The sequence below is a fragment of the Quercus robur genome, chromosome 5 (genome assembly GCF_932294415.1).
Source record: "Quercus robur chromosome 5, dhQueRobu3.1, whole genome shotgun sequence".
NCBI classification, from domain to species: Eukaryota; Viridiplantae; Streptophyta; class Magnoliopsida; order Fagales; family Fagaceae; genus Quercus; species Quercus robur.
This window is the reverse complement of record NC_065538.1, coordinates 77,062,563-77,134,651: the sequence shown is the minus strand read 5'-3', so window position 1 is coordinate 77,134,651 and position 72,089 is coordinate 77,062,563. Positions and strand designations below refer to the sequence as shown.

At 34.3% G+C, this 72,089-nt stretch overlaps 5 protein-coding genes and 1 non-coding gene across 10 annotated transcripts; 5 read left to right on the top strand and 1 right to left on the bottom strand.

Annotated features, from left to right (window-relative positions):
* Positions 1-18,790: 18,790 nt before the first annotated feature.
* On the top strand, positions 18,791-26,977 carry LOC126727188 (gibberellin 2-beta-dioxygenase 8). Of its 3 annotated transcripts, none has more exons than XM_050432736.1 (5): positions 18,791-19,113; positions 19,218-19,296; positions 23,670-24,136; positions 26,046-26,367; positions 26,542-26,977. In XM_050432736.1, the coding sequence occupies exons 3-5, from the start codon at positions 23,676-23,678 to the stop codon at positions 26,779-26,781; spliced, it is 1,023 nt and encodes a 340-aa protein (XP_050288693.1). In that variant the 5' UTR covers positions 18,791-19,113; positions 19,218-19,296; positions 23,670-23,675; the 3' UTR covers positions 26,782-26,977. The 3 variants fall into 3 exon arrangements, with proteins under 3 accessions (XP_050288693.1, XP_050288692.1, XP_050288694.1); XM_050432735.1 differs by having other exon boundaries at positions 23,667-24,136; XM_050432737.1 differs by lacking the exons at positions 18,791-19,113; positions 19,218-19,296 and adding an exon at positions 19,803-19,976 and having other exon boundaries at positions 23,667-24,136.
* On the top strand, positions 24,633-24,706 carry TRNAV-CAC (transfer RNA valine (anticodon CAC)). The gene has a single exon. It is a non-coding gene; the product is annotated as a tRNA-Val (tRNA).
* A 15,769-nt stretch (positions 26,978-42,746) lies between the features above and the next one.
* Positions 42,747-47,246, top strand: LOC126727187 (chaperone protein dnaJ 50). 2 transcript variants are annotated; one of them, XM_050432734.1, is made up of 10 exons: positions 42,747-42,944; positions 43,048-43,110; positions 43,192-43,258; positions 43,354-43,413; positions 44,688-44,738; positions 44,857-44,937; positions 45,411-45,523; positions 45,745-45,862; positions 46,064-46,190; positions 46,637-47,246. In XM_050432734.1, exons 1-10 carry the CDS (start codon positions 42,829-42,831, stop codon positions 46,738-46,740), a joined length of 900 nt encoding a protein of 299 aa, XP_050288691.1. In that variant the 5' UTR covers positions 42,747-42,828; the 3' UTR covers positions 46,741-47,246. The 2 variants fall into 2 exon arrangements, with proteins under 2 accessions (XP_050288691.1, XP_050288690.1); XM_050432733.1 differs by having other exon boundaries at positions 45,742-45,862.
* Positions 47,247-48,062: 816 nt separating this feature from the next.
* On the top strand, positions 48,063-55,481 carry LOC126727186 (tyrosyl-DNA phosphodiesterase 1). Of its 2 annotated transcripts, none has more exons than XM_050432732.1 (16): positions 48,063-48,252; positions 48,362-48,544; positions 48,657-48,872; positions 50,121-50,333; positions 50,592-50,652; positions 51,176-51,252; positions 51,350-51,607; positions 52,101-52,190; positions 52,344-52,478; positions 52,843-52,992; positions 53,855-53,958; positions 54,291-54,331; positions 54,413-54,516; positions 54,859-54,939; positions 55,062-55,212; positions 55,279-55,481. In XM_050432732.1, the coding sequence occupies exons 1-16, from the start codon at positions 48,238-48,240 to the stop codon at positions 55,374-55,376; spliced, it is 1,977 nt and encodes a 658-aa protein (XP_050288689.1). In that variant the 5' UTR covers positions 48,063-48,237; the 3' UTR covers positions 55,377-55,481. The 2 variants fall into 2 exon arrangements, with proteins under 2 accessions (XP_050288689.1, XP_050288688.1); XM_050432731.1 differs by having other exon boundaries at positions 48,064-48,252; positions 54,291-54,344; positions 54,426-54,516.
* A 2,764-nt stretch (positions 55,482-58,245) lies between these two features.
* On the top strand, positions 58,246-59,141 carry LOC126729191 (ubiquitin-like protein-NEDD8-like protein RUB3). Its single transcript, XM_050434878.1, has one exon. It carries the CDS (start codon positions 58,299-58,301, stop codon positions 59,139-59,141), a length of 843 nt encoding a protein of 280 aa, XP_050290835.1. The 5' UTR covers positions 58,246-58,298.
* Positions 59,142-67,982: 8,841 nt separating this feature from the next.
* LOC126728742 (uncharacterized) lies at positions 67,983-70,091 on the bottom strand. The gene has a single exon (XM_050434528.1). The coding sequence runs from the start codon at positions 70,089-70,091 to the stop codon at positions 67,983-67,985; it is 2,109 nt and encodes a 702-aa protein (XP_050290485.1).
* Positions 70,092-72,089: the final 1,998 nt, after the last annotated feature.

The window sequence follows — 72,089 nt, the reverse complement described above, 5'->3', positions numbered from 1 at the left end:
CATTTCTATAATTGAGATAGACCACTTGACTTAGTACTAGTTGTGTATGACTTGATTGAATTGATCATTGAAACTTCACTCTAGACTAAGGACTATTCCACATTTGATACACACACAACACACTTGCCTAATGTTCAATGAATGTCTTATTCATTTGTTAGATTGTACTTGTCTAAATGTGATGTGCGTGTGCTCAATCTTATATGGATTAATCCAAAAATATTTTTGATCATTTTATATGTTTTTGGAAGTGATTTTTATCACTTTTTGTGTTTATGTTTAGTGCTTACTTTGTTTTTCAATGTTTAAATATGTTCTGGTTTGAAAAACAAGTGTCAGATTTTTTGGCCATTCATTTTGGCTACTTGCGTGAGCTGCCAGCAAGCTGCCAGTTTTGGCTACTCGGTTTGGCGGCTTGCAAGCCGCGAGTTTAAGCCGCGAGTTCATACAGAGAGGTTTCGCGGCTCACTCGCGACTTGTCTCGCGACTCGCCAGTCGCGAGTCGCCCAGAATCAGCTTTTTAAAGAGTTTTTTCGTGGGAAACTTGGTTTAAACCTCTCCCATCCTCTCTAAAACCTCTCCCATCCTCTCTAAAACCCCTCTTTCAATATTTTTACATCAAAACCGAACCAATTTGAATGGTTTTTCAATCCATTAACATCTCTAAGGTAATTATAAACTCTTTTCATTGATTTTGATCCTTAGATTATGTTTTGGAGAGTTTTGTGCTCTTGGTTGGGATTTTCATCATAGGGGTTGGGAAAACTTATTTTTTGTCAATTTTCTTCATGTGATTGGTTTCTCTTGTTGATATGCATTGGATGTTGGCCCCTTGTGGCAGAAAGAACATGTTTTAAGGGTGGATTTCATGATGTTCATGCATTGTTTCACATTTTTGTTCATAGTGTGCATGCTAGGTGTTTGATAAAATGCCTCTTAGACATTTTCTCGCTTGTTTGGACTCCGATGAGTACCAAACTTTGGGGTTTCTCATGTTTCCTCATTAGGAACATGTTTGGTTCATTGGTTGTGTATTTTAACACACTTTGCCCCACATGTGCATTTTTCATGCATTGGTCATGCATGCACTTAGCCACCTCTTGCACACACCTTTGCTACCCTTGTCATGCATTGGACTTTACCTTATTTCTTCATCCTAGCATGTCATGTTTACCTTATGCTTTGTAGCATGCTACTTTGTCTTAGGTTTGAGCTTCATTTTCTCATTCATCTTGCACCCCTCATGCATCATTATCATTGTTTGTTCATTCATCTCTTACCTTTTTTTTTTTCTCCTTGACCCTTTGTCTATTCCTGACAAAAAGGGGGAGAGTATACTCTAGATAGTATACCGGAGTGTTTTGTCATTTCTATATGACTCTTGTTATGACTCTTGTGCACATCCTTAGGGGGAGAAATTCTATTTCTCGTGCACATTTGTAGGGGGAGAGATTTTCCATAGTGGAGATGCATATATCAAGGGGGAGAAGACATTGTGTTATCTAGAAAACTTTGTTCTGTTTGTTTTCTTGTTGGCTTTATGGTGCTTTGAGTTATGCTTTGTTGTTCTCATTGCATCATGTTTGTGCTTTGGACATGCATATATCCCTATGCTATTGTGCTTCTTTGAATGCATGTTCGTATGATCATTTGCTTTGCTATGTGATCATTGTAGTCATTTCTATATGACTGTTTTGGTGTATGATCAAGTTGCTCACATGTTTCACATCATGTTTACTTGATCGTAATTTGCTTGTTACATTATACTTGTCCTTTTATTACTTGTTTTACCTTGAGGGTCTAATGTGTTTTGTGCAAGTGTTTCAGGTTACAAGTATATATGTTCCAAGTGCATCACAGCTTCTCATCACTTTGAAGGGGAGAAACTTTATGCACTTTTAGTTTATATTGTTTAAGTTTTTATTCAATATAATGTGTTTTGTACCCATGTGCTTATGTAAGCTTTTAGGGTTAATGTTTTATGCATAGTTTGTAGGCTTTATGGTATGTACCATGCTTTATGCAGCCTCTATGATTTTGTTAAATCAGTACTTCTATCCAAATGTCATGCATTTTCTGGTTAAGTACTGTCACTCTTGTGCCCTTGTAGGATTTTTCCTAGATGCATATACTTAGTGTATTATGCATTGGTTGAGTGTTAGGCATACAAGTAACTTGCATTGTTCTTGTTAGCTTGTATGTTCAAGTGTTCATTCCAAGTGTGAATGAGCATTGTGATCACTACCTTGTAGTGATTGCTTGTTTGATCAAAGCCATGGTTTGTTTCTTAACTCCATCTTTGCTTGATCACATATTGCCTGTTTCATATGCATTTTATGATTTTCTACTTACAATGATCATGGTGTATTGTTGTGTTTCAGGAGATTCATGTTCATATGATTCAAGAGCTGCACAGTTTCTAGATTTAGGTGTGAGTGAGTTTTGCCATTATTGCCAAACTCACGTTTAAGTCTAGAGTCTGTTTTAGGGTGTTTTGTCATGAAATAGCCAAAGGGGGAGATTGTAAGGTTGAATTTAATCAACCATGTGTTGGCTTTATTCCATGACAAATTTGCTTGTAATATAGCACTTAGAAACCTTGTATTTAGGTGGGAATCATGTAAGGGTAGTGTGTGAGAGAGTGTGAAGAAATGCTCAAGACAGTGCAGTGAAGCAGAGACTCGCGGCTAAGACTCGCGGGTGGCTCGCGGCTTGCAAGCCGCCAAAAGTTGCTCACGTGCAGAGCATGCAGGGGAGCTGAACAGTCACGTCATCTGGAGCACTACACGACACGACAAAAATCCAGACTGGCCATTAAGTTAGCTCGCGACTTAAACTCGCGACTCAGTCAAGTCGCGAGGTCAAGTCGCCAGCCAGCCCTCTTTTTGGAAAAACTGACTCTTCGTATTCCATTCTCACACCAGTATAAATACCCCTCATTCCCACAAGATATGTGTGGCTATTCAGAAAGAAAAACCCTAAGAGGTTTCTTCAAAACACCCACCCAATTAGAGAGAGCTACTCATTCTTAGAGAGAAATCTTTGTAGTCTCTTCTCATTCCCTCTCTCATTGTCATACCTATTGAGAGAAGATTTCTATCCAAACACTACCCATACCCATTCAGAGTGTTGAGTGTCTTTGGAGCTTTGGAAAGCATTGGAAGATGCCAAGGATGGCGGATGCTACGGTCTAGTAGCGGAATCCGGTAAGCTAGAAATAAAAAAGGTTCGGCGCAACCTCGTTGGAGCAAGAAGCTTGGAGGGTTTAGGTACATCAGGTAGATTAGGCTTGGAGAGTCTATTGCTGTTCATGTATCCCAACTACACTTTCTAGTGGATTATTGACCGCTTGGAGGGCGGCGGAGAGGTTTTACGCCGAGGGCTTCGGTTTCCTCTTCGATAACACATCGTGTGTTGTCCTTGTGTTTGCATCTCTCTTCCCTTTATCTTTGCCTTTTATTTTCTGCTGTGGATGTGTTTTTAATTGGCTTAGATTGTTTACCTATTCTGTATTAAGCTTTTGTTCATGTTCCGCACATTAATTGTTTGATTTAAAGCTTGTATTGGTAATTTGTATATTGGGGGTCTAAACGTTCAAGGGTGTTTATACACGTTTTTGAACTTTCATTTTGTGTCCATAGAGGAGGACGAGTCTCGATGCATAAAAACTGTTTTTTTTTTTTTTTGCAATTAAATATACTAAACAAATAATAAAGTTAAGCAAATAGTTAAACTAAGCAAAAGATATAAAGCAAGAAAAAGATGTAAACAATCAAGAGAAAGGAATTAAGGTTTTGGAATCCGCCTTGTAAATCATATCAGCATATATTTATGATCATTAATTTTTCCCAACCACTACATGATAATCTAGAAATCAATCTTGCTATCATGGAAAATATCATCATTAAATCCTTATTTAAAAATCAAAAGCATGTTCTTCTTCGCTTCTTAAGTATAAAATCAAATCATCAATTGTATCTGTAGCCAAACAAATCACAAGATATATCCAATTCTAAAAATCAAATCATAAATTGTATCCATTGACAGACAAATCACAAGTGATATCCAATTTTATAATCAAGAACTAATAAACCAAGCATTCAATTAATTAAGACAAATCCTAAATCATGAGAAAAACATGATTGAACTCATATCTAGAATCTCATCTTAGTCAATTGATATGAAGCAAGAACAATTTAAATCATTAAAGAACAACTATTGTGGGAAAAATCAAATCACATAAATATTATTGATAATCCTTAACAAGGTTTCATCCTCAACCCTAATTATAAATTTAGCTATTCATAGTAATTGAAAGAAAACACAAAAATAAAATACTAAACATTAAACTAGACAAATAAAATAAAACTAACTGTCATGGAAGAAAACCAAAGAAGTAGCCGCACTCTATATACATTCAGCCCTCAGCCCTAGCACTAGCCTCTGCCTCAGCCTCCCTGAATTTTGCCCTAAAGAGTCCTTAAATAGGTCAAGGAATCCTATTACAAGTTGAATTCTTGTTTGGAGAAAATCCCAGATTTTTAGGTTTCACTTAACCGACTATTTTGGCCCATTTAACGTCAGAATTTGGACTTTTGGTAAACTACAAAGTTGTAGCCCTTTAAGTTAAAGTTCCAGCCCAACTTGAATCATCTCAATTGGACATCTGAGCCGAAAGTTATGCCAAAAATACTAACTGATGTGCAGTCTAGAATCCTAATCCGAATTGGACTTGGATTTGGTGTTTTCTTGGATTCATGCCTGGCTGAATGTAAGTTGGCTTGATTCAATTGGCTTAGCCCCACTTTGCATGTAAATCCCTTGTTACCTACAACACAAAGATATTATATAATTAGTCACAAAATAACATAAAAGTAAGGCTAAATATGTAGATATGTGAGTACTTTATTGTATATATTTCATGCACATCATTACTGATGAAAGATTAATTTCTCTTTGTGCAGTGCTTCTTTCGGAGATGGTCCAACAACGGTAGTGTTGAGAGATAAGTGAAGAGAAAATAAATGATAATAGAAAACAATGGGTTGTTTTAAAATTAAAAAAAAAAAAAAAAAAAAAATTTGTTTTGCATAGTGATTTTGAGAAAAATTTTCTAAAAAATTTTTGCCAAACAAACTAACATCTGGTGCGATACACCATTTTTTGTTTTTAAACGGCTACCAAATGTTTTTAAAAACCATCATTTAGTGGAACTTTAAAAACAGCTACCAAACTATTTTTACGATTTAGCTTCTTTTTTTTTTTCCTTTTATTGAAACCTCAGTTGTTCTAAGCAAAACAATATTTTTACTAACAAAATAAGATAATAATGAAAATAATATATTTTAAATACATACTCAGACAAGCACTTTTGTCATTCATAAGCAAATATACCTTATGTTAAGTGGGAGCAATTTGCTCTCGTTAGTCAAAACAAATTAAAGAAATAGTTGCCTTGTGTGATATGCAGCTTTTTAAAAAGTCTCACTTAGACTCGACTTTCACCCAACTTAATTTTTAAGTAAAATAATCTAATGAAAATATCTAGCTTAATGACATACTTAGGCATGAACTTGTGACCCTCATAAGCAGATTTACTCATATTTCTTATGTTGAATGGCAGAAATTTGCTCCAATTAGTCAAAACAAATCAAGAAAATAGACAAGTAAATGGCGTGCATCATGCATGGCACATATGATTCTGTCCATTTGATATGATGGAAAAATAGGAGTGAATGAAAGTGTGAGAGTGAAGTGGGGCCTTTTTTTGGTTTTGGGGGGGGGGAGTGAAAAGGCCTAAGAATGGAGAAAGGGTGGAGTGTTCTCATTCATTGGGGCTCACTGACTTCCATATGGGCCATATGGGTAGGTGTAGGTACATTATTTTACAACCTCCGTTTTACCTCATTTTTAAGGAAAAGAATGTCATTTCATGACTCAAGGGTAGAAATCAAAATTTTGATCACCGTTTCTTTAAAACTTTTTTGAGAAAATTTTTTTTAGAATTTTTAACAATCAAAAGGACATATTATGTGCTTCAATTGAATCACCAGATTTTTCTCAAAAGAAATATATATATATATATATTTGAATCACCAAATTAAAAGTTATAACTTAATTAAGTTTTAATGACTAGTATGCATTTGGAAGATTAGATCACATATGATCATGATTAATTAATTATGATTGGTTCTTAAGAAATTAATTTTAACTAATGATGTGTTGTAATTATATTGGATTGAGAATTTTGAAGATGTATGGACAAGATCAATTTGACCAAGTCAAAATTGCAGGAAGAAGTAGTAATTTTAAAAACCATCCTCAATAAAAAGATAGTCAATTTGATCATGATCTTCACCCAATATGTTTTCTCCGAAAGGATAGTGTTTGTGAATGAATCTTCACTTGTGTATATATATATATATATACAGGGCCGGCTCAACAAGTTTTGGGGCCTTAGGCGAAAATTTTAAATGGGACCTTTTTATAATTAAATATTAATAAAATAAAATATATTTATATATTGAATTTTTTTATTTAAAATCTATTTTTCTTGCTTTTTGAGATGCAAAATTACTAATTAAGTTTTTGTATTTAAGTTCCTCTAACATTTCTTATTCAATTGATAATATAGCTAATCCACTTAATCTTTCTTGTGACATAGTAGACTTTAAATAAGATTTTATTAATTTTAATTTTGAAAAACTTCTTTCTGCAGATGCAACCGTAACAGGTATCGTTAGTAATATTCTATAAGCAATATATGCATTTGGAAAAGAATCTAGTCTTTCTATTGTGTTTTTTTTAATACTAGTAACAAATTTATCCATCGATCCTTTTTGAGATTCAATTTGTTTTTCAATTTTTCTCTTTTTAAGAAGTTTTTCATATCCGGATAAATATTTTCTAGTAGACATTTATAATGAGAAAATATTTATAGATAAATAAAACACAATTTATAATTAAAAATGATAATTTAACTAAAAATAAAATTTAAAGTATAGAACAATAGAACCTGGTTATTGCAATTTTTCTAAAGCCGTGACCACTTGAAAGTTTAAACCTACACAAATAAAAATTAATTTAATACATGGTTTAATAAATTAGTGTCACTATAATACAAATGAGTTGATATGATATACATCAAATTATTAATTGGCATAATAATTTATAATAATAGATAAAGTGTCAGGTTAAAAAAAAAAAAAAAAAAAGGGTTGAGAAACCGTCGGACCAAAGTGAATAACTGTGGTCTTTAACCAAAAAAAAAAAAACTATGCTGTGGTCAGTGGTTTGTCACGTGACGTGACGGACCACTAACCACAGCACTCCTATTAAAAAAAATTTGAGAACCATCCAGCCGGATCAGCTTTTTTTCTCCAATTTCTATGGCTAAGTTTTAAAGTAGAAAAAGGTCCACAGAGGGGCAGAACAAAAAACGTGTCCCATCCCATCAAACAGTTGTACAGTGCAGTGAATGGGTGAAACAAACTAAAAATATATATAATATAAGTTAAAGAAATAGATGACTCTTGAGTCTCTATTTTCGAAAAGACAAAGAGAAAGAGGGGAAGAAAGAACTGAAGCAGAAAAATACCTTCTGTGACTGCCGGCTGGTGCCTGGTAGAGTGGTATGCAGGAATCAACAAAGAAAAATTTTAAGCTAGAGGGGCTAACTGAATTGATGAAAAAAGATCAAAAATCAAGATGAAGATGAAGAAAAGAAAGGTAAAATCGTAAGAATATAGATGAAGAGGCAGAGAGATGAGAGGTTTTTCTTTTGTTTTTGACATTTATAATCTCTATTTTAGCATATTTCAAGACAATTACGTTATATTATTAATGAATTTGTCTGCTATTAATTTTAATTTTAGCATATTTCAAGAATGAGTTAATACATTTGTCTCCTAAAATTTGATTGTGTTAGCTGAACTTTGACTTTTTTTTTTTCCTTTTTAATTTTTTGCATTTTAGGATACAATGGGGCCTTTTTAATGCATTTTATTGATCAATAAAAATGCTTAAATTTTTTTTTAACTAAAATATATAAATAAATATATTATATATAAAAAAAAAAATTTTACAAGTGGGGCCTTCTTTTATTTGGGACCTTAGGCAATTGCATCTCTTGCATCTACTGTTGAGCCGGCCCTGTATATATATATATTTTGAGAACGATCTTCACTTGTATATTGATGGTAATCGATGCAAAGACAATGTGAGTGCATTGTGACCACTCTAAGATATGAAACAAGGTTATTTTTGGAAATTTAAAACATAAAATTATCATTTTACCCCTAATGCTAAAACAGTGAAAAATAAATGGTTGCGAAAAGCAGTGTTATCAATGAAGTTATTTTAATTTGAACCTCTGCTTATCTTTATCATTCTAAGTTTTTTTTTTTTTTTTTTTTTTTTTTTTTTTTTTTTTTTTTTTTTTTTTTTTTTTTTTTTTTTTTTTTTTCTTGAGAGGAATTAGTTAGTTAAGTTAGCATTGAAATTCTAGTGTATTAACAGGTTTAAGATCACAGACGGTAAACTAACAAAACGGCCTAAGTCTTGTTAGTCTATCTTTATCATTCTAAGTAATAACAATGTAAAGTAAAATAGAGAAACCATTAATTAAACTATGTGTTCATCTAGGGCTTGCTCATAAATTCCGTTGGTTGACATTGAACAAAAATGGTAAAGAAAGTTTCTCTAAGAACATGAAAATAATTGCAAGAAAATTGAATTTGATTATCTAAGTTAAACGCAAATTTTTATCAATTGTATTTTTTTTTTCTCTAGCATTTATTGCCTTGATAGCCTTCCTTTTTCTTTAATAAATTATTGCCTAGAATAATAGAATTTTGAAGAAAGATAATAGATAAAGTTTCAGGTATCTACCACTTCAACAAATTGCAGGAATGTTGAAAAATTATCAAAAATTCTAGGATTATATATTAAAAAAAAAAAAAAAATGCAAAACTGACCCTTTAACTTTCACTGTTTTTCATTCCAGTCCTCTAACTTTTAGTTTTGTCAATTCAATCCTCTAATTTTCAATTTTTATCAATTTAAGGCTCCCGTATAACCTAGTTACTGTTGCCGTTAGATAGGCATTGTGGAAAAGGACAAAATGGTAAATTGAAGATTGGAGGTGGAGTTGAGAATTTTCTCGTGATTTTTGATCACGCTGATCATGCCTTTATCAATGAAGATCCAACCGATCGATTTTAACATGCTGGAAGAGACGATGAAGATCGACTCAGTGAAGCAAATGGTGGAGTCTCGGCTGAAGAGGTTTTTTGATTTCTAGTTCCCAAGCGTTCTAAGGAATTCCACGGCGGCGCCAGAGAAGGTTATGGACGAGGAGCCTCATTTTCAGAAGAATGGCTTTAATGGCTCGGTTGTGGTGGCGCCGGTAGTGGCTGCTGAGTTTGAGCCAAGTTCTGTGTGCTTGGACAGTATGTTACAAAACTTCATCAAAGAGAACAATAACAACAACAACAACGAGAAGCAATCCGGTGCAGTCAGGTGTGGCCATAATCGCTGAAACTGTTTTAACCAGGACAGTATTGATAGCAGTTCGGAAGATGAATAGGACTTTTTCGACGATTCTAACTATTCTTCCACGGCATTGTCTCAACTCCACCTCCAATCTGCAATTTACCATTTTTTCCTTTTCCACAGAGCCTATCTAATGGCAGCAATAATTGAGATGTAACGGAGTATTGAATTGACAAAAATTGAAAGTTAAAGGACTGAATTGACAAAACTAAAAATTAGGAGACTGAAATAAAAAACAATGAAAGTTAAAGGGTCAATTTTGCATTTTTGCCTTAAAAAAAAAAAAAACCATAATTTTTGTTATAACTATCCATGTGACAAGGTTTATATAATGAAGAAAAAATGATGAATACATATGAAAATGATAAAAAAAAAAAAACCAACCATAACCTGCCCTGATAAAATAGTTGTCTTTTTATGAGGTGTTAGAATTGCTAAAAAAAAAAAAAAAAAAAAGAATTGCTCAAAAACTAAAGAAAGTGCAGCAATCCACGTGATAGGAAAGCCGGTGGGACCGTGGGAGTGAGACTTTGTCTCCCAGGACCAAATTGCCACTCGAGTCGGTAGTCGTCGGCAGTCGGCACACAACATTACATAATAAAAATGAAAAGGCCGAATCCTTTTGGACCTCAACCAACGACATGACATGGAAAGCCCCTCTACCTCATACTTTGCCCCCTTGTTGTATAGTGCAACACATCAAACATTCTTCTGCAAAATAAATCAGCCATCCACGTGGCAATCTAAAATTATTCATGTACTATTTACAATGGGAAATGCTAGGACCACATAATTGGCCATAACTCTCCTCGTGACGAGTTATGAGTGATAGAAATGTAATTGTGGGTCTATGTGAGTTCACATATTTACTATTTACAACTCGTCATGTGGTGAGTTGTGACCAATTATGTGGTCTTAGTATTGCTCATTTACAATAGGATGAGTTGAATCCATCAGACTCTCCAATCAAAGGACTATTTTCTCAACCAAAAAAAAAAAATACTAATTAATTGGGAATTCAATACATGTTAGTCATTGATTTTTTTTTTTTTTTTTTTAGGTAAATGGCAAATTACATCCCTAAAATTTTGAAGTATTTAGATTTTACACCTTGAAGTTTTAATTTTTGGATTTTACTCTCTAAAGTTTGAAGATGTTTGAATTTTACATCCTGACGTTTCAGAATTTGGATTTTACTCCCTAAATTTTATGTGTGTTTGGATGTTACTCCTTAAAGTATTGAGGTGATTGGATTTTACACTTGAAGTTTCAAAATTTTAGAGTGTAAAATCCAAATGCCCCTAAACTTTAGGGAGTAAAATCCAAATTCTGAAATTTTAGGGTGTAAAATTCAAATACCCAAACTTCAAGGGGTAAAATTCAAATTTCAAAATTTCAAGGTGTAAAATCTAAATGTTACCAAACTTTGGAAGTGTAATTTGCAATTTACCTTTTTTTTTTTTTATAGTTGAGTTGGAAGGATTTAAATCTTGGATGTTTTCATTGAAAATATCAAAATGTGTTAATTAGTTGAGGTACAAGGCTTTTGGCTCCTCATTGAAACTTGTTGCATAACATGTTAGCTTAGTAGTTGATATTAAAAGAAAAAAGTAGTTGATATCAAATACGTAGGTGGAGTTCTCACATGGAAAAAATTAGCGGTGCAAGCATTGAATTGGAATGGGGGTTTATGATTTTTCTTTTTTAATCAAATCCGAATTTCTCGAGTTCAAAATTTTTTTAACCCATTCCAATTCATGGTGGCTTTTAATTAAACGATACACATCTCGTACATATTGAGTTGGGATCATCTTTTTAGGCATAATAAAATTATATGATTTTCATTCATCTATTTAAGCTCATTATTTAATAAACAATTACAATTTACACAATTAGTTTTGATATTCCAACTTCATTAATAAATTGAAACTAAGTCTTATAACCCATGTTGTATTAATAACATGGGTTGTGTCAAGTTATTTAGGTTGAAAATTTTGTCAATCCAAACTAAACCTAACTCAAACTTTAAAAAAAATTTAAAATTCAACCCAACCTATCACCTCACTAAAATACGACTTGAAGTATTAGAATTGGTTAGGTTAGGTTAGTTTTTTAGGTTGGTAAATTGAATGCACATCCCTAATAAAGGCTTGTACATATAAATATATATATATATATATATATGTATATATATTTCATATTTTATGCTTTGGGGACATCTATGCAAAGATCCATAATTTTCTATTCAAGAAAGAAATGAAATTGCAACCAAGATAAGAAACATTTGTTTTGAATATTAAAATCTTTTATTGAATTTCCACTGTGAAACAACCATGTTTGTTTCAAATGATGAAGATAATTAATCTTCAAATTCCTCACACGCAAATAGCCAACCTGATGAGTGAGAGTGAGAGTGAGAATGAGAGTGAGAGTGAAACTGAAAACAAATTAAGACTTAAAATAAAAAATAAAAATAAAAAATAAAAAAGCAAAAAAGAAAAAGAAAACACCTCTTCACCAAAAAAACAAAAAAACCTTTAATTACTAGATCCATAAGAATTTGGATCACGAGTTAGTAGTGTATTTATTACTAGAAATATTAATATTGGAGAGAATAAACCATCTACCAGTAGAGTGAAAGAGGAAGAAACTCATTTACCTACTCCTTATACAAGAATAGATGCATGGTATGAACAAATAGTCAGTCACTCAAAATGAAACCCACCTTGATCTGACAAATATACTTTTTAAAGATCAAATAAAAGCAATTGATGATTGGGCTCAATCTCTATCTATCGTAACAACCAACTATAAAATTACTTGGACAAAAGAAATGTTTTTTCATTATATTGCAGCTACCCTTCAAGTTGACGCACCTTGCAGTGGCTAAAATAAGAAGAAGGTAAAACACAAAATACTGCTTTATGGTTTTGTTTGAGAACTGTCAATTCAGAAAGATACTAATTTTATGCTATCCAAGCTAGAATTATGTAATAGTTGTTATTTTAAAGACTATGTAAAATTTTGTAGAAAATATTATTTTTTGGTAAACCCACCAAAAATTAATATATATATATATATATATATATATATTGGTTAGAACAATTTTTCATCAAATTACCAAACCCATGGGATGAAATGAGTAGAGAAGGTTATCCGAGACTATGCAAGTCCATATAAAACATGTTACATTTATAATCAAAAAAGAGTTAATTGATATTCCAATGCTTGATCGACACAATAAATATAAGTGAACACCAGATTTTGCGCCAGCAAAGTGTGGTAAGTCTCAACATCTTCTTCAAGAAATTAAGGCTTTATATTAATCTCACTGTAAGGTTTATATCTAAGGAAATTAAAAAATCCTAAAACATATATATGTTTTCTCTTTCCTTAATTATGAAGGAATATAATTTCTTCATTTAATTTCCTACTTGAAAATGATAGATTTTAGAACTTTTTATTAATTCTTTATTCTTAAGATAGTTTGTTCTTAGCATTATAGGAATTTGTACATTTTTCATAACAATAGGTTCTTTTTTTTTTTCTCAGCAAAAAAAAAAAAAAAAAGGTTCTTTTTTAGAACTACTGCTTTCTTCTTCATCTTCTTGTCTAATAATGTTTCTTGTGATTGAGTAATAGAACCTAGGCTTTTTACTATAGAGATTAGTCCTAGATTAATTGACTGTAAAGATCTAGAAGTTCCGAAACAATTGCTTTTAAATAATCTAATAGAATATCAAAGTAAAGATATAAGTCATATATCTCTTCAAGCTTCAAGGAAAAATCTTTATTTTTATGGATGATAGAGTTCATAATAGAAAATGAATGGGAAAATTTTGCAAGAATCACCCCCCTTTTTTCACAATTTAGGGGGTGTTTGGTAGCAGAGGTATTTAAACAATAGTTTTTGTTATTTAAACAATACAACACGTATTTTCACAACACTTTTTTACTCACACATATTTTCAAAAAACTTATATAACATTATTAAAACAACATTACCAAACGAGTCCTAGAATATCAAAGTCACATTGTGCCGTGTCAAAATTTCTTTTTAAACACAAAAAAGATTCCACGTTAAAGAGATTCACAATTCATTAATCAATTGCCACATGTCTGCATGCATCATTACACATTAAAATTGAAATGGCGAAATCTTTTTAGGCCTCATGAATGATTGAGCATATTTAATGTTTTGATGAGAATTGCTTAGTTTCATTAACTTATTTGCATAATGTAAGATAAAAAATTAAAAGCTAGTTTATTTCTAAAAAGCTAGAAGTAAATTATTTGGCCAACACAAAAAGTAGTGTAAAACCCGTAAATAAATCATAATTTAAGCAAAAAACTAGCTTATAATCGGTTGCCAAATGCACATGATATCGAATATTAACAATGACATGAATTGCGAAGCTCATCCATTGCTCACTCAAACATTGTGATTTAATATCTATCAGCCATCCATGTGGCAAATTAAATAATTTAGAGTTCTTTTTCTAGTAAAATGTCTTATTGTTAAATAAGATATCTAACATTCAAAATTAGAATCATGTCTACACCACAAATCAATTAAGATCTTGATCTGATAATAAAAAGTAATCATAATAAAAGTTAAAATTTTATCACTTCTAAAGAAGAAGAAGAAGAAGAAGAGGAGGAGGAGGAGGATGGGAAAGCATATTAATTGGGATTTCATTGCATGTTGCGTATATTGGGCTTTGAAAGTTGAGGCATATCATGTTAGCTTGGTAGTTTATATTAAAGATGAAGCTGGAAACTCTCGGATGCAACGATGTAAGGTGTGTACGTTTTGACCATTCAACAACTCAATCTTTGGCCCATTTACAACTAATAAGAATGCAGCACACGTGGTTTACTTGTAATTTGCAGTTGGCAAAGTTTTCAATATTAAAATTTTCGGGCCATGCTCAAGATAATATTACTTATTTTCTTCAGTCTCCCAACAAGATAATATTACTTATTTTTCTTCAGTCTCTCCCATATAAAGCTTGTACGTACTGCATTGCCATGTGATTTTTTAAGGGTTTTGGTTCAAAAATATCTGAACTGAATTCATTTCAGATATTTTCTGATGGTGATGAAATAGAAAATCAAGGGGAAGAGAAAAACAGAGAGAAGAAAGAAAGGGATGTTTATGTGCATGATGTTTGTACTGAGTGAACTTGTATGTCAATATTATGATTATAAAAACGATTTAACCCTAATTTTACACCGCAAGTTGCTTATCCATTCCATTTTGCGAGTATAGAGGACTTTTGTATAATTCAACTGCTCTAATGTCATCATTATCAATGATTATAGCAATAATGAATGTCTGCATTGACAGCAATTGTGAATATCTTTAATGCCTAGTTCTAGAGAATCCACATCCACTCTCTCCCTGTCCTAGCTAGTGGCTACATCTTACTCACTCTTATTTCAACCCGTCGGCAGTGGTAAAATTAAGAATTTTTTTTTTTTTTTTTTAGCAATATTACATACACAAAAAAAATCATTGCCGAAATTTTATTGGTTTTTATCTAGGTTTACTATTTTTTTTTTTAATTTTTTTATATAGCACTAACAATTTGTTATATCAGCAATTGTAAAAAAATTTGCGATTATTAATTATTTTTTCTTCATGTAAGCTAAATACTTTTTTTTTTTAGTAAAGTAAGCTAAATACTTTATAATCAAATATGTGTACCGCAAAACGAAAATCTATTAAACTTGACAACTTTGTGCTAAGATTTTTTTTTTCTTTGACTTAATTTAAACAGCTATCATTAGGTATACTAAATATGTATGTTTCTTATAAAAAAAAGAAAAAATTTTCTAAAAAAAAAGGTACTAAATATGTACAAATATATATATATATATATATATTTAATTGGAAATTGGGATCATAGGTCCAATTACATTGACCGTTATACGTGTATAAGCACATATACTTTCTCTATTAAGATTTTATTTCATGAATCTAACAATATACATAATATTACATCATTTAAAATTTTAAATGACGCGACACTTAATAGATAGTTAATACACATTTATATTTATAATTATAATATTTAATATGAAGAGTGAAATAAATCTATTATAAGTAGAGAGGAGTTTTTGAGGGGGATACTGGATAGCCCTTGTTGCTAATATGGCTTCCTCACTACTAGTTGTTTTGCAAGGCTATCGGCTGTTCACGAGGTACTTAGAGCATTCACATTCGGTTTCTACAAAAAATTCTATTTTACCATCTCAAAAGCTACTTTATCATTTATATCATACCATTTTATAATACACCTAACATCCCAACTTTTATTTTACCATACCACAAATTAAAATAATATAAAGTAAAATAAAAATAATATAAAAATATTTCTCACTTCTCTCTCTAATCTCTATTTCTCTTACTCTCTCTCAACCACCCACCACCACCGTCTAGCATCCTAGTCACGCCACTCACCTCCACTGAGCAACATAGTCACACCACCCACCACCAAGAATCATTTTAAATCAAACCAATGCAGTGAGCAACGAACATAACAATAACAGACCCACCAGGACCAACGACAACCAAACAATGCCACCACAGTGACCCACGACGACCAAACACCACCCACCATAGTCACCATCACATCGCCACCACACCACCACCATGCCAAACCAAACCAACTAATCTGAATCCAACCTAAACCCCATCGAAATCCAAAGTCAAACCAATCGAAATCCAAAATCCAACCATCCAAATAAAAAAAAACAAAAATCCATAGCAAACAATCAAAATCCAAACCCCATCGGAACTCACCCAAAATCAAAACCCACTTACCTCTGCCACAACCCACCTAATCTCGCCACGTTGTGAGTCCGTGACCACGCCTATCTCCACCACTGCACACCTCGCCACAACCTACCTCAACACGCACAACCCACCTCGCCACGACATTTTACTCAAAACCCCCAACACCAAGACACTGACAGAGCTTCGGTTATAAATCACAATCATCGACGAGTGGCAGAGTTTGAGCACAAATCCAAGTCATCGGCAAGCTGAGCAGCCCATCATTAGAGATGAGAAGATTACACCACCAAACCCACGTCCACGCCGCTAAACCCACGATCCAACTCACGCCGCCATACCCACGCCGAACATATGCCCACGCTAGAAAATAGCCACCACCGTGAGCTAAAGAGAGATGTGAGAGAAAGGAGCTTGGATTTTTCTAGAGAGAGGGAGAGGAAAAGACAAGAAGAGATTTGGGATTGTGCTACAATACCATCATATATTTGGGATGGTACTATAGTACAATTGAAAATTTTTTTGGGTTTACAAGTCCAAGTAATGGGGGGTTTTTGGGGCTTTGATGCTAAACATACCAACATATGACATTTGCAAGACCCAATGTGAATGCTCTTACTAGCATGGCTTAATGGCCATTTAAGATGTTAATTTTAAAGTTGACTCTAGTTTAATTTTTAGTTTCTTACTCTAGTACGTCAATTCCTGGTTATCACTTTATTTTGGATTCAACAATGGGCCAAAATTGAGTTTTACCCCTTTCGGCCAAAATTTCCAGCAAAATGTCCCATGTTTGAAACCATTTAGGGATATGTCCCTGTTTTGAAACTCGATTTTCTAAAAATCGAGTTTAAAAACAAGGACATATCCCTAAATGGTTTCAGATATGGGATATTTTGCTGAAAAGTTTGACTGAAAGGGGTATCTCCCCATTTTGGCCTTCAACAATGCTATAGACTATAAATTTTACAATTGTTAGAAAGGAAAGAATGTTTTAAAGAAATTAACAGTAATATATATCCAAAAAAACATAACTCTTGAATATATAGCTTATACTTTAAATTTTTTTAACTCACACTTTAGTATTTCCAAAGAGACTTTAAAATATGAGAACTAACCCGCATAAAAGCTGGCATCTTAACGTTAATTAGCAGCAGGCCACGTAGCCTGCTCATTAAAATGTATGGTTCTTCCTCAGGAGCAAGATTGTCTGGGAAAAAGAACAAGTACCCAAGCTAACAAAAATGCCTATCATAAATTGAGTTAAACTTGTTGCATACAATATATCATGAGATATTTTGCACGCACTTATATGCTGGAAGGTAATCAATTCATTATACCCATCAATGCTGGAATGTTGATAATACATATGTCCTTTTACAAGTACTGCATGGCCTCATTAAGTCTCATCCTAGCTAGCTAGATTCTGGAATCGACGTAAAATTGTACGACTCGACGTGAAATTATACATGCATGTGACTCTAGCTAAAGCTAGAATCTGGAATCGATATGTGCCGACATATCTACTCACAGGTGTACGGTTTTACGTTGGTCCAAGATTAATCAAGTGCTTTTTTTTTTTTTTTTTTGGTAAAGAAAAGTTTAGGTAAAAGGGAGGTTATCGTATACCAAGTTCAGGGCAAACTGTAGGTTTCAAAAATGACTTATATTAGGCTTATGCATCGCTCATAAAAAAAGACTGTTGGCGACCGGACTCAAATATAGATTTTTTGGGCAAAACATTCAAGCCTTACTATTGAACCAACTTCCGTTTGCCAATCATGTGCCTTGTTGTTTCATAGATTTCACACACACAAACAAGGTTCAAAAAGTTCAAACCAAACTTTCAATTGGTGCATATTGAACCAAGTCTCATCAATAAATCTTGCACCAATTTAATTGGTTGTCATTCCTCCAAGTCTCTCTTATCTTTTGCACTCTTATTATATACACAGTACACACTACTAGAAATGGAAAATCTCATCTTAGCCTAAAGGGGGCAAAAGTAAAAATTAAAAAAAAAAAAAAATCCAGCCTGAAATTATTTTTGTGACAGTACCATGATCCGCGTGTTCTTCTCTTAGGCATAGGCTTTTAATCCCCACTCACTTTCTTTTGACTTTACACACCAATTGTGATATAATGATTAGAGTTTTGTTTATTATACATAAACTATTACATAATTTTATATGCATTTGATTTTGAATTGAAATTGTGACTTCAGAGTCGGTTTTAATTCAAAAATTAAATACAGGTAAAATTATGTATAATAATTTGTGTGCAATGAATATTACCCTAATGATTAAGTCACTTTTTGGCCGGTAAAGTATCTCCCTCCAATAATACTGGACTACACTCATACACGTCTCTCTATCTGTCCCTCTCTTTTCTATAAAGGTTGATTCTCTTTCTTTCATATGTCACTAAGTAGCTAGCCAGGCACATGCTATCTTAAATAGGTAGAATCTATGTTTTTTCTTCTTTAAGTTACAACTAGGAGGGCTAGCTAGTTTCTTTTGCAACTCCTTTATTTCGCAACTTCTTTATTTCTTCAAATTGTTTAGCCTGTCCTAGTCGCTTTAACTAGTTTTTCCTTTTCTAGCCCAGCAAAGTGATCTTTCCCTGTCCTAATCGCTACCCATTCTCATGCTTTTGTGTCCTTTATCATTGTAGTCAACAATATTAGAGAGATAAGCTTTACATAAACATTTTAAAAAAGAAAGTATACGTCCACGTCTTCATCTTCGTGCATTGCCATGCAAGTAATCTTTCACTCTCCATCTAGCCCTTATCTTTGAAGTTCACCCTCTTGCATATCACTATCCAAATTTAGCTGAAATTTTAATATTCTTTACTTTCTTGGCAGAACTGATCAGTACCATCAAAGCTCCCATATGTGAATTGCAGATTAGAAGCCCGGAACCTTGTTGGAGACTCTAAAATAGGTAAAGTTTAAAGAAAATTTGATCGTCAATTTAAGCATGTATACTTTGTTATGTGGCCAGGAAAATTTTTGCATCTATAAGCTTCTATTGACCAAGACCAAGTGATTGGTCTAATTAATGGTTCTCATCTTGGTCTAATTAATGGTTCTCTGCTTCATGTAATCCATAAAGTTCCGGGCTCAAATCTTCTAATCAATACCTTAGACCATTCTTTCTTGTAATTATACGATGTGTATATGTCAAAAATACTGCACTGACTGAGATTGGTCAGGTGCTTTAAGAACCCATGACACGCACGTGAGAGAGAGAGAGAGAGAGAGAAAGAGATTGCCATATGGACCAATGGTCCGAATAAAACATGCTTTTGACAACAACATTTCTTGATTTTAAAAAACATATATGGTACTGTAGGACTAGTTACACCACTACTTTTACCTGTGAGCTGAGTCACCTTTGGATTTAGGCACTGGATGTTTCAAGTCCAGATTGTAACTATCCATTACAGTCAGATTCGCATTATAGTTTATTGTTTTGCCAGATCTTTCCTGTCATATTTTTTGTCAGCCTTGATATGTGAGGTTCCTATGTTCTCTACAACATTCCGGGCAAGCTGAGCCCACACAGTTAGATCTCCAAGTCTATGGTCTCTAATAAAGGAGGAAAGGTGCATAAAATTCAACGTACGTATATAAGTATGTTTTTTTTTTTTTTTTCTTTTCTTTTCTTTTTTAAAACACCACAAGAAATGGGCCAATAAGATCTTTCTCGAAAATGTATAAGTCACCTAATTTTTGGACCTCGAATAATTGGACCCCAAAGATATTCTCTAGAACTCTTTAAATAATATATTAATAATATTATCAATAATAATAATAATAATAATAATAACAATAATAACAATAACTCTATCATGAAATTATTCAAAATTTTCTTCGTCATCAATGTAACAAATATAAACCAGCACTAATTATATACATGAAAGATAGTGATGACATGGTAAAAAAGAAAAGAAAAGAATCATTCATTTAATTAAAAATGCTTAGGTTTTTAAGAACCATATACATTAGAATTACCCCAAGGAATCCAAAAAACGTGCTAAATTATAGAACTTCCATGAAGTTGAGGTTAAATGTTTTCTGTGAAACCTGAATATATAACTAATAGGTTATTACAAATTTGTGTTACATTTCTTTTTTAAGTTCATATTTTCAGCTAACGACACATATTTTGGCCACACGTTCAAGAAAGATATATATATATATATATATATATATATATATATATATATATATATAGCTAGCCTATCATGTTCAGAAGGACCATATAAATACACAAATCCAACTTAAAAATTTCCGTTAAATACATTACAGAATTATATGTATGTGTCTTCTTTTTAATGTAAACGTTATTTGCTAAGAACTTGATATGAGTAAATTATAGCCGTATGATAATGTTGTATACTTATACGGAAATGGAAATAATTTTTTTTTTTTTTACTTTTTTATATTTCAGAAGTAAACACATGAAATGAGATGCAAGTGATGTATATCTTTGATTTTACACGTTTTACTTTTGTTGTAAGGAATTAGAGGTTTTGTTTGTTTACCTTTTCTTCTTTAGGGTTATACACCTTTTTATTTGTGAGTTTCGAGTATAGGAGAAAGTATATCTTATACATTTAGCGTATAAAACCTATGTGAGACTGATATATAGACCCCACAAAAAATATCTTATATGCTTGGCATATAAGATCTATGTGAGACAGACATGTGGGCCTCGTAGTTGTGGGCTCATATGCCAATCTCATATAGGTTGTATATGTCAAGCATATACAAGATTTTTGCCTAGTATAGACGGTAAAACTTTTGTTAAATAAATTTTTGATATAAATATAAAAAAAATGGACATATATTTATATGGATGATATTTTTGGCAAAATAAATAACAAAAATAATCTAGGGATCCAATTTTTTTTCATTACTACTGATATGTCCTGCTATGATTATTGCATATTTAATTAAATTGGTGTTAATGGTGGACACATGAAAGTGATGATATTCTAATCATAACATGTAATGTCAACAATTATAAAAAAACTACGAAAAATATTATATCTATAACATTAATCAATAAACCATAAGTTATTGAACACCACTTTTTATTTTAATAAAAAAACCTCTTTCTTTTCTTTTCTATTTAAATCTATGACATCCGTTTTATTATGACTACTCTCTATAATTATGTTAAGACACTAATTAGTTTTCAGTGGAGGCAAGGTTTGAAGTTTGAATCTCAAATAGCTTATGATAAAAGATTTTAGTAATTGAATTAACTAGAACCCACTAATAAATAAGTTATTGAACGCTTATCATGTATTTTTCTTACTTCATAATTCAATTGAAAATATAAAAGTCCAAATTGTCATGCTGTCCTCTCTCATGTATGTGGATGATGACATGACATATAAAATTAAAAGGTCCCACTAAAGGAGCTAATAATTTATCATGTTTGCACTTATCTAGGAAATGATTTTAAGCCCAAAAAGTAAAGTCTCATCAACGAGAAATTATTACGTTTATGAAGAAGACTGCTGACACAATCTTCTTTGACCTCACAATTAATAAAATATTATTATTTATGCAAATATGACATCACTTAGTAATTTTTTATTTTTTATTCCTTTTACTAATTAGAAAGCCCACTCATATATTCACATAGATGCCATCATCTCATTGGTTGGGAGGACCTGGTCCTCCCGATGTACTTAATAATTTCTCCTCATCAATAAGCTAATAATTTATTGTTTTTGCATTTATTTGAAAATTGATTAATTAATTGGGTTTGGTTTTAATTAGAAAGTGATTTTAAGTTGTAAAGGCAAGTGTAGGCAGGGATTATAAGACGTTGGGCTTAGGGGCTTTTTTTTAGTAATGGCTTGCTATTGTTTAAATTGGTTGAGGGTGTGTTTGGATTCAAATTATCAAACCCACTTAAATATCCCAACCCAACGTGATTATATACTAAATTATTAAACCAAGGGGTACTCAGGTGGTAGGCTTAGGGCCCGTTTGGTAAAAGATTTTTAGCATTATTGTTTAAGTGTTGTGAAAATATGTGTGAGTGAAAAAATATTGTGGAAATACATATTGTGCTGTTTAAATACTGAAAACTGTTGTTTAAACAATAATATCAAACGACCCCTTATTTGTCTAAGACTTGAAATGTAAATCTAAAAGTTTCAGGTTAAATCTATCATACTATTGGTCTATTAGATTTTTAGTGTATCTCATAAGTAAGGAATGAAATAATTTAGTCAAAAGTTGAGACATCACTTTCTTATACACAAAGAAATCTATCAAAATATCCCCACTATTAATTTTATTTACACAAAAACTAAACTTTTTATAACCAAAGTAAGTTCATTTCTCTTTCTATCTTAAGTGATTGTTTAATTTATTTAAAAGTGATTACTAATTCTTATATTTTGATAGTAGTATTTTAGAAAACTGGGGTTTTCTATAACAAAAATTAGTGTAATTTTTTTTCTCTTAAAATATTGTTTTATTTAATTTTAAAATTCTTACTAGTTCCTTAAATTTAAATATATAGTATTTTTGACGTTCAATTTATGTTAACCCAGCTTGATCCAACGCATTTGACACCATTCATAGTATAAATAGGTGAGTTTGGGATATGTTTAAGTTTTTCAAATATAATTGAGATGAGTATGAAGTGTAATTTTTGAAATTAAATTAATAGAATTTGACATCTAAAATATTTAGAGAGTTTAAGTTTATAAAAGATCCATTTTGTCCCAAACTCAACTCAATTCTCATTGCTAAGTTTATATGAATAGTTTTATACACACTCTTTTCACATTGCTAGACTTGATAGAACACACCCAAGAGTTTAAGCTTATAAAGTTTTACTTAAAGTGTAGAAATATAACTATATCTAAAAATTTATAAATTAACTAAAATAATAAACTTAGTTAAATTAAAAAAAAAAGGGGGGGGGGGGGTGGGTGTCTATGCGCCGAACAGTATAGGTAATCACCATAGAAAACACTAATAAAAAATTAATTTAAAGAAAATAGATGTCTTCAAGTCTAAGAAAAAGACATGGATCAGCTTTGTGTCCAAAGCCCAAAACTTGGAAAAAGAAAAGCCGAAACGTTTTCATTGAAGACGAAGAAACAGGAACAAATGGAAAAATAAATTTGTCCCATTCATTCTCTCCTTGTCTCTATCTCCAAAAAATACCCATTTGTTAAAACCTAGCCTCTGATTTAACCTAAGTTTATGCTACCTTTCCCTATATATAAAGCTCTTATATATTAACATTCTGTTCACACTGTGTTCTAATTTCAGCAGCTAAGTATGGACTCGGACCCACCATTTCATGAAGCCTACAAGACCCTCTTCGACAAAAGAACCATCGAAAAAAAGATTACCCCAAAGAACGAGTGGGTTGTGATGGTGGAGGAATGTGAGCTTCCATTGATTGACCTTAGCCGTTTAGACCATGGTGATGAAGGTGAGAGAGAGGGGTGCAAGTTGGAGATAGCTAGGGCTTCACAAGAGTGGGGTTTCTTCCAAGTTGTGAATCATGGGATTTCCTGTGAGATCTTGGAGAAGATGAGGTTTATGCAAGAGAGGGTGTTTAAGCAATCCTTTGATATGAAGACCAAAGAAGACAAGTACCTGAATTTTTCAGCTGGTACCTACCGTTGGGGCACACCTACAGCCACTTGCCTTAGGCAGTTGTCTTGGTCTGAAGCTTTCCACATTCCTTTGCTCGATATTTCGACTTCACCACCTGCTGGTTCCGATAGTCTCAGGTATAATAATAATATTTATTAATTAACCAAAATACTTTGGTTTTTGCTTATGCACTCTCTTTGTCTCTTCCTTTTCATTTTTTGTCAATTAGGTAGATAAAAAGGTTCGAATAAGGTGATAAAATCTTATAACATATATTTCTACAACAAGCTATAATATTGCTTTTTTAGGCTCAACTTGTTTCTGATGGTCATGCTATAACTGATTAGGGTGCATGTCATCGTGTGATATAGACGGAGGCCCAATTTCTATCTTTATTCTTTTACTCAATATTTGTTGTGATGATAGATATTATGTTTGTAGTCAAGACATTTATAACTCAATTGACCTTTTTTTAGTGTCTTCAACGAAAACCCGTCAAAGTTCAAGGGTTTAAATCCTTCCCTCCTCAACTATTGAAAAAAACAAAATTGCTTAAATATCATGGAAGGATTTATAGATGTGAGAGACAATAGCTAAGACGATATTAGTAAGTTAGCAAAATATAGAGCGAGCGTCTGGGTGGTGTAGTTGGTTATCACGCTAGTCTCACACACTAGAGGTCCCCGGTTCGAACCCGGGCTCAGACATAACTTGTTTTTCTTTATTTTTTTGGGTTTAGATTGAATCAGTGGAAGCTTTGGCTTCTTTGCCACACATCAGTTTCATAGAAAGTAAATGAAACAGACAGCTAACCACATCTACTAGATGAGTCAGCTTCTGCTTCATAATATCACATGTGAATGTTTTCGAACCACAGCTTCTAGCTGTGCAATGGGCATGGTATAGATAGATATGCGCATAGTACTTCACGAATTGTGTCAAATTTGCATCGGTGTATTTTTGTGTCGTTTTGCATTTGGAAGCTATATGTATCAGAAATAGATTTCAGATATACAGAAACTGCAGAGTATACGTGGCAAATAAACAAACAGTAGTAGTGGTGCATGCACCTTACTGATACAGTGGTCAGTAGTACTATTACCTTCTCACATTTCAGAAATCTATGACCAACATAGCTGGACTCTGCATGCATGGTCTCTCTGTCTCTCTCTCTTTCTCATGTTTCCTACCTATTTTGCACCTTCTGGTAAAAACTTGTTACAACTTACAAACACATTAATACATACTTTATTATAATAATTATCTTATACATATGTATAAGATAATTGCATGTGTAAAAAAATTTGATACATATACCAATACATTTCCCTTGAAATGATGGATTGAATGCATATGTCTGCTGCGTGATATAACTTGTCATCATGATGAGGTAAACGGAGACCGGTTGGATGTAAAAATTTGGCTTTAATGGATGTAGGGACTATTACTTTGGTTTGAATTACTACTAGCCATATCTAGCGTCAACTCCAGGTAGGTAATGAACAAAGATTTTGACCATTAGGTTTTTAGGAATATCCGCAAGTGTGGGAATGATATTCTATGTCATACACGACTAAAACCCTGCATGCATAATATTTTTCTCAATAAATTTCACAATTGCAAAAGTTGATAGGTTATAATTATTTCTCAACTAGATTCACTATTGATATTACCTTATTATTTATAATTAAGAACTTGTCACATTAACAATTTTAAAGTTTGTCGTAACTCAAAACTTGCACGGAATCATTAGTGGCATTGTCGTGACTTTAAAGTCTAAACTTGCACGGAATCATCAACGGAGCTGCCCCTACTAATTATTTTAGTATATATCTTTTTAGGGTCCGGTTAATGTGTGCCCTTAGAACACACATTAAGTTATCTATTTTTGGAAACATTTTTTCGGGAATTGAAAAAACTGTCAATACTTTTTCAATTCCCGAGAAAATTTTTTTCCAAAAATGAAAATTATTGTGTGCCCTAAGAACACACATTAGCAAAATCCATCTTTTTATCTTATTAATATACTTGTATTTTTATATCCAGCTCAACAATTGGACAGTTCGCCACAACAGTTTCTAGTCTAGCACAAAAATTAGCTGAAATTTTAGCTGAGAAATTGGGTCACAAATCCACTTTCTTCCAAGAACATTGCTTGCCTAGCACTTGCTATCTTCGAATGAATCGATACCCACCATGCCCAATGCCTTCAGAGGTATTTGGCCTAATGCCACACACCGATAGTGACTTCCTCACAATATTGCATCAAGATCAAGTTGGTGGGTTGCAATTAGTGAAAGATGGGAAATGGATTTCTGTTAAACCTAACCCAGAGGCTTTAATTATCAACATTGGTGACTTATTTCAGGTAAATTTCATGTCTTTGATTAGATGATTTTTTTTTTTTTTTTGGTAAACGATTAGATGATTATACATTACCTACTTTGAATTATTTATACATATATTTATATTAAAGTCCACCCACTAATAAATGTTTTTTTTTTTTTTTTTTTTTGCTGGTAATAATTAATCTCATGGATAGGCGTGGAGCAATGATGTGTATAAGAGTGTACAACACAGAGTTGTCACCAATTCTCTGGTGGAAAGGTTTTCCACCGCATATTTCTTTTGTCCTTCATATGACACTGTGATACATAGTTGTCACGAGCCTTCAGTCTACAGAAAATTCAGCTTTAGAGAGTACAGGCAACAAGTCCAAGAGGATGTTCAAAAATTGGGATCTAAAATAGGCCTTCCTAGGTTTCTTGTTCAAAGCCAATAATATACATGAGTGTTATCGTTTCCATCGACTATATAGGCCTTGTTGTGATTGTGAGAGAGAACAACGAGTGGGGGTGTTACAAGTGTAGTTCAATTAGGGGGAAAAAATAAGAAAGCTATAGCAATTTTCAGCATTATTGGATGCTGGGTCAATCATTTGTAATTGATTACTATAATGCAAAAGAAAATTTTTCGGATGTTTTTCTTGTGATTTGCAATTAATCATCATCATGACTAGCAAGCTGGCAACTTGTTTGGAGTGGAGTGTCCAATATCAAGGCATCAACCCTTAACTAATTGGAGTTTAGAATTGTGTACAAAATATCACCTCAATTAAATTTTTATAAATAATATGGATATTTGTTTTATTATTATTATTAAAAAGGAAGGTTTTATTTATTTAAGTAAATTGCTTATACATGCAGAGAGCATTTGCAAAGCATTCTCGAGGGGTGCCCAAATACGTTAAGTCTCATATATAAAAATAGTACATAAAATAGAGACAATTATCATTTTCTTATGCATTGCTCTCTTGTAGAAGTTGGAAACAACTATATATTTTGTCGGGAAAACAAAAATTTCCACCAATTATTTCACCATGCCCTTCATCTTGCTTAGGAATATTTTTACCTTGCTTATCCTAAATAAATAAATAAAATAAAATAACTCTAATACTGGTTGCTTGTCTATTACCTTTGATGGCGAACTAAAGATTGAATAAATTCCAATTCGTCCATGAGTGTCGTCCAAGTCAAGAAGACAGGAATGGACATCCCTCGTAGGATGGTTGTCCATGGGGATGAGGGTCGTCCATCAGCAAAGCACTTGGACTACCCCAAAAACCTGGACAACCCCCAACACTTGGGAAATTTCCAGAAAGATTTACCTACAAAAGACTGATGAATCGAGCCACGTGTTACTATTTTGAAACATGAGCGAGATCCTAATTCATCGCTTTAACTTCCTACTAAATACTTAACTTCCAATGATAGTTATAGAAGATAAGATTGAACATTCCAACTTCTGTAGCGGTTTCTAGAAGTTAAGTCTGAACCTTCTAACTTCCACAAATATTGGGGAAGTTACGAGACAAGAAACCACTCCAAAGCACACTATATAAACACTCATCCACATCAAATGGAAGTAAGTTCTCACGACTCCAAAAAAAATTGGAATTCTAACATTTCAGAGAAAAAAACTAATTTAAGCATCAAAGGGTTCTTGATCGGTTCATCCCAGTCATCTTTGATCTTGTCTTTTTCTTTTCTTTTCAAGCCTCTCAAGCAATCCCTAGCCCATTGAAGCCCAGAGCATTCAGCCTACTGATTTTCTTTGCATCATCAGTTGGCGCCGTCTGTGGAAACCGATTAATTTTGTGTTTTGCAATTTATCTTCCTGTGACAAAAAGGTTGCATGATTCGGACAAGATCAATGGCCATTAGTCCAAGCCACTAGGAGAGTAGGAATGCTTCAAGTAATCCCCATCACAATCGTCAATCAGCACTTGTCATGCAACCACCTTCCATCCAGCACATACAATCCATGGCAGTCGCCATGGTGGAGTTAACCCATCAGAACCAAGAGTTGACTAGGGAGATCAGTCTAAGGAGGTAATGCCATGAAAGATACGTGGAAGGACAAGCTCAGAGTCAAGAAGTTAGAGAATGAGAAAATGCTGAGCTCGAGAACCAGTCAAGGGGTACCGCTTCACGAAGGGTGCCACACTTGGAGAGGGAAATGGATTAGATGAGGTAGGCCATGGAAGAGATGAAGGAGAATATAAGAAGGGAAAATCCTATAGATGATTTAGTTCATCGAACAGACTCCCCTTTCATGCCTTCCATCAATAGTCATCCCTTGCCTTCTAAGTTCAAGATACCTTCTTTGGACTCATATGATGGAACGTGCGACCCTTTTGATCATATTGCTACTTTTAAGATTTCGATGCACCTTCAAAGGGTTCTAGACGAGATTATGTGTGGGCTTTTCCTACCACCCTCAAAGGACCAGCACGAGTATGGTTCAGCAAGATACCTCTGTGGGTTCTTTCGAAGAATTAAGTAAGTTGTTTGTCAATAATTTTATCGGAGAAAAAAAGCATAAATGTTCCTCGTCCAGCCTGTTAACCATAGAGCAAGGAGAAAATGAAAGGTTGCAGTCCTTCAATACTCATTTCAACAGGGAAGCCCTGACGGTAGATGAGATGGATGACAAGTTGTTATTGGCGGCCTTCCATAATGGAGTTAATTCTAATTTATTCATCCATAAGCTTTATGAGCAAAAGCCTCACACCATGGCTGAACTCGTCCATTCGGCCAAAAACTTTATGAATGTAGAGGACACAATTATATCTAAGAAGAGGAAGAGAGCCGGTCGAATGGAAGCAGATCTCCCGCACCATCCTGAGCAGGGTCCTCGTCCAAAGAAGGCCTAGACGAGAGAGAAGAAAGATCGAGATAACAAGAAGGCAAATTCTTCAGCATGGAGTCAACAATATACGCCCTTGAACATGCCACTTGAACAAGTGTTTATGCAAATCAAGGATGATCCATCCTTGAAATGGTCGGAAAAAATGAAAGGAGATCCCAACAAGCGTAATAGGAACAAGTATTGTCGCTTCCACAGAGATCATGGACATGACACGGACGAGTGTTTTGATTTAAAGTAACAGATAGAAAATCTTATCAGGCAAGGCAAATTGAGAAATTTCCTTGGACGAGATCACAAGGACAAGAAGTTGAAGGGAAAGCTAGAAGAGTCATTACGACCCCCACTTGGAGAAATAAGAGTTATCATAGAAGGGACCTCGACAGGGCAATCTTCCAAGTCAAGGAAGATGTACTTGAAGGTAATGCAAACGTCCAACTTTATGAATGATCCCCAAGGACGAGGGTAACGGACAAGCAAGCCATTACGTTCACGGAAAAGGATGCTGAAAGGGTTCACCACCCACATGACGATGCGATCGTCATCACTTTGCTCATTGTTGATTATACGACTAAAAAGGTGTTGGTAGAGAATGGAAGTTCGACGGACATCTTATATTACCCTACCTTCCAGCAAACAAGGCTTGGACGAGATTAACTTCGTCCAGTAAATTCACCTTTGGTAGAATTTGGAGGAATGGAAGTGCAACCCGTGGGTACCATTACATTACCTATGGTGGTAGAAGCATATCCACAACAGATAACCAAAGAAGTAAACTTTCTAGTCGTGGACCGTTCATCGTCATACAACGCTATCATTGGAAGACTGACTTTAAACAGTTGGAAGATAATAGCATCTACTTACCATTTGTCTGTTAAGTGCCCAATAGATTACAGAGTAGGTCAAGAACAAGGAGACAAATTAGTCGATAGAGAATGCTATCTAGCCATGTTGGCTATGGGAAAAAATGTACAAACGATGAGCATAGATGAGAGAAGGGTTACCATGGAGCCCACCGAAGCGCTGGAAGATGTTCCTTTGGACAAGAGTAACCCCGAGAAGTTCACAAGAATTGAAACAAGCATGGAAATGAAGATGAAGCAAGACCTTGTCCATTTTTTAAAGAAGAGCATGGATGTGTTCGTATGGAGTCATGAAGACATGTCGGGTATTGACCCGAGTGTAATCACCCACCGTTGGAGCGTGTATCCTTCCTCCAAGCCCATACGTCAAAAGAAGAGAGTTTTTGCTCCCGAACGAGATAATGCTATTAAAGAAGAAGTCCAGAAGTTGACCATGACAAAATTTATCCGGGAAGTTTATTACCCAGATTGGTTGGCTAATATGGTGATGGTTAAGAAAGCTAACAGCAAGTAGAGGATATGCGTGAACTTCACCAATTTGAACAAGATTTTCCCAAAGGATAGTTATCCGTTGCCATGCATTAACCAGCTGGTGGACTTAACTACGGGTTATAAATTGCTAAATTTTATGGACGCCTTCTTAGGCTATAATCAAATAAGAATGGACGAGGTGGACCAAGAAAAGACATCTTTCATTACCAACCAAGGTCTATTTTGCTACAAAGTGATACCCTTAGGTTTGAAGAACGCAAGGGCGACTTATTAAAGGCTAGTTAACCATATGTTTCATCCATAGATTGGACGGAATGTGGAAGTTTATGTAGATGATGTGCTAGTAAAGAGTTTGGATAAGGAAAAGCATCTGAACGACCTTAAAGAGACCTTTGATACACTTAGATGATATAACATGAAGTTGAATTCGAGCAAGTACGCCTTTGGAGTTTCATCAGGTAAGTTTCTTGGGTTCATGGTTTCACATAGGGGAATTGAAGCAAACTCCGATAAAATGCAAGCGATACTGAATATAGAGCCACCAAGGAATATAAAAAAAGTCCAACCTCTCACAGGACAAGTTGCCACCCTTAATAGATTCATCTCAAAAGCTATTGACAAGTGTTTATCATTCTTTAAAGTTCTTAAGAAGGGATTCGAATGGACGGACGAGTGTCAGAAGGCCTTTCAAGACCTCAAGACCTATCTCACCACAGCTCCTCTGCTAAGCCCGTCCATACTAGGTGAAGAGTTATATTTGTATTTAGCGATGTCCCCACATGCAGTGAGATTAGTGCTGATTAGAGAAGAAGGGAAGATACAGAAGCCGGTTTATTATACAGGCCAAGCGTTAAGAGGGGCAGAAGGACGATATCCCATGATGGAAAAGCTAGCATTTGCCTTGGTCACGACTTCTAGGAAGTTAAGACATTACTTTCAAGCTCATGTCATAAATGTCTTGACAGATCATCCACTGAAGAAGGCGATGAACTAATTAGAAGTTGTAGGACGACTAATCCAATGGGCCATAAAACTCAGCGAGTTTAATGTTAAGTACCAACCAAGAAGTGCGATAAAAGCACAGGTATTGGCAGATTTCATTGCAGAGTTCACTCCTAGTTAAGGCGAGCTAGGCAGGGTGGATGAAGCTTAGAGGTAGGTCATCAATGTGGATGGCTCATCCACATTATATGTAGGAGGAATTAAAGTTATACTCAAGTCCCCGGAAGGAGATAAATTGAAATACGCAACTCGTTTACAATACCAAATCACCAACAATGAAGCTGAATATGAAGCTCTCCTTAAAGGATTGGAATTGGCTAAGTCCTTAGGGGTAGAATCAGTAGTCATCCACGGAGATTCTCAGTTGATTATCAATCAAGTGAATGGAATGTGTGAAGCTAAGGAAGATTGGATGAAGAAGTATCTCAGCAAGGTAAAGCAGCTTGTCAAGAAATTTAAAGAAGCCAGTTTTGTTCAACTCCCAAGGGAGGAAAACATGGAAGTAGATGCTTTGGCAAAAGCAGTTTTAACAGGGGGAGCTATGGACGAGTATGATAAAGTCCAATACATGCCAAGCATAGATCTTTTAGAGGTACAACAGATTGATGGAGAAGAAAATTGGATGACTCCATAGTAACTTACCTCAAAGATGGAAGGCTCCCGGAGGGCAAGGATAAGGCTAAAAAGTTAAGGATCAAAGCTGCCAAATATGTCCTTATAGACGAGGTACTATATAAAAGAGGCTTCTCTCAGCCTTACTTAAGGTGCTTAGCTCCAGATGAATCAAACTATGTGTTGAGGGAAGTACATGAAAGAGCATGCAGAAACCACTCAAGAGCAAGAGCACTAGTCCATAAAGTCGTCCGTGCAGGTTACTACTGGCCAATTATTCAAGCAAATGCTAAGACTTATGTTAAGGTGTGTGACCAATGTCAATGCTTCAGCAACATCCCTAGACAGCCATCGGAGTATCTCACCCCGATGATGGCCCTATGGTCCTTTGCACAATGAGGATTGGATATCTTGGATCCCTTTCCACTTGGAACCAGGCAGATGAAGTTTTTAGTAGTAGGGATCAATTACTTCACTAAATGGGTGGAAGTAGAACCCCTAGCAAAGATCATACAACAAAATGTCAAAAATTTCGTATGGAAAAACATTGTATGCAAGTTTGGGATACCTAGGGTACTAATATCAGACAATGGACGGCAATTTGACAACACACTTTTTCAGGGACTTTTGTGAGCAATTTGGAATCAAGAATCATTATTCCTCACCCTCCCACCCACAAGCAAATGGACAAGCAGAAGTGGCAAATCGATTCTTGTTGAAAATAATCAAGAATCGACTTGAGGGGGCAAAAGGAGTATGGCCAGATGAGCTACCAGGAGTTTTATGGGCTTATAGGACGACTGTAAGGACCCCCACAAGGGAAAATCCCTTCAAACTAGCCTACAAAAGTGAAGCAGTGATACCTGCAAAAGTGCGTATGGCAAACCACATGGTGATGAAGTATCAGGATGAGGATAATGAGGAGCAACTTCGCCTCGACCTTGATTTGATAGACGAAGTAAGGATGAATGCGGAGTAAAGGATAGCGAGTTATGAAAACCTCATGGCTAGACAATATGATGCAATGGTGAAATCCAGGTGCTTCAACATTGGAGACCTCGTCCTAAAAAGGATTTCTTTAGCAACCAGAAATCCAACCCATGGGAAACTAGGACCTAATTGGGAAGGACCCTACATGGTTATTAATTGCAAAAGACAAGGATCATATTACTTAGAAGCCCTAGATGGGAGAAAGATAGAGCACCCCTAGAATGTTGAGCATTTAAGAAGATATTATCAGTAAAATATCAGCCTAGACGAGCATCATCATGGATGAGATCATCTTAGACGAGATCATCTTAGACGTTGTCACTCTAGATGAGATAAAGTTTGTGTTGCTTTCTGTTACTTGCATGTGTTCGTTATTAGCATTATATGTTGTACTTTAATTTCCTAAAGGTGTATTAGTTTTTAAACTATGCGCTATGGACTATGGACGAAGTCATAGACTTGGTCCCTCTGTTTGTATTTTTAATTCCCTAAAAGGCATTAGTTTCTAAGCATGTGCCATGCTTGAAGACGATGTTTATGTTACATATATACAGTTTGGATTTCCAATATATGTGATGTATGAATTTCTAATTTTCATGATTTCATCCACAAGAAGGCTAAAGGCCCAAGACGAGTAAAATCTCTAAACGCAGGGAGGTAACATCTATTAAGCTTTCCTTAAAATAGGGATAAAGCAAAGGAAAATAAGCTTAAGGCACATTCGTCTAAACAATGGACGAGATAAAGCCTGAAGCAAATTCGTCCAACCAATGAATGAGGAAGTGCGTGCACGTAAGAATATTCAAAGTCTATGGATAAATATCCAGCCAAAACAATCCTATCTTTGGACGATTAAAGCTGACAAAAACCCATGCCATTCATAAAATGAGTTATACTTACAAAATTTAAAGGATGGTGAAAATTTTGAACATGAGGAGTTTATATTAACATGGACGAGCTAAGTGCCTCCATGAGTGGACGGACCACACTCAAACCAGTATAACATGGATGATGTAAATGAAGAAAAATACATCCATACAATAACATGTTCAATAGAAAATGATGGAAATAAACATTCATTCATAAAAGTTTATAAAAAGGATAGACGACCACCGTCCAAAAACCCTTATAAAGTAAAGCCTAAAAAGCAATTGTCTGGAAGCTTGTCCCAAAAATTATAGACGAGTGAAATGTACTTGAATAACTTCAAATGGTCCAAAACAATAGAACTCATAAAAAAAATAAATAAAAAAAAAAAGAAAAAAAAAAAAGAAAGAGAAAGGGAAACTAAGATGCTAAAATTTCATATCTTCATTGTGGGGGGTCATCTCCAAAGTTAGGCTTGTCCTGGGCAGGCTGAGTGGTGGCATCGTCTTCAATATTAACATCTTTAGAACTCGTTCGAAGGAGAGACCTTACAGCACCAAGGTTGAGCTTGATGGAGCTAAAGTCAACTTCAGGGAAGTTTTCCATAGCATCTATACGAAAATCTTTAAAGCCAACCGTGTAATTGGTGTCCAACAAATCAGTGAACTATTTGGAAGCTCTAAACTCCACCACAGTGTCTTCTTTGGCCTTATTGAGAAGGGTACTCAGCTCATCATTCCTCTTTTGAAGGTAGTCAAAATGAGTGTCCTTCTCAATGATGTCAGCTCTGAGCTCTTCGACGAGGTTCTACAATTCCTTGGCCTTGTCTTTAGCCTTGGTTGCCACCTCAGCCCAACCCCTGTAGTTGTCTTTAACCTCCTGGATCCTTGTCTCAAGCTATATCTTCATCTTGTCCATCTTTGTGGCCTGTTTGGACGCTATGATGAACTTTGACATTGCCTAAAAAAAAGAAAAAAAAAAGAGGAAATTTGTTAGACGAGAAAAATGTAAAAGTGACAAGATGAGGCAAAAGTAAGATTACATACCCTGAAGAGATCATGAACAGCAGAATGCTTAAATTCCTTCAAGGACATGTCATAGCAAGCAGTCACATCCTTATCAATCACAACCTTCTAAAAACATTCCCAAGCCAAATCCTTATTTTCAATTAGGTTCATAGGAACCCTCTGAGAAGGCTGAGATGAGGTAGGTACCTCGTCCACCACTTCCTTTCCCTTATTCTCTTTCATGGTTACCATCCCTAAAAGAAAAATATTAAAGCTTAGCTAAAGAGTATAACTCAAATAATACTTAGATAAATTCTAAGTAAAAAGAAAACTCACGTCTACGAACAGTGAGCTCGTGGGCTATAGTTTCAGCAGATGGCTCAGGATCAAGTCCCTATGTTGCAAGACGTTGAAGGGTGACCAACGAATGGAAACTCTTGTTAGCATATAGATGAGCTCTTTGAACGCGGTCATGATGAAATTTGCTTAAAGATGGTTGTCTAACAGCTAAGAAAATAAAAATAAAAATAAAAAAGAAGAAGAAGAAGAAGAAGGAGAAGAAGAAGAGAGAAAACGGTTAGACGATTGTAAGCAAAAGATAAAAACACTATATAAAAAATAAATAAATAAATAAAAAATACCTTCAGAAAGAAGGTTTCCTAATTCTCCAGTATATGGGGCAAATGGATCCCTGCCAACCTCAACAGGGTGCCTATACCAGAAACCAGAGACGAAGAAAAATTCCGTCTTCTAGTTTCTGTCAAATATTACCAATGACTTAATTAATCTACAATCTTTGTCCCGGGCTGTGAATTGATAAAAACCAAGGGACTGGTTAATCTCTAAGGGTTTGTAGTAGAGGAGGAACTCGTCCACAGTGAGAGGACGATCCCCTTCAAACACCTCCCTCCACAAAACTTGCATAAAGATGACCAATCTCTATGCATTGGGGTTAAACTGACACACTCCTAAACCTAACCTAGTAAGTAATTCCCTAGCAAAAGCATTAAGAGGTAACCTAAGTCTCCCTGAAAGGTAAGCTTCATAGACACCTATTCTAAAATGAGGGTTGTAGCACCACTCCCCACGGATAGCTAACCTAGGGTAAAGGTCATCTGGAATTTGGTACCAACTCCTAAGTGCAGTGAGTCTCATCTCATCTGTTTTGGAAAGGACGCCTACAGCACAACTGTACATTGTCTCTACCTCGTCTAAAGGAGTGGACGAAAGAACACTCATCGAGATACCAGCTCTAGACCTAGAAGCTGCCCTTATCCTAAGATGTTCTTGGAAAGCCTCTAAAGGAACCTTAGGAACACTAGATGTGTATTCCTCGTTCGTGGTATTCCGCTCACTACTGCTACTACTACTAGAACCACTATAACTAGTTGAGTCATGGTACTCGTCTATAGCCTTATTTACACTATTATTGGACGAAGAAACCACAACCTCAGACATCTTGAAATTTGAAGGAAAACCTAAGAACGAGGATGAGGAGAATACCTGGCTCTAGATGGATGAGGACTAAAAACATGGAAATACTTCTAGACGAGGCACTGGATGACGAATGTCAAGGGAGAAAATTTTGGAAATGTGAAGGGTAGGAGAGGAATTCTACTATTTATAGACAGCGAAATTTGGCATCTGAAACGACTTAACCAACTAGAGAATGACACGTGGCACATTCCTCGAAAAGTTAAATTAACGTGACTAGTCACCAATGAGGTCATGACACGTGGCACAGTATCTAACCACTGACATAAAAACACACATCCAAAGAACAACAACAAATTCTTCAGTGCTCTGGACGACCCTTGGACAAGGGGGCAAGTGATGGTGAACTGAAGATTGAATAAACTCCAATTCGTCTGTGAGTGTTGTCCAAGTCAAGAAGACAAGAATGGACATCCCTCATAGGACAGTCGTCCATGGGGATGAGGGTCGTCCATCAGCAAAGTGCTTGGACTACCCCAACACCTAGACGACCCCCAACACTTAGGAAATTTCCAGAAAGATTTTCCTACAAAAGACTGATGAATCGAGCCGCGTGTTACTATTTTGAAACATGAGCGAGATCCTAATTCATCGCTATAACTTCCTACTAAATACTTAACTTCCAATGACAATTATAGAAGATAAGATTGAACATTCCAACTTCTGTAGCAGTTTCTAGAAGTTAAGTCTGAACCTTCTAACTTCCACAAATATTGGGGAAGTTATGAGACAAGAAACCACTCCAAAGCACACTATATAAACACTCATCCACATCGAATGGAAGTAAGTTCTCACAACTCCAAAAAATTGGAATTCTAACATTTCAGAGGAAAAAACTAACTTAAGCATCGAAGGGTTCTTGGCTGATTCATCCCGGTCACCTTTGATCTTGTCTTTTTCTTTTCTTTTCAGGCCTCTCAAGCAATCACTAGCCCATTGAAGCTCGGAACATTCAGCCTACTGATTTTCTTTGCATCATCAACCTTAAATACAAATAGTAATGTGACAGGAAATCCAAGTAAAGTCGAGGAAGGTGGGGTCATTAAAAATAGTAATGGCCTTTGGCTAAAAGGATTTTCATTTAATCTAAAAATTGCAACAAAAAACCTAATTGAAATTTGGGTTGTCCCATATGGACTTAATCTAGCATCGTAATTACGTTATAAATAGAAGAGTGTTACCTCCACGACATTTTCACAACACTTTCACAACAAATTAATTATAATTGGTAAATTGGTTCTAATCTGAATCCATAACTTAAATTACTTTTTTGTCCACTCGCAATAGTCACTAACAACCTACACTTTCACAACAAATTAATTATAATTGGTAAATTGGTTCTAATCTGAATCCATAACTTAAATTACTTTTTTGTCCACTCGCAACCGTCACTAACAACCTGCCACTTAAAATTTGTTGTAAAAATGTTATGAAAAATATTGTGGATATAGTATTTATCTTATAAATATGTAAATTTGGAAGTTGATTCACAAATAGTATTTAATTGGTTAACATCTCATGGTGTACTTGCATCAGATATTGCTATTTTAGTTTTTAATTGCAGGATTTGAGGACTCACGACTGGGCCATCCACCTTGGGCATGTTTTTCGTGAAGCCAATAGTTATGCAAATGGATCCTATGTTCTTTTTTATTCCAACTAACTCATAAATGATACAAGAGATTTCGCATCCTATGTTCTTCCCGTTGTCTTCAAAGGTTATTACCCAATAACACTTACGACTAAGTACTAGCAAACAAATCCTTGTTGATTTGTAAATTTGTGTTAATGGAGTGCGAGATTAACAAGGAAGGAATTTTTAACGACGGAATTCGATTTGCAAAATTACAAAGCTTTTATAAATTTCTAATGCAAGTCTGTACAAAATGCATTAGCTTAACGTTTTTGCACGTAACTTTATGTGTTCTTATATTGATTGAATCAGCCAAATCTATCGAAAGTGAGTCATATTACAGATGGAAAACAAAAAGAAAGAAAAAAAAAAAAATGAAAAGAAGAGAGGAACATATCTCATGTAAAACAATAATTGAAACAAAGTTGCATATTACTAACAAGACACTCAATATAGAAAATAGGGATTGAAATGGCTCAGCTCCAGTATATTAGAGCTGACACAATATATATATATATATATATATATATATAAATATGTATTTGATTTTTGTTATGTGTACTCATCGTATCAACTGAAGTGCAATGGAGCTGAACTTTAATTTAGCCATAAGCTATATTAGTGTTTCATTATTGAAAGATACCTTAAGCTTTCCTAAGAAGCTCTGCCGTTATAGATATTAAAAATTAAAATAAATAAGCATATACCTTGGTCCCAAGCAATCCCAATTGTCCCAGCTATGTTAAACTTCAAATTCAATTTGAATTTCACCTCGGTAAAAAAGGGGAAAGACGTTGATTTCTAAACTTAAAAAGCTTTTATTATTTTCTAATGTAAGTGGGATACAAATACAAACTTACGAAGGCTTTTACTAGTATTTTATTCACATATTACTCAACTTTATCTGTTACGTCTGACGTAGTATATATATATATATATATATATAGAGAGAGAGAGAGAGAGAGAGAGAGAGAGAGCCTATGACGATGGTGACAGTGAAACCGCGCCCAACCTGGTCCAACAAAATCCCAGCTTTGTTGAGCTTCAAATTCAATTTGAATTTCTCTTCTTCAGTGTCACGAAGAAATTAACTATTTTGTCTATTCAACTATGATTTGACAACACCAATCAAATCTTTTGAGCCCACAAACTCCCTAACTCATTGGGAGTGTCAAATCATTATAATTAAGATCGGTTTAAAATTTATTTATTTTACTGAATTTTTTACTAAAATTATTGTAAATAAAAATAAAAGTTAGTTGAATTAGTATAATAAGACTCATGAATAGTACTAAACGGTGCAATGAAATCCATAAATAGTACCAAAAATAAGCTGAATAGTAAAATGAATTGACAAAAATAATATTGCCAAGTAGACACTTAGTTTAACACTCTTTGTAAATAACATTACTTTTATTTTGTGCTAAGTATATTCAATTAACCATCATACATTTTTGGCATGATGATTCTTTTATATAAGTTTTTGTAGAGTAGGAAGGCAATAATCAAAGTTTAAGTTTATAGGAAAGGGTTTCACACATATTTATACTTTAAAATTAGATTGGAGTAAAATTTTTATCTTAGATTAAAAGTAAAAGCATATCCTATTAATTCAACCATTGTAAAAAATATTGCAAGATTTATAGTATCATTAGTTTTAATGTTCTTTGCTTGAGGTTTATAATTTGAGTCGCATTTTGATAAGTTAAATTATTATTATTATTATTATTATTATTATTATTATTATTTTGGGTTTTCTTCGAGTAGTGAAATATGATATTCACTCCAATAGGTTGCCCGTTGGGTGCTACTATTGTGTTCCATCCTAGGCAAAAGACAGAGTAATAAGTGACGGAGGCATAAACTTCAAAAAGAAAAAGATTGTTTTTCATGTTCTAATGATTGTGCCTATACAACATAGAAATTGAGATAAAGAAATATGTTTAGTAAGGCAAAGCAAATATATGCAACAAGATTAAATGAATATATATTTGTCAATGTTCAAGTTAATATATTCAATATTAGATCCATGCCAATAAATGTATTAAGCAACATCATACGGAGATGTGAAACGATATATCTACATAATATATACCTAAAAGCTGAAGCATGCCATTAATTGTTGTTACATTCCTATTGAGCTTCATTATCGTAGTATTTTGGTCTATTTTAGTCCATTTGGTCCATTTTGGTCCCATTCGGTCCAATTGGTCCATTTCAACCTATTTTAGTCCATTCAGTCCATTTAGGTTCACTTCAGTCTTATTTGATCCATTTGAACCAATTCAGTGATGCTTTGGGATGAGAAGTTTGTGTACAAAGAGGAGTAGTTTCATTGACAATTATATCATATTCTCAGCTTACGTAATGTTGATAGGTTATTGGTAAAATTAATTTTTCTTATGTTATTAAAGTCTTGATTTTTTTCTTCTAATATAAGTGATGAATTTACTTATATATTTGCTTTCTCTTTAGGTTATTTAAGACATATAGAGAATGAACTATTTGTAAAGAGTACTAGAAACAAATTTCAACTATACATTATATTATTTACAAAAATCTTGTCTTACAGAATAATTGAATGTAAAATGTATTATGTTTCTTTGAAAAAACTTAATTTAGAAAATCTAATATATTTTTCATTAAAAAAACTATACTTTATTAGAAAGTAATCACATCATTTTAAGAAGGGTTTGATTCTAACATTTATAAGTCTCATCTACTATTTTTATTTTTCTCTTAATAAATAGACAAATTATCAATTTTTTTTATCTGCATTGAGCAGGTTTGCAACTAGTAAAAGGAATAAGATACAAAGAGAATAAGATAAAAATAAACTTATCTTTGTTGCAAGTGTCCCATATTTCTCTATTAGCCAAAACAGTTATGAGGCTTGTGCAATAAGTCAAGACTCGTGTCAATTGGCAACTATGAACAAATCTTAGCCCCCCTGTCACGTTTTATGATAACAAGTGGGAAAATACAATGAAGATAATAAACACCAAATTGCTTGTTGTGGGATAATAAGTGAAATAAGGGAGATGACAAGAGATTGGTGAGAGAAGGAGAGAAAGGGCACTTGGAGAGTGTTGCTGAGTGAAAATCACTTTGGTGTCACTTTAGAATATGCTAAATTAGAGAAAATGTGTGTTTAAGGCCCGGTTTGATACATCACAACACGTATTTCTACACGCTTTTTTATTTACATGTATTTCCACAAAATTTAAACAACGTTACTAGAAATCTCTTACCAAATGGACTCATCTCTCTAAGTGAAGTGGGTGTGTTGAGTTTTTTAGTTGACCAGATCACTCTCCAAGCAGAATGTGTTTCCTTTGTCCCCCTCTTTGCTTTGCCCTATGCTCTTTTATGCCCCAAAATTCAAAGAAGGTAACTTGTGAGAATGATTGGCTTGTGAGAGACGATTTTTAGGTGTTGTGCAGTGGGTTGCAGTTAATTTTAAGGTTCTTTTGCAGGTGGTAGCCGTAGCTGGTAGTAGTAGCTTTTTGATAGATTCAACAGATTTATTTGTCCTATAGAAATTGAGGTAATCTAGTTGACCTGATTTGTTTTGGTTTGTCTATAAAGGGAATGATGCCTACTGGACTTGCTAAATGTGCGTGGTCACAAAAAATGCAACAGTTGAGAATTGAGATCAAGTTGGCATTTTTCTTGGTGAAATTAGCAATGGCCAAAAAAACACAACTTATTCAATAGATATGAGTCATATGACTTATGAGGGAGTTTCATGTTTGTTTTTAGGCCCATGTACACTGTGTTTTGCATGGGCTCATTCAGCAAAAAAAAAAAAGAAAGTGTTTTGCATGGGCTCATAGGTTTGTACAAGTTCCCCCCCAAAAGAAAAAAGTTCCCAACCCCTTTTGCAGGATGTTCAAAAACTTGATAAGTGAGGAAAAAAAAAAAAATATTCAACAGGTGATGAGAGTTTTGATAATTCGATGGAAAAAAAAAAAAAAAAAAATACAACAATACATTTAGCTTGATTGTCTTCAAATTTTTTTTTTTGAGAGAATTAAAAATTCCAAGCATATTTGCAAGGCTACTCAAGATAGAAATTTTCATATGAGACATTTTTCACTTGAGTAATTTTTAGGTACTCTTAGAGTAAAGAGAATGATACTTCCTTCTCTCACTGACATATGAGCCTCACAAAAGACCATCCATACCCATGAGAGAAATTATTAAGTCAACATAGAGGACTGTTGAGGTGGTCTTCTCAACTAATAAAATCATGTTACTTATGTAAATATGTGAGTTAATTTCCTAATCAGCACAAAAAAAAAAAAAAAAAAAAAAAAAACCCATCAAAGTGATGTCACATTTACATGAATAGCAACGTTTTATTAGTTAGGAAGACCAGTGAAGGCCATCTCTAGTCTCTCTACGGTCCTCCAGTGGAGCCAATAATTTTTCCTGCTCATGGAGCTAAGGAAAGATTACCGAAATGCCCTTTTATATAGTATTTGCTTATTTATTTTATTTAATCCAAAATCTAAGGGTCTTGCACGTGGTAAGCAGAATATTTCGTTTTAAATTAGATTGTCCAAACTTTCCAAAGTCTAATATAACGGAAGCATTCGACTCCAGAGAGTCTCTGCTTCCGAACCCAAAAAAAGAAAAAGAAAAAAAAGAAAAAAGCAATGGCGGCAGCGATCCGGTGGTGCGCGGTGGTTTCAGCCGTGATTCTGTTTTCTCTTCTCATTTCTCCATCGACTGCGATCTACTGCGACGAAGACGATTGCTATGATCTCCTCGGGTCAGAGCTCCAACTACCAAAATTCTCCTCTCTGTTTCCCAATTTACCCCTCCCATTTTCTCGATTTTACTTCCTTACTAACCTAATCTTCGCCTGTATGTAGGGTTACGCAGAGTGCTAACGCTTCGGAAATCAAGAAAGCTTACTATAAGCTATCACTCAAACAGTGAGTTTCCATTAATTTCATTCTGTAAAATTTTAATTTTTGTTAAAAAAAATTTATATATTTTTGTGGTTTAAAATTCAGTCACCCGGATAAGAACCCCGATCCGGAATCGAAGAAACTGTTTGTGAAAATTGCCAATGCATATGAGGTAATTTTGGATCTTGGATTATTTGTTGATTGCTCTTTGAATTTGTAATCTAGATTGTAAATGCTGAAACTTGTTTTTTTGGTTCACTGTTGTAGATTTTGAAGGACGAGGATACGCGAGCCCAATACGATTATGCAATTGAACATCCTGAGGAGGTAATACATAAAAAAAAAAAAAAAAAAATTGGAAATTTACTTAGTTTTGTAATGCTGAAATAGACCATAATGTTGTTAGCATTTGGTATACAATAAAAGTGGTATCCATGGCGAGGTTATGTTAGTGAAAGTGATGTTGCGTTAATCACAACTTGTCTCCTTAGGAAGTTGTGAAATTCGCCTTAGGAATGAATTGGGTGCTAGGTTGTTTTGTGAATCGGGATGTAGAATTGCATGCTTGGTTCTTATGAGTAGTAACTCTGGAAGATCAGTAGAATTAGTTGCATTGGTGCAGATTGCATTCTCTTAGTAAGCAACTTAGCGATAGAATTGCATGTTTTGGTAGGCATTGTCGTTGTATACTTGGGAACAAGTGTGTGCTAGGCAGGGGCGGAACTAGAATTTTATGAATTGGGGACCAAAATTATAACAAATATAAAATTGAACCAATTTAATAGTGTCATACAAAAAATATGAAGAATTTGGAGGGCTAATCATATTTCTTTTGAAAAGTTTATGTAAATTTAGGGGTAAAAAGCTAAAATTTGAGAAGTTTGGGGGGGCTCAACCATACATCTTTTGAAAATTATAGGAAAATTTAGTGGTAATTTTCTAGTATTGGAACCCATTTATAAGTGGTTCTGCTCCAGGTGCTAGGTCATTTTGTGAATTGGATTGTGAACGGAGCTATGAATAATAAAGCCTGAGAAATCAATTGAATTATTCCTGCAACATTGGGGATAGGTCGTATATAGACTTTCAGCATAGGGGTTGATTTACTTAGTCATATATGTAGTCTGTAGCTTAGTGTGATCATACTCTGTCCATGGAGGTCAATGGTACTTAAGGTATAATCTTATAAATGGCTGCTAGATGAGCCTTAAAAATTGCTGAAGTGTAAGGGAGTTGGCATACTTAATTTAGCATTAGAACTTCTCCCTAATTAACATGTCTCTCTTTCTCTATGAGTTAATTGAAAATCTGTGTGATGCAATGGTCGTCTTAAAATTAGTCAAGGAACTGACACAATGTGTTGTCTGTTGGTTTACAATTTTGTGTAGACTTTTGTAGTAAGTCACTTTGGTTTGTCAAAGACTATTTATGGTACAAATTGTTTTCTGGTTATCAAAGATGTCCACTGTATAAGCATCTATCTTCCTCTCAACTTGTAGTGTGCATGAACAGTTCGATTTTCCCACAATTAGAATATTAGAATTATTGAAGTTTACATATTTATGTAAAAAACTATAACTGTCATCGTTTTTTATTTTCAGGTATTTTACAATACAGCTCGTTACTATCAGGCATACTATGGTCACAAAACAGTGAGTACTTTCTTTATTTATTCTTTTGGTATCTGAGTGTTCTGCCTGGTTTAAGAGAGATTAAGGTTTACAATTCATTCAAATTATCCTCAAATTGGTTTATGCATCCACTTGCTAGGATACTCGTGCTGTCCTTATTGGCCTTCTTCTAGTTCTCTCAGCATTTCAGTATCTCAACCAGTGGACAAGGTATAATCAGGTACTGTGATATATCAAGTATTAAAACATTATACTACTTATCAAAAAGAAAGTATTGAAACATTATATCATATGCATCTTAATGTGAGATTGTTTGATGGGTTTGATGAATGTTGATAGGCTAGTATTGCTAACAAAACTTGAACTAATCTGAAGTTAATACATCATTACATTGTAATACAAGGATGATGTTACTTGTCTAGAGTTCTACAAAAGTTTTTTCTTGTCTGTACTGAACTATACTGCTAGCAGTGGTGATGGTCACCATTTGGACTAGAATCTTTTTATTTTATTTTTTATTTATTTATTTATTATTTATTTATTTTAAGCCTGTAGAATAAGAACATTTCCTATACTGCAGGATATTTGCTTGGATTTCTCCAATGTTTTTTCATATTTAATAATATCTCATAGAAAAGGCTCAGAGTAGTCCTCTGATATTCTAGTACATAACTCTTCTAGTTCTTGTTCTAGGCTATTGAAATGGTCAAGAAGACGCCTGCTTACAAAAATAAATTACGAGCCTTGGAACTTGAACGCAGTGGAGGAACAACAAATAAGAAGAAGAGTAACAAGCAGATGAGCAAGTATGAACTTATTTTAAAAGCTTTTTGTCTGTCATATATGATTCCATAGATGTCATTTTCTTGTATTGACAATTGTCCATCAATGTGGACACTTTATCCTTTCAAACTCTCCCACGCTCCTTTTTTAGAATTAATTTTTTGGCTAATCCCTATAATTGGGCTTTCCATTCTATAATTTTCAAACTATGGTTAAAACAAGGTGAGTTTTGTTCTTATAGCAGGAAATTGGAAGAAGATTTCAGTAAAGAACTTGATCTGCAGATAAAAGGAGCTGAAATGCCCTCGGTCTGGGAGCTTGTTGGTGTCCGTTTTGTACTTCTACCTTACACTATTGGAAAGGTTGTGCCAATGTTGTCATTCAAAAATATCAGCAACTCTGATTGTGTATTATTCAAGCATAATGATGATGGCTATATTTTCTTGTTGATCTATTTCTCTGGTGGTGTTTCTGCAATTAGTATTTGACTTGATGCTGATCTTAGCCTAAGAGTTACGGAACATGAATACTGATGACTACTTTTTTTTTATTATCCAATCCAGCTATTATTATGGTCAGGTTGTTGGTTCTGGAGATACAAGGTGAAGAAAGCTCCATATTCTTGGGAAGATGCCTCCTACCTGACACAAAGATCCCTTGGAGCTTCTCTTGATGCGTGGAAAACTGTTGGTAAGTTGAATTTAATTCATTTAACCTTATAATGGATCAGGTGAATATTGTTGGGTTAGATGGTGGAGCTTGATTTTTAGATCATATAATGCATTACATTCTTTGCTGGGCATAGGACTAAAAACTCAATTACAAGATCTCATGGTTATATTATACAATTAGATGAATTTATCAAACTTCTATACCATCTATCATTTGTTTTCCTTTGACCATACACACTGAGCTTTTGGCCACACAGCTTTTGGAAGGTTGCTAAACTAATCAAAACCTTTGCATTCTATTTATGGAAATGGTTAAGAGTTGGAATTTCCAGACTTCATGCATGCTAAAACTCCTGCACTTGTGTGGTCTAGAGGTTCCTCATAAGTTAAAAAAGAGTATTATTATTATTATTATTTGATCTTGTTAAAAGTGTATTACTAATTAATACTTGGTGTATTTATTAGATGATGCCACAAAGGAAGATCTTGTTCATAGACGTTTATGGGAGAAGCCCAACTTGGAGAGCTACATGTCTGAGATGCGGAAAGAATCAAAGCGCAGACGATGAAAGATTTTGAGGCCTTATATAATACTCATGACACAATTTTGATAGAAGTAAAACCTATACAAAATCATCCACAACTGTACTAAGATATGAGAACCGTGGGTTGGTTTATAGGAAAATGGCAAGAGTAGGATCATTGTTGCAAACCACCAAATTAGCAACGTGTGTATGCTTTGAAATACGAAGTCTAGACTCTAGAGGTGAGCTTATATGATTGGTTTGTGGGTCAATACTATAGGCCTTGAAGTAGAGTTTTTCAGACTGGTGTTATCTCGGAGGCCTTAGGGACTTTTTTGGTTTTTGCTGTTGTTTTTGTTTTTTATATCTATGACCCCCTAAACTAATAATTTCTCAAGTAATTTTAGAAGGAAGAGAGGAGACCCATAAGCAGTTTGTAGAACTCGAAAACCATTTATTTATTTTGACAGGAACGTCTAAATTTATTGTACTGGCTAAAATAAAGCGACATTGTATTGATCTCAAAATTGGCATTCTGCATTCCGGATTTCCTTCCAGCTTTTATTATGGTGGTGCCTTATTCTATTTTTGGATATATTGATAATTGGGGTGGGGAAATTTGAACCTGGATTTTGTTACACCTTTTAACCGCACTTGTGTTGTATCTCAATTTTGGGTTGGGAAGATTTAAACTGGGACTTCGTTACCTTTTAAGGTTTTAACTACACTTTTGTTGTATCTCAATTTTGGTTTATCAGGGAGCCATCAATCCAACTGCGCGATAAATTAAGTGAGAAAGCAATTGATCTGAACAAATTCTTAGAAAAAAAAATTTCTACTGTTGGTTTGTGAAGAAAAAGAGGGTCTAATTTATATTAACTTGCATTTTTAATCGTACCAAACATATAAAAAATGCGAGGATGAGATTGGAAATTGGCAATACGTTGTACGTATTGATAACACAATACACAACCAAAAGTTGTCGTGGCAAGAGACGGTTTTAGTGAAGTGTTCAAAAATCTAAGCATAAGCACTTGCCTTTCTTTGGGCTTTACAACTTATTGTTAGGGAGAATTGGATTAATGCTGTCATAGAAGGTGATGTTAAAGTCTGGATTGACAGTGGTGAACTAGTCCATTGTTTATTAGCACTATTATTTGTAATTTTCTTGAATTAAGCAAATTTTTTTCCAAGGCAAGTTTAGTTGGATTAGAAAAAATCTTAATTTTGAAGCCCACACTCTTGTTAAACTTGCTGTTAGGCTTAAAAGCCATTTTTGCTGTTATAAAATTGGTGGTTATCAAAAATAAAAATAAAATAAAATAAGGAAAAAGAAAAAGAGAAGAAAAGAAATCATGAATACGGTGCGTATAGTGGAGTAAGTCTTATTATGTGCAGAGTCATCTGCTCCTTCCTGGATTCTTGAAATTCTCTACTCAGTCTAACACTTTTCCAATTTCGAAAACCCTTTCTTGTTCCATTGTCTTTGCTCGCTCTCATGTAACCAAATCATCATCATCATCATCATCGTCGTCGTCATCAATGCCTCAATCTCAGGTCCTTCTCTTTTCTTCTTTCAATTTCAACAACTAATACCATATTATCTATCTATCTATCTATCTATCTCATTCAACATTTCCTTTTTATTTATATTCTTGTTTTATAGATTGGATATTTGGTTCCGCTAACTCAAAATCTAGACCAAGAAGACACTTCAATCCCAAAGCTCTCTCTCTCCAAAGGCCCAAATGTCATTGGCCGCCACAATGTTCCCATTTCAGACAAGAGGCTCAGCCGCAAGCACCTCACTGTAACCGTTTCCACCACCGCTTCTGCCAATTTGTTTGTGGTAACTAACTAACTAACTAATTAACTAACTTGCTAACTAACTAACTAACTAACCCCTAAAAACCCATCTCCAAAAACTTATGATTCATGCATTGTGTGGGTTTATTTTGTAGGAGGGTTCGAATCCCATTGTGGTTAATTCTGGGAATAAGAGAAAGAAGCTGTATTCTCAAGAAAGCACTACCATTGTTGATGGTGATGTTGTGGAGCTTATTCCTGGGCATCATTTTTTCAAGTATGTGACATGGGCTGGTGACAAAGGAGAGGAACCAAGTTTAAAGAGGTCGCGTCAAACATTTGACAATGTAGCTTTGACAACAAAGTCACAGGTGGGTGTCGTTAAATTTGTTTTTTCTGTTTAAAAATTTTGTCTTTAAAATAGAAAGAGGAAAAAAATGAAATGATGTAGAGAGAGCTGAAGCAAGAGAATTAGTCTACCATGGAAAGCCCAATACTATGTTGAATTGTGTGTTACAATGAACCCAATGATGGATATGTCATTTGAATAGGAATACAATAGGCTTAGTATTCCAAATGATATAATGCCAGATACTCTAGAATCTAAAGGTTTTTGATTAAGTAGGGCCAAATTGAGTACATAAAATGTTAGTTTAGTAAAAGTAAAAACAAAGATGAAGGGGCTATAAAACTCAATGGACAAGAGGTACCAAAGAACGAAAGCTTTCGATATCTTGAATCAATAATTCATAAAGATGGGGAGATTAAATAGGATTTGAATCATAAAATGAGAGAATGATGGATGAAGTTGAGAAGTGTATCGGGAGTATTGTGTTAACTTATAATACCTATTAATTTAAAGGGAAAATTTTATAATATTGTTATTAGACCAACTATGCTCTATGTTAGTGAATGTTGGACCGTTAAGAATTAACATATTCATAAAATGAGTGTAGATTAAATGAGAATGTTGAGATGAATAAGTGGAAATATACAAAAAGATAAGTTTAAAAATGAGGAAATTCCCTTAAAGATAGGGGTGGCCCCCATTGATGAAAAGATGAGGAGAGTCACTTGAGATGGTTTCTTCATGTTCAATGGAGAGCAACATGAACTAGTGTGAAGAAATGAGTTGCTTCAAGTTGAGGGAACAAAAAAAAAGAAAAAAAAGGAAGAGGAAGACCACAAATAACAGTAGTAAAAGTAATAAAAATAGACATGTCAATTAAGGAAGTAACAAAGAGTATGATTTGGATAGAATAAAATGATGGAAAAGAATACATATAGCCGATCTTGACTAATATGTTGAGTATCTATAGCCAACCCCAAAAATTTTGGGACAAAGAATTAGTTGTTAATATACAATAGGCTTAGTATGGTAATCCTAAAACCATGGTAGCCCATGGTTTTACAAAACTACAGTAAATCATGGTCTACATTATTTATGGTAATAGCCTGACATATATTGATATTCTAACATTTGTTTTGTTTGATACATGCATTTAGTTCATGCTTTGGTATTCATTTGCTTTGTATGTTAAGAAAAAACTGGTTAACAGGTTGAGCTCTGTTATGGGAAAGTTCTTGCTTCATTTTACTGTTTAATCTGATTTGTATAGGATGAGGTGAAAAAGAAAAGCTTAGGACAAGGGAGTGGCGTGGAGGTTGAAAATTATGGGAAGTACAATTCTAAGGGAGAGAGTAGGGAGGAGGCTATCCGTGATTTTCGTGTTTCTAATGACAAGTTACCTTGGACATTTCGACTTTTGCGAGTGAGAGAGCTGCCAGCTTGGTCGAATACCTCTTGTGTTTCTATTGGGGATGTGATTCAGGTATTAGCACAGTAAATTTTAATGATGCATTCTTGCCCTGATCTATTCTGTAAACTTTATTATGTTTAATGTTATTATTGTCTTTTGAGATTGATGTTACTCACTTACTTGTAACACTTTAAAAGACATAATAGATTGTCTATAAGATTGGGATATTCATTATATGGAGTGTAGGAGAAATGGAGCTATGGACTAGCTGATTGTTAAATTGCTTATTTTTCTTTGTTTTAATCATTTAATTGCTTGTATTTTTGGTAGGGGGATGTTCTCGTTGCAATCGTTTCAAATTATATGGTAGACATTGATTGGTTGTTACCAGGTGAGTTCTATTCACTTTGGTTCTCACCCTTGGTTTAGTTCCAACTTCCTCTCTGTATGAGCTGGATGGGTTCAACATCTTTGACTAGCAAAAACCTGTTGAGAAGTAGGTATATAAATTCATATAAGTTGAATATGGAAATAATGAGTGCATTTTTATGTTCAAAGATTGCTGCAGTTACTTTCTCGTGCTGTTTATGAATTTTTTATTAGTATTTGTTCTGCTTCTTTGGGTTTCTCACTGCTTGTTACATTGTCTTAATGGATGTATTGCCAATATTATGAATGATCTTTTCTTTTAGATCCTCGATTCTTTGAATTAATGTGATGCTTTAATTGCATTTTCGAATGTCATCCGTTCTTTGTGCAGTATTTTAAATCATTATGCCATTATGGGTATAGTTCCTTTTTTATCGTTGGCATGACCTATAGTCATCAGCTTGCGATTTGCTTGAAATTGATGCATTCTTAACTTTATATAGTGATGCCTTATTATTATTATTGGATTCCTTTTCTTGATGTAGCATGTCCAACACTTGCAAAAACCCCTCACGTGTTGGTTCTTCATGGGGAAGGTGATGGCACATTGGATCACATGAAGGTTTTCCTTTGTTCTATTAATGCCAATTTCTATTATACATTGAAGGTTTAATTTGGGGACATGGACAGTAATATTAGTAATTTTGACTGTTGTTTAGAGAAAGAAGCCGGCAAATTGGATTCTGCATAAACCCCCCTTACCTATTTCATTTGGGACACACCATTCGAAGGCCATGCTTCTTGTATATCCTCGGGGAGTGAGGATTATTGTACATACAGCAAATTTAATATATGTAGATTGGAACAACAAAAGCCAAGGTTTGTGGATGCAAGATTTCCCCTGGAAAGATCAAAATAGTCCAAGCAAAAGATGTGGATTTGAAAATGACTTGATTGATTATCTCAGTGCCTTGAAGGTAAAGATACATGAAGCATGTTATGTGGAAGATGTAGTCCTAATGGCTGTGTTTGCTTTCTTGATCAAATGTTGTAATATTTCTCCAGTTGTATTAGGTAATATTGCCCTGGAAGTGATGCCATGAACCCCTTTTTATATGCCTACATCATGGGCATTTTTTTTTAATATATCTTAACTGTTTGAAGTGTTCAGCTTTCTTCTGATTGCTTGAACTTTCATTGATTTCTTGCTTTGGGGATTGTACTTGTTACTGATCTCAGCTTATGCACTTTCAAAAACTTGTTGCTTAGCTAAGCACTTTTACTTTTTTAATTTTATTTTTTTCCCCTACTAACCCATGGATTCGGAATGTAGGCTCACCTGTGAGAGATTGTGGATAAATGGAGCTTGATTGAGATTTTTGTTGCTTCAAATTTTATACCCTTTATATATGCCACTATTTAGATTAACCATAATAACCTTGCTTTTTTCTTTTGGTTGACTGTTTGTAGTGGCCTGAATTCTCTGTTAAATTACCAGCACTTGGAAACTTCAATATCAATCCAGCTTTCTTCAAGAAGTTTGATTATAGTGATGCAGCGGTATTATTTTTCTTTCCCTTAGTTTGACAGTTTTTTTCCTTTTCTAAAAAGGCATTCAATTCTGTTAGGAGGATATAATGTTAGAATAGTGTCTATATGTGTGTAGCATGCCATAAAATGGGGGACATATGAAACTACTTGAACAATTTTCAGGTCAGATTGATTGCTTCTGTCCCTGGATATCATACTGGTACCAATTTGAAGAAGTGGGGTCATATGAAGCTACGAACTGTTCTCCAGGAATGTACTTTTGATAAAGATTTTAAAAATTCCCCACTTGCTTATCAGGTATAGTTGGAAATCTTTTTGACTGGTATGATGGTCAAATGGTAGTTGATGGTGGATGTAAATGCTAATTGCTTTCTGTTAGTAGGTGAAGAAATAAAATAATATATCATTCCTTTTATCTAAAAGTTTTCTTTCATTTGGTTTCTCTCTGTATTATGCTGTTCTATCTGGACCTGGTATTTTCATTCTATCCTCTTCTGCTGAACTTTTACGTGCATAATATTTGCAATGGATCTTTCAACAATGTTATGGAGTAATAGTGGTGATTGGTTTCTGGAATGTATCTTTCACAATTGAAAAGCTTAGCATCATGAATGTCATCCATTTTTTGAGGAATTTTTCTGATTGTACTGTGTCACTGCAGTTCTCTTCCCTTGGTTCTTTGGATGAGAAGTGGCTGGCTGAGCTGACTTATTCAATGTCATCAGGCTTCTCAGAAGATAAAACACCTCTTGGTCTTGGACAACCACGTATTATATGGCCCACTGTGGAAGATGTCAGATGCTCTTTAGAGGTACTACTGAGTAGGTCTTTCTGGCAGATCTTTTGACCGTACCTTGAAATGCTTGCCAGATTATAGTTGTCTTCCTCAAACTTTACCAGGTTTTGGACATTGGCTATTGTTGATCATTTGATTGACTCGGCTTTTTAGGTAGCAGGTGTCATGCTTATAGCTAAAAGACTTGACACCTTTATGAAAATCAATTCTGAAATGTTAAAACAACTTCCTTAGTGGAGGTAAGGGTTGACCATAGATAAAAGTAACTGGTCATTAAAGTTTTAGTAAATTCTTATAAAACCATCCTAGGATGCTGACACAGAAATGTAAGTGAGGTGATGAACCCGTTTAAGCCAAAAAACTCTGATTTTTTTTTTTTTTTTTTTAGTGATTCGTCTCCCTTTAGTAATATTGCAAGTTGTGTTATTTACCCAAAAACAACAGTGAATTGGTTTCAGACCACAGTTTAAAGATGTAGTGGCAAAGAAGCAACATGTCCTTGAAATGAAATATTAGCTAGAATGAGAATATTAAGATGGATAAATAGAAGAAAAGATATGATATGAAATGATGAAATTCATTTAAAGATGGGGGTGACTCTTATTGATGAAAAGATGAGGAATAGTCGCTTGAGATGATTTGATCATGTGTAAAGAAGACCAATTAATGAACTCACAAAGACCGAGTCAAGTTGACTTGAGTTGACAATTTCATTTCAAGAAATAGCTGCCGAGTAGAAATGAAGCAGCCTCTAGTTTCTCATGTCAATTTGAGAGTATGCAATCCATATTAGATTATTCTATCTATCCACTGCTTACATTTTAATACTTTTGAGTGTGGTTTTATTTATTTATTTTGTTCTTTCCTTCTTTCCCAGGGTTATGCAGCTGGCAATGCCATTCCAAGTCCACTAAAGAACGTGGAGAAAGAATTCTTGAAGAAGTATTGGGCAAAGTGGAAGGCAAGCCACACTGGTCGCTGGTATGTATATCTCATCACTAGAGACAGTTCAGACCATCAAAATGCTAATTAAGGTTGTATTTTTTAATTGAAAGTCTAGTAGAATGAAACTTTTGTCAATTGCTGTACTAACTTGTATTCTGTTATTCATACACATTTACTAAAATGATAACAAAAAAACAAAATCATTTTTTCATTTTTGTTATCTTAGATATGTTCTATTATCTGGCACAACAACTCATAGTATTTAGTGTTCCTACTTTGTATTAGAAAACATTAGCCCTCACTATTTTTTTTGTTTCTTTGAAGTATTTTTAATGACTAACTTATAATCATTCTTTTCAATGTTCCAGTCGTGCAATGCCACATATAAAGACATTCACCCGGTATAATGGTCAGAAACTCGCGTAAGAGTTCATGTTATGCCTATTTTTGTGCCTGTTTTTATATTTGAGCATCAACTGTGAACCTATAGTTTTCTGCAACAGTTGGTTATTGTTGACTTCATCAAATCTTAGCAAAGCTGCCTGGGGAGCTCTCCAGAAAAATAATTCTCAGTTGATGATCCGTTCTTATGAGGCATGTATATCAATAATATCACTATCTGAAATATTAGTTTTGATCTACACATGTAAAGTTTATACTGAATATGAACAACTTCATTTTAAAACTCACCTGTCCCAATCTGTTTATCTTTGAATTAATGTTTATATTACAACTCATAATCCCACGGGATAGCACGATCGGCTAGAAAACACATCTCATGAAGTAGAAGTCACCAGTTCAAATCTTCCCTTCCCCCTTGGGCCAAAGCTTTTAAAAAATGTTTATATAACAAATCATTGAATCTTTTCCTACTCTTTGCTCCAACTGAAGGGTTGACATTGTAATTCTATGGTTTCCTGTGTGTGATACTTTCAGCTGGGAGTGCTATTTTTGCCATCTTCTTTTGAAAGATATGGTTCTGGATTTTCTTGTACAAGTAATGGGGATATAAAGGAGGTAATGGCTATATCCTGGCTTGTGAGTCTTTTAGTCATCTGAATATTTAAACATATCGTATTACATTTAGATGGTTATTGAAAGAAAAAACATAGCCAAAAGAAAATTTCTGTGAGTTTCAGGATAAATGCAGATCATTAGAAAATTCTGAAGTACGGAGAACGAAACTAGTGACTCTGACTTGGCAAGGAAGCAGAAATGCAGACTCTTCATCTGATGTAATTCCATTACCTGTGCCTTACGAGCTCCCTCCTCAACCATATACTTCTGAAGGTATGCTCTGCCCCTCAGCCATTGCTGTGCTTATGCGGGTCTCATCTAACTTTATTTCCTCTGCAGATGTACCCTGGTCTTGGGATCGGCGATATACCAAGAAAGATGTTTATGGTCAAGTTTGGCCACGACAAGTACAGCTTTATACTTTCCAAGATTCCTGACATTCTTAATGTATATATACTAAAATTCCTTCATTACTGGGTGCTCTTATTTTTCTTCACATATTTTCTTTACTGTGAATATTAAATGCGGTCTAGTTGCATGCCTTTGCGCTGTATTAGATGAATATTTTTGAATATTTTAAAAACATGATTTGATGCATAGATCCATATGAGCATAGAAGAACATGATTTGTGAGCTGCAAAACTTGGTCAGAGTTATTTTGAAAAATACAAGTGATCTCAACAGAGTACACTTAGGTCTTGTCTAAGTTCTCAGTAAGGTGTGGTCAATGAAACGTGGATGCTTTATTGTAGAAAATGCAGAGGTCCTTATGTGTGGTTTAAAATTCCCAGGGTATTTCTATTATATGTCCGCTACTATCAGGAAAACTAATGTCAAATTGCCCGATACAATAGGATAGAAGTGGATTAAGTGACTAGTTTGTTTGTTGTGGTTGTATTGCTGACAAAGAACCCACAATGATTGGCTTGGTTTACCATATGAGCATGAACGAAAATTATGTTTGATTTGATGAGCTTTTCTAGTTATGAAGGCTAGTTACTTGTTCCTCATATGGCTGATCAACCACACCCGCACTTCTCTGACTCGGAGCCACCCAATCTAAAATCTGCCGGCTCCGAAAGTTGTTTTGGTCAACAATGAGTTAAAATCAACAATACCCAATCATATCAGGTTGAATATCGACTTCTCCATATGGAAATTCAGCAAACTTAACCTGTCTAAAGAGCATTTCCCAATACCAGGCATTCCCCGTCATTGTCATGCCATCGTTCTTGTTTGGCTTGATCTTTGTATGAGCTCACAGAGATCTTGGGATCTCCATCATCTCATGGTGATACCACCCAAATCTCTAGCTCTCTCGTCAAGATGCCACCTAGATCAGTAGCATTTCAAGACGATCCATAGATTTTTGTATTGGACCATCAATTGCTATTGATCGAGGCGATCCATAGATTTGAGTATTGTACCATCGATTTAAGCTATTACCGGATTGGTTAATAACTTCCATATGACCATGGTCGATCGCAGTCTATCCGTAGGTTGACACTAAACCTAATAAGTTTGATCGACCCTTGATCAACCCTGGTTATCTAATTATGCTGTAAGCGACTAAATTTCTAGTTTGAAATAAATCAAACAAGTAAAATAATTTCACAAATGCGAATTTGTATTGATGATTGTGTGGTACAATTCTTTGAAATTACAAAAGAGTGATCATTTGATTTGATCTCCTTGAAAGATTTGTTGATTGGATTTATAGTAATGTGGTTTTGACTTGAACACAAAATATCCTTCAATTTGGTTGAGGGATGGATCGAAGATTGCTGAAACGGAATTACAATGAATCTCTGGCTATGAGCTTGTTTAGAAATCCTTTGTTCTTCGTGTTCTTCGTGCGTTCTTTGTCTTCGAAGGTTTGTGGTGGAAGTTCTTCGGAGCTTTAGAGGCTTGAATTCGTTGAGCTTCACTGATTTATGATTTGTTGATGTTTTCAGACACTTTTGGCTTGATTCCCGCGAACTTTAGGATCTAGGCAGATGATCTGGATGATTCTATTTCGAATGTTCTTCGATTTTGGGATTGAAGTTCTTGAAGGCTTTGAGGCTTGATCTTCGCAGAGCTTTTTCACTTCTGAATTCTGGTCTTTCTGAATCTTGGTTCCCTGAATCTTGGTCCTTCTAAATGTCTCAGGAAGGCTTCTATTTATAGGAGTTTTGGGGTGGGTGAGCGACATGTGGCGGAACTTGATTGGTGACGCATGTCACAGCCTGATTGGTCTGCTTGTGTCATCGCTTACACGTGCTGGACTGCTTGAGTCATCACTTACACGTGCTCTGATGCGTGATTGGTTCTTGCATGACACTTGGCAAATTTCTGTTGGCTTCTGAATAGTGATAGCAAAACCTAGCAGCAATACATGGTGCTCTGTAATTGGCTATATTTTGTGGACTTGATAATGTGACGTGTCAGCTTGTGATAGGTTGGGAATTTTCCCTCTCTACATATGCAAAAATTAATTGACGTCTTTGTAGCCTTGGAAGCATACCTTCATGCCCATGGTAGTGAATGTAGCCTTTGTGTCCTCACTATTAGCTTCAAGCTCTCAATTCAAAATTAGTTTGATTCAACTTTATGTTTTTGGGCATTTCGAAAACTTGTTTTTATAAGTGTGTTTTGCAATTGTAGCTTGAAGGGTGCAACCCAAAATGCGTAAAATCAAAAGGTGGGGTCATTAAGTGCGATTTTGAAAACTTACCAAGCACTAAAATGTGCCTTTACAAAATGCTATTGTGTTTTTTCCGCAAAAAATACAAAACCAAAGTGGCCACTCAATATATTATATATCTAGCACTGCATCAAGTTATCAATTTTTCTGATTCTAAAACAAAAATCAAAGTTAAAATTTTTTCTGAAACTCATAGGTCCCTAGAGACAATATCAGCATGTGCAATGCCTCCATTAGATGAGATGAATCAGCATGTGAATTAAATGAGAATCAGCATGCATCTGGGCTCTTAGTTAGAGACAATATCAGATACTATTACTGAAAGGGGAATCAAAACTAACTATCACGAAGATTTTACTGAAACAGAAAAAGAGAGAAAATCGAAGGAGAATTCTGTGCATTATTTCCTAAGAGAATAGTTACAAAGTACACAACAGAAATGAGGAGCTAAAAGCCTAAACCCACCTACAATCCCTATTTATACGAGCTAAAATCTTTTGCATATATATAGCAAATTAACTACCTCAGCTATTTGCGTGTAACAGAACCGTAACAGACTCCAATTACAACAAATTACATTATCTACATTTACATTGCATTTTCACAAATCCACAAAACAAACCCACCTATACCTATCTTTATTTCACGATCTCTCTTTCTTTCTAATCCAACAATGGATGTGATTTTTGAGCCCCAAAGAGGAAGATCATTCTCTATTGAAGTGGGTTTCTTTGATACTATCTTAGAGATCAAAGAAAAGGTCAAAAAATACCAAGGCATACCCGTGTCCAAACAAACCATAATCTTCAATGGCAATGTCCTCAAAGACGACCTCAACGTTGAACACACCGAAATCCTCCAAAACTCGCACATTCAACTCATGATCGCCGCCTCGGAATCCGACAAATCTCCCGAGAACTCATCATCGCCCTCCAAGAAAATCCAGCTCAACGTGAAAATCCCCACGTACAAAATGCATGTTCCTCTAGAAATGGAGGTAACCGACACGGTTGGAAAGTTGAAGGAAAAGATTCAAGAAATGGAGGCTGTCCCAGTTAACCGTTTGATGATTCATTCGAGTGGTGCGGAGTTACAAGACCACAGGTCTTTATGTGAATGCGAGATTTCGGAGAATTCGGATATTGATGTCAGTTTTAGGCCTTCACCAACAGCAGCTTCACCGGCTGCAATGGCAGCATTGTCACCGTCGCCAGGGCCGGGGCCGGGGCTGGGGCCAACGACGTTGTTGGGGTCGAAGAAATTGAAGCTGCTGGTATTGCCGAAATGCGGGACGAAGAAGATTCCGGTGGAGATGAATGCATCGGATAATGTTGGGGAATTGAGGAAGGAGCTGCAGAAGTTGCAAGAAAAGCTACAGTTTAGTCTTCCACAAGAGGGTTATTTCTTTATTTACAAGCAGAATGTGATGGATGATGATAGGTCCTTTAGGTGGCACCATGTTGGGCAAGGTGACACAATAGAGGTCTTCAATGGGAGTGTCACTGGTGGTTCGTAAGTAAGTTTTTTTGCTCTAACGCTATGTGCTAGAATAATTTCTTGGGAATTTGATAGTTAGGAGACGGGAATTTTGATTTGAGTTGAAAGCATCGAAATACAAGTTAGAGGTACATAGTTCTTTACGTTTATCATGTTTATTTTCGTTTTTGTTTATTTCTTAAACTTTAAAATAGACATTTTTATTGAAAATATCGAAATACAAGTTGAGATATATGGTTATTTACGTTTATAATGCCTTTTTTAATTTTTGTTTGTTCTCTATTGAATACACTGAAATATCGGTTGAGGCACATGATTCATTGTGTTTATAATGCCTATTTTAGTTTTTATTTGTTTCTTCAACTTTAGAACAGATTATTTAGAAGATTTTGATTTGGTTTCAAGTATTTTTCCAAGACATTGTTCATTGGCTCATTGGATTATTTGTGTACTCATGATATCTGTGAGTAATTACTAAATATGCCGTCCAATCATTTGTTATTAGTAAGACAATAAGTTTTGAGCACATTATTCCATGTAATCCATTTTTCTTCATATTCTTTCTTTTTCTATGAATCATTTGTTAACTGTTTATATGGTAATGAATATTCATTATCATATAAACAGTTAACAAAATCATTTGCAATTTTTTTTTTCAAAAAAAGAAATTATTTGAAAATTATTTGGGTCAATGAAATACATAACTCAAATGCTTAACATCATTTTGATAAATATGCTATTCACATAAATGATAATGTGATGTAAATGATAGTGTGATACAAGAAATACTTCTTCCCATAAAAAAGGAAATACTTCTATCACCACTTTTACCATTATAGTTGATTGATTTTAAATCAATTTTTAGTTGTGATTTCAAGAAAAATACACAACAAATTAATGAAGGAGATGATGTTTCCTATATTTCTTCATTCAGTTAGCTAAAAATAAAAGTATGTATTGTCTCATATACATTATTCTAAGTTAAAATGATTTTTTTTTTGTTTATTCAAAATATACTATACATAATTACATATTATATATGGAAATTAAATCTAATAATTGAATTTTTTTTTTTGGAGAGGTATCTAATAATTGAAATTATATAGAAAAATACTAATAGATAAAAAAAAAAAAAATGCAAGATTATAGTAAAAATAAGAAATTATTGATGCTTAGTATAAATATTAGAAAAACATGGAGCTAGAAGTGTACATTTGGTTAGAGCTTTTTAGGCCAAAATCACGTTGGTAATTTCCAATAGCCATTTTTAAGCATTTGATAATATTTTGAAATTGTGCTTTTCAGTCTTAAGTGTATTTTTGCATTGTATCTCTTGAACAATAATGACAAATTCTCACTTTTTCAAAAAGCCCAAAATAAAAGAGTCGAGCCAAATACATCCAAAATGTTTCACTGTCTTCGTATTTTGCCATTTCGGGCCCAATCCGAAATCCACTACAATTAGTTTTCATTGGCATGGGGGTGAGTGGCCAAGGCAAGAGACAGTTGGTTGGATACTTGGTGTAATGGCCCAATTCAAGACACATGTATTCATTTTTTGTATAAGACCAATCCAAATCCAACCATTCAGTGGGAACCTTAGAAGTGTAATTTGTGCTAGGATTATCTTGAACAGTCGATAGGGCCATGTCAACTTTGTCAAATCTTTACAAACACATAATTCTGAGACCAGAAAACAAAAGGAAAATTTGAAAGGAAAAAAAGAAGAAGAAATATTCTGCCCATGTCAAGAAATAAATGTAGCTTAACTCATGCCAATTGCATGTTTTGTATTTGCTTACTGATCATGAAAATAGTAAGAAACTTGGAATAACAATGACCTATGCAAAGTTGGGTTTTCTCACAATTTAACAATAGTTCTGTATGTGAAGTTAATAGGAATTCCATTGAATAGGTCTTTCATTTTTCTTTATTTTTTCATACTTCTATTTCCATTGTGATTTTATTTTGTTCAACCATATTTAGAATTGGGATTTGCATGAAAAGAATATATTCAACATGCTAATAACACTGTAACTATCGATCCCCACTTATGGCATCATAGATAGTAGGTTTAAAAGCTAACAACAAATCTTCATTCTCCACAATTTTATTTTGATAATAAAGGGATAGCATTTTCCACCATATTGAGACTTGGCATATTAATTGTATCATATATTTCTCTAGTTAAATTTGAGGTCAAACCAACTTCACATATCTTAGACTATGTTCCTTCCGGATTCTCACCTTCAAATTTCTCGGCCAGTATGCATTTTTGCCCTCTATAAACTTCTCGTTATGATAAACATGTGTGATAGTTAAATTTCATTTTATTTTGTTATTTAATTACTAATACTCTCTGTGCTTGAATTTTTCATGCTTTAAAGTGTGTTTTCTAAAATCTTATGCTATTATTAATTATATATACTAAAAAATGAATTGGTTCGTGTTTTGCAGACTATGGTAATCAATGTTTTATATGGAGAATTCTGCTATCTTGATGAAATTCCACGTAATGCAAAAATCGTTGACATAAACTGAAGGTCGAGAAAAAAGTTTATGTCCCATGGGTTAGGCTAGACCTAGCCTATAATGAACAGTTGGTATAAGATGAGTTGGCTGTAAAGTATTATCAAATTCCTCCTGGAGCCAAGCTCCAACTTAGTTCAGTAATTCGAATTTTGATAAGCTGTATAGCTTAAGGGTCAAGGAATCCATTAACGTTGGCTACTTGAAGGAGATGCTTCATACAAAGTATGGCATTGATGTTGAATATAAGACACTCAAATTTTAAGATGGTCATAAACTTGATGATCGTGCGATCTACTGTGTGCTTCCAAAATTTGTAATGGATCTACGCTATTTCTTGGGATTTTTTTTTTTTAATTTTTTAATTTTTTTTGAGAATGGAATTTTTTGTGATTTAGTGGGTTTGGTATATGATATACTAATAGTACAAATAAATGCATGAAGCATATGATTAAATATTAATATAGGGAATAATATTTTTATTATATAATATTAAAATCCAGTGGTTTCTTGAAGTATGTTTAAATAAGGAATCTGCCCGCCAATGGATTATTATACGATGGTTAAGAATGTAATAAACATATTACCAAATTTACGGTTAGTTTTTTGATATATTATATGTTAAATAACCTACTGTCAAGGGTCAAGATCTTTATAATTTAGTGTTAATACTTGATTCTCCTATTACCACCGCACATCCTTGGTGTAGTGGTTACTCCATAAGTATAAATGCTTGTGGAGTGTGGAGGGTAAGGGCTGGGATTCAAGTCTCCAGAAGGGAGCTTTACATATATATACACTTAGATTAGATTAGAGTAGAAATTCTATCTTGTATAAAAAAAAAAAAAAAAAAAAAAAATACTTGATTCCCCTGATAGGGAGAACCTAGATTCAAATTCAAATTCCCCAGCCAAAAAAAAAAAAAAAAAAGTTAGATAACATACTTTGAGACATAAGTCGGACTACATGCATCATAATTAATCTATGGTGTAACTGTAAATTTTACCAGTGCAAATCCAAATAATTAATGTATAACAAGAGTAATCAATCAGATTTAGTGTAGGAACTTAAGTGTTATTTTGGCTAGGACCTGATTGAACCATTGAAAAAGAAAAAAGGCCTTACTCTTCAACTGTTTTAAATGCGAAAAAACAAATTATTCTGCCATCAATCAGTTTGAATCAAACCCAACAAAAAACCAAACTTCATCCTAAATCTAGATAAAATCCTAGGCACGCAAACAAAACTCACAAGAATTCTTAATAAAGATTCAGTTTTTAATTAAACCCAACAAAAACCAAACTTCATCCAAAAACCCAGATAAAATTCTAAGAAAACAAACAAATTTTACAAGAATTATTAACAAAGATTCAGTCAATAATCAAACAAAGGTTTGACTTCAAACCCATCAAACAACCAAACAAACCAAGTCAACGTTTCCCAAAAACAAAAACAAAAACAAAAAGACTTTAGTTTTAGGCAATTTTTCGGAGTCCCATTTGTACACAGATTAAAGATGATATCAAGCTTAAGCATTTGTCCAATAAATCCTCCTCTTCAAATAGCATAGAATAAGCTCCTTGTTTGTCGGGCAAAACCAAAACCCAGATTCCCTATTTCATCTACTTGAAGCAAGCATTTGGAGGTTGTCATTGAATGGTTGGGGTCACCAGTATGGATTTCACGGTTGGGCTTGGGGTTGTAGGTTTGGGGATTTTGATTAACAAAGACTGGGGATTATGATTTCAATCGGGTTGTGTCAATTGAGGGAGTAGGGGACGTTTTTATCCTTTCAAAAAATTATTATTATGTGTGTGAATCATTATGAGCCATGTGTTCATAAGTATTTTTAAATAAAATAGTTTAGTCTAAATCAAATACCATGTTAACATTCCGTTAGTCAGGTACTATATAAATTAATGGATTTAGATGGAAGGACAAAAAGCATCACATTTGACAGACAAAAAGCAAGGTTTTGAAAATTTAGGGACTAAAAAACAAACCTTTGTGAAAGTTTAAGAATGAAAATGATATTTTACCTAAAAGAAAAAAGACAAAAGATAAAAGATTTCTAACCAAGTGATCAAAAAATAAATAATCCTAAAGATTTATTGTTGCTTTATTCATGCCATATTACCAATTATTATATTTTAAAATTGCTCACCATACCTAAATATACTAATTATTAGATACTTTTGATATATTATATTAGATATTTTCTCCTTTGTCATTTATGACGTATCCATAATGAATGAATATGACGGATTACTGTCAATGTGCCTTGGAAAGGAAAAAAAATTTCTCTCTAAACTAAACAGAATAGCAGCTTGCCGCTGTATAAGACTACGTTTGGATAGGGCGCTTTTTTTTTTTTTTTTTTTTTTTTTTTTTTTTTTTTCACGCGTTTTTAAGTTTTTTGAGTGCTGTGGTTACTGTTTATGTACTGTTTAATGAACAGTAACCGTAAATTTTGACTTTTCCAATTTGTTTCAGCCAATCACAGCACATCGTGTACTGTTTACAGACCCACAAATTTTACTTTTCAGTAACTTTTTCATTAAAAATGGATCACACGATACTATTCACACATTTAAAAATTATTTTACTACAGTATTTTTCAGTTTTCAGTTTCAGTTTTTAGTTTTCAGCTGTATCTAAACGGATCCTTGTTGCCACAATTTAACAACATTTGCGTTAAGTCCACTAAAACTTATCGAGCGTGGCCTTTTTTTGTTATCCAATACTGCTGTTTCCATTGAGATTTTATTTTGTGTGATCAGTTGGGACAAATTTTGCTTGGAATGATGTCACTCAACATATTGATGAAATTGCAGCAACATCACCCTTATGGCATGTCATTGTTATTAAAAACTTGGCGAAACTATACAATTGGTCCTTGAAGTTTACCCTATGTGCGCAATTAGTCCCTCAAGTTTAAAGCGAGCACAATTAGTCCCTTAAGTTTTAAATCTGAGTTGTATTGGTCCTTTCACTAACTTCTATTAACGGTGTTACTTACGTGGCTAACTTCACAATGACTTGACATTTTCTTTAATGATGTGACGTATTTTTAATTAAAAAATTACAAACTAATTGAGAAAAAATATTAACCGGTGTTTACCAAAAAAAAATTCTATATTTTCTATCTACTGTAAAAACCCACAACGAGAGAGAAAGGGAGAGAGGAAAGAAATCAAACCCCAGTAAAAGAAAAGGAATAAACCTGTATAGGGAGACATGGATGAATACTTCAACCAGTATCCCTCAGCCACAACAAAAAATAGCAAATATTAAATAAATAAATTGAATTAAATTAAATCAAAGATATTAGTATGGAATTAACAGAGCGGGCAGTCCAGAGGTGAAGTCTGGTGAGAAGGGCAGAGATTTCAGCGTGAGAAGCGAGGATAAGGTTTTTGGGGAAGTATTTGGGGGATCACTCTGAATGTCACTGAAGCTATCAACCACAACCAATATCAAGGTTGTTGCCGCTGCTCTGTCTTCTTGTTTTGCTCTTTAGGTTTCAGTTCTTTTGGGTTCTCACCACTCACCAAAATAAGTGGTCAACAAAAGCACTGTTCACACAGTTGCTTCATTCTCTGCTTCAATGGGATAGTGAAAAAGTGACAAACTCTCCTTTATATATTTATTTTATATATAGAGTATTGATAACAAACAAGCAAATTATGAAAAGATAAAATTTTCAGAGGAAATAAAAAATCAAATACCCATTAAAGTCTCTCTCTCTCTCTCTCTGAACACAACTTTGCATCACTCACATTCATTCTTTGCTTCCTCTTCTGATATCATGAGATCCCCATCTCTCTTTCTCTCTTTCTATGTCTTCCTCGCACTCTCTCTGCTATTACATAACTCATTCTTTGTATTCTTAACACAAACAATTGCTAAAACAACCGAAACTCTCCCACCCACCAATTACAATTTACAAACATTTCTTCGCAAACTGGTTGTACGACATGTCGCATTCTGCAAAACCCATACAAGAAATTTCCAGCTTTGACTCCTTAACCACTCGGTTCCATGACTCACTGAGTTGCGACGAGAACAAGCCCGATTTCCGCGAGCTCGATCTGGCCTCACCAGTCTCTCCCTTGAGAACTCGTGGCTCAGTGGCCAATGGTGCACTCACTCCAAGCTCAAGCTCCAGCTCTTCTGGCTCAGCTTCGGCCAAGAACAACAACAACACCCAGTTGGCAAGCAGATCGGCGGCGGCTAGGGCATGGAATTTCAGGCGGGCTGGGGTTTGATTTCTTTCCTCTCTCCCTTTCTCTCTCGTTGTGGGTTTTTACAGTAGGTAGAAAATATAGATTTTTTTTTTGGTAAACACCGGTTAATATTTTTTCTCAATTAGTTTGTAATTTTTTAATTAAAAATATGCCACATCATTAAAGAAAATGTCAAGTCATTGTGAAGTTAGCCATGTAAGTAATACCATTAACAGAAGTTAGTGAAAGGACCAATACAATTCAGATTTAAAACTTAAGGGACTAATTGTGCTCGCTTTAAACTTGAGGGACTAATTGCGCACATAGGGTAAATTTCAGGGAGCAATTGTGTAGTTTCGCCTAAAAACTTTATTCTCTCGTTTTCCCCTTACCATACATTATGGATATTCGGACCCTTACCCTTGTCTAGATATATTTTTATTTTATGAGCAGTGTTTATTATAAGCATTTTATTGTACACACATTTACACAATTACTCACTTTCACAATTTCTAGGTTGGAAATCGTCGTGACTGCTTTTTCAAATTTTTATTATTATTATTTTTTTGTACTCATAAATTTTATGTTATGAAAATAATCTATGGGAGTTAATTACCTTTTTTTTTTTTTTTTAGATTAATACTATTACCAATGTTCTGAACCTGAATGTCGGATGATACTTTTGGACAAAATTTCACAAGATATAACTAAGCCAAGAATTTTTCAGGTAGCGATTTTGAAAAATTCTTGTAAATTTTTGTAATGGTGAAGGTTTTTGTAAAGAATTGAATATGGAAACACTATTTATAAATAATGGGTATGATCATTCAATAGTTTCCCCTGAAGAGTCACCTTGGTTGATTCAAAGAATTAAAAATCCTTTCATAGCTCTTAGTCTCTTACTAACCGTTTAAGACAAGTTTCTTTCAAAATTATGTAGAAATTGTTTCTGCCCAGGGCTCGTTCAAACGGGCCTTACGCTATGCTTGAGGGGGCTTTAATGAGCCGCTTAAGTAGCCTTTAGGTGCCCCTCGAGTGGATGTCTATTCGGCTTGTCTCATCTTGAAGTAAGTGCCAGTTGCACTCTCTATTTGTCGGTTGGTATTTAAATAGTGCTGTTAGAACTAAACGCACACAAAAGTCGCTCGAGAGGAGAAAATTTACCTTGCATTAGATGCATGTCATACCATCTCGCTTGAGAGGGCTTAGGTCTTGCTCGAGTGGCCCACACTTATTTGTGGGGTCTATTCTTATGCATGAGGAAAAATTACATAGACCCGATGCGTATAATATTATCTTGCTTGAAGTGGCTTAATTCTTGCTCGAATGTTCCACTAAAATTGATTTTTATTTAAAAATTTTCTCCGTTTCGTTTACCTTCCAAAAAATACTTACTCATGTTTTAACCACATTGTTTATATCTATATATATACAGCAACAGCAAAACGTGTTTAGGAAGAGCAATTCAAAGTAGACCTGGCATTCAGGACAGGGTGCAAATTTTTTCCCATCACATGGCATACCATTCAAACGAGACAAAACAGCCATTCCAAAACTTCATGGTCAATTTAAAACTGTTGTGGTGTAGAATGACATCTTATCTCTTTCTTTTAGAAATTTAAAAGTGACAACTCTATTTAATATTAAAAGAAAAATATTCCTTTATACTCGTTCACATTTACTCTTTTACTTACATATTTACAATTAATACTGAGAATGTTAATATTTTAATACAAAAAATGAATGTAAAATAGTGAATATGTAAGAGGAAAAAACATTACGTCACCGTATCCTAGAAATATCTAATAATTTTCCCTTAAGAATAGAAATGATTGTAATGTCTCTTTTGTGGATCAACTAATTAATATAACACAAGGATGCAATGACAAGATTAAAGAAAATACACACCGAATTAAATGTACATAATATATTACATACCCACCCACATATTTGGAGAAGTGTATACAATTTTATTTATTTATTTTTACATACCATTTCTTATATAGATATTTATATATTTCCACTATACAAACACAAATACAAATGCAAGATAAATCACACTATCATACAAGCATAGAGAAAACACACGTGGACAAATGCATTAATCAGACATTCTGAGCTAAGTCTCGATTGAGTATGCCTGCATGAGAGAGTAAAGCCCACAAGTGAGTCACAAACTCTCCTCCCTTAGTCAGGTGCTCTGCATGAACGGTTGTGTCATCGGAGGGACTCACAAACAACATCATATCTGCCCAAAAATCTGCTAGAATTTTCCATCTCAGTTCATTGTCAGTTATGTCTACCAACAGTTGCTTCCCAAGAACAGCACCTCTTTTAATAATTGTTTCTCCAGGATGATCATCTTCGCCTAATCTCATCATCTTGTCATACATAGTTGCTGGTGAGTGGCATCCCTGGAGTTTATCCCTGGCTTCTTGAACTACCTGGTCAAACATAAATTCTATAATATACGCATGATCAGGTAAAAATCTTGGAGCAAAAACCACCAAGTAGGCACAGTATTTAGATAATGCAGTTGCCACAATGAAGTGTTCGCTTTCCCTTTGAAGGTTGGCTTGTCCCCAATTTATTTCACAAAGACAAGTAGCTATATGCCAGACCATGATAACATGCGTTTGTGTCTCAAGTCTACATGCCCAAGAGAGTTCATTCTTGACCCCATTTCGCTCCAGAGAAGTTTCCCCATTATTCAATTGCTGTTCGTTGGCCTTTAGGGAGGCAATAATTGCTTTCTTCACTTCCAGAGATAATTTGATCCGACTGCTTTCTTTCTGACCTTTTCTAGAAATATCTATGTAAGGAGAGGCCCAAGAATTGGAAGGGTTATGGTTAAAGGATTTAAGTAGATCATATTGGCCGAGTTTTTGCTCCCAAGGTTTTAACCATTTCTTATGGCAGACAATTTGTATAATCTTCTCAATGAATTTATTGTTTTGCCATGAAGGGTTTTTAACATAAGAGCAAAGCCACTGTACCTTAGCCCAATCGGAGAAGTTGACAACCCAAAATTGAACAACTTCCATGAAGAGGATAGCTACTATAACTATAGCTGTAACTCGCACATCAACATCTCGCCCACTTACTGTAAGCAGGTTCAAGTCTCCATTGGGTGTATGGTAATGCTTTAGAATGTGAGCAGCAATTACAGAACCAATTATGATAATAAGCAACTGCATACTTTTAAATAATGAAAATCCCGTGGTAGATAAAGCATAATAATTTGTGTAGAAGAAATCATATAGAAATGCGAGTTCGACCTCAATTACTCGGAATGCTCTCTCGTGATCACCTTCTTTGGCAAGTAACCCATGCCGAACAAAATTCCATGTCTTCAACTGGGAGCTTTCAGACATGGAGTATCCTGCAAATCTACGACAGAGAAGCCTGAACAATGCACAAGAGAGGCAAATGTCCTTGAGTCGGCCGTCTGAATCTCCGGTAGAGCTTAAGAGACTCCCTTGGCATTGCCAGATCATCTCAATGGTAACAACTTCATTTGCAGTCTTCAAATGATATTGGTAGAGTGGTGGGATAACTTCCATGTTTTCCTTGTCTACGCCTTCCACCCAATACTTGTAGCCTTTCATGCATGAGGGATCTACTTCATCTTCGTTGCTCAACGTATGCTCATTGGCCATGAAGTCTGCAATTAGTTTGGTATTTCTGACCAAACCATCTGTTCTGCTAGCCAAGGTCAAAGCTTCACTTCTTAGTGACGTCCTTAGCAAAGCAAAGAAATAGAGCGGTATCATAAATTTTGTTTCATGACTATACGTACTCATCAACCAGGCCAGCCCATAATATTTAACAAGCACTTCCATGTTATATCTCCTCCGATTCTCATTGTCTTCAAGGCTGTAGGCAGAGATGCAATCTGCATTTCCAGAGAAAATAAGCAAAAATATCGCCCAAATAACAAACAATTCATTTTCAAAGGATGCTGACTGCATCTGGCCAAAAGTGTAGGTTATCAGGTACGTAGGCAAAACATAAGCTATCCATATTAAAATTTTGAGAAACACACTGTGGCTACGACGCCTGTATGATCCGAAAACCACAAGAAAGACTATAAAGATTGTTATCACAATAATATATGCTTCAATTTGCTCTAGCTTATGTCGAGCACTCACAACCCCATTATTTGGAACATTAGTGGCATTGTTTAGAACCAGAGAATCATTTTTAAATGCCATTATGTAATGCCCTCCCAGTATACTCCTGACACCAAAATTTATGCATGACTGGATACTTATAGAAGTCCTACATTTTTAAATTAAGCTGAAGAGATTTGAAAAGGTCAAACTAATACTTCAAATTGTAGAAATTTGAAATGGTTAAACAAACACTTCATATTGTATGTTAGGATAACTTTTTATAAAAAATACCGAGAGTGATGGGCCATCTGCTCTTCAATAGGGGGAAATATTGGGAAGGAAAAAACCTTTCAAAATAACCATAACTCTATCGGAGCATTCAGATACAAAACCTGAACTTATTTATTTATTTATTTATTTTTATTATTATTATTATTTTTACAGTTTTCTAAACTTTTCCATAATTTCTTATGGTAACTCCCCTGAATGAATATCAATTGCGATGACAGCAACTACCATGCATGTTTTTCCACATGACCGATTCAAATGAACCAGTTCAACCTGCACAAGCTTGTCTCCAAAGTATTTATCTACTTAATTTGACAAGTAAGTCACTTCCAAGTTCCAGGACTACCAACAAACGCAATGCCCAAACAGCAAAAAAATTGTTACAGGAAGAAGCCGATTGGCGATTGCATGCTGTGCTTGAAGAAGCCCAATATACATGCATTCAAGCCCTTCTAAAAACAATATTATCACAACATTACAAATTTCTGGCTATGGTGTCTTGGTAAGTTACTCTTAAGGAGCCTTCAAAGGTACGAGGTAATGAAAGAAAAAACAAATTATGCATCTCTCTGTCTCTCTCAATTAGCTTAAAAAAAAGTGGCTTGAGGAAGTCAAATATGCGTTAAATTCAATCCAAGATAATGTTTTCTTAATAATTTTCATAATGAGCAGGTAGATGTCTCTCTTGTTGAGGAGATAAACATCTTGGGGAGCTTCTTTGAGAAATTATTATAATATATAGAGACATATTTTAACTTAAAAGGTTTAAGTCAAATGGGTATGTGCTCCATTATATTATATTAATCACACATTCTTTTCATCTTTATTCAATGTGAAATTTCTCTCACACGTATAACCCAATAATCTTTCCCTCACATATGAGTTTTTGCCTTCCTATGGGCTTTAAGACTTCTTTGTGGGTCATGAACAAGTCCTACTCACTTCCCTTCACCTAATGGGCTTTTCCCTTCACTAGTAAATCATCCATGAACTTCCATGTGTCAACCCACATGTCTCTTATCCTCCATGGGAATCTCAAACTTCATCGTTGTCTAGCACCATTGGTAATAATACTCATTTGTTGGGCCTTTTCCAAAATTGTTTGTGTCTTTATCTAGTGTGGGACTTTACTCACATGTATAATCCAAAATCTCTCTCATCTTCAAAACTAGTAGAGAAGGTGAAGCCTGCTAAAAGAATGATTGATTTTAAATAGTGGCGGAGCAAAGATTTCAGTTCATTAGGGGAAAAATTAAAAGAAAAAAAATAATCTAGATATGTTAATTGACCACAAATTAACAATAACAAAATATATAAAAAATTGTAAAGAAATGTAATTACAAATATACATTTCATATCATTGAAATAAAAAAACAAAAATAACTAATTCATAATTAAAAACAATCAAAAGAGGAGAGTAATGTAAATACATATAGTTTAGACATCTAATTGATTCATTAAAATAAACTAAGAAAATAGATTCTTGTAAAAGTATTAAGAGTATATCAAATACTTGTAAAGTTGTATACATGTTTCATTACTTTAATTGCTTCTTAAAATATGTAGAATTCAGTATTTATTTCTCTATCATTTTAATATTTAAAATTCAAGTTTACATCAAAAACTTAGATTCTAAAACTATATAGGAGAAGAAAATATAATGGAGTTGGAGGCTCTAGGGTTTTGGTACGGTAAAATAAATTAGGTACTTTATATATATATATATATATATATATATATATATATAGATATGGGACCCACTAATTGAATTGAATGATAAAAAAAAATTATCTTAATTGTTCACGGCAT

Bases quoted from the DNA above. Each gene is read 5' to 3' on its own strand.
- LOC126728742 (XM_050434528.1), bottom strand. From the start codon at position 70,091: ATGGCATTTAAAAATGATTCTCTGGTTCTAAACAATGCCACTAATGTT.
- LOC126729191 (XM_050434878.1), top strand. From the start codon at position 58,299: ATGGATGTGATTTTTGAGCCCCAAAGAGGAAGATCATTCTCTATTGAA.
- LOC126727188 (XM_050432736.1), top strand. From the start codon at position 23,676: ATGGACTCGGACCCACCATTTCATGAAGCCTACAAGACCCTCTTCGAC. The intron at 24,137-26,045 runs GTATAATAATAA...TTTTATATCCAG, and splicing joins GCTGGTTCCGATAGTCTCAG to CTCAACAATTGGACAGTTCG. The intron at 26,368-26,541 runs GTAAATTTCATG...TCTCATGGATAG, and splicing joins ACATTGGTGACTTATTTCAG to GCGTGGAGCAATGATGTGTA.
- LOC126727186 (XM_050432732.1), top strand. The intron at 48,873-50,120 runs GTGGGTGTCGTT...TGATTTGTATAG, and splicing joins CTTTGACAACAAAGTCACAG to GATGAGGTGAAAAAGAAAAG. The intron at 52,191-52,343 runs GTATTATTTTTC...AACAATTTTCAG, and splicing joins TTGATTATAGTGATGCAGCG to GTCAGATTGATTGCTTCTGT.
- LOC126727187 (XM_050432733.1), top strand. From the start codon at position 42,829: ATGGCGGCAGCGATCCGGTGGTGCGCGGTGGTTTCAGCCGTGATTCTG. The intron at 43,259-43,353 runs GTAATTTTGGAT...TCACTGTTGTAG, and splicing joins AAATTGCCAATGCATATGAG to ATTTTGAAGGACGAGGATAC. The intron at 46,191-46,636 runs GTAAGTTGAATT...TGTATTTATTAG, and splicing joins TGATGCGTGGAAAACTGTTG to ATGATGCCACAAAGGAAGAT.